The sequence below is a fragment of the Emydura macquarii genome, unplaced genomic scaffold (genome assembly GCF_026122565.2).
Source record: "Emydura macquarii macquarii isolate MOO-44397 ecotype Brisbane River unplaced genomic scaffold, CSIRO-AGI_Emac_v2 contig_1003, whole genome shotgun sequence".
In the NCBI taxonomy this organism is placed as follows: domain Eukaryota; kingdom Metazoa; phylum Chordata; order Testudines; family Chelidae; genus Emydura; species Emydura macquarii.
The window spans coordinates 107,669-179,757 of NW_027131140.1; the positions used below are offsets into that span (position 1 = coordinate 107,669).

The window sequence follows — 72,089 nt, forward strand, 5'->3', positions numbered from 1 at the left end:
AAACACTAAACACTTGACTGTACATTTAGAAACACTTGACTGTACATTTTTTTCATTATATTGCAAAGGTGAATGATTAACTTCCTGGAAAAGAGGTATCCTTGCCAGTCTGAAGAGGAACAATAACTACCGATTTCCACCAGTTAGGTACCTTCCTTTTTATCCTTGATTAATTTATGATGTCTAACAATCTGGCTCTAGTCTTCTTCCCAAAGTGCTTTAGCATATGGTCATAGATGTGGTCCCACCCAGGGGATCTGCTTGGTTCAAGCTTCTCTATTGCATTTTCAAGTTCATGTCTGAGAAAGATCTTTCAGAAGCCATGGTACTCAGATCTAGGCTGTCTTCACTGACCGCCGTCAGATCAACTTCTCTGGGTCGACTGAGCGGTCAGTGAAGACCCGCGCAGTCGATCCAAAAATTGATGTAGTAAGACCACCTTCTCAAGTGGCATAGCGCTGCATCGACAGGAACGCGGGTCCCGTCAGTGCAGTGCAGTGAAGGCGGCGCACAGAACAGAAGCAGAGAAGTCGACGGGAGTTATACAATTTTTTTGCGTATCTTGCATAACTCCGGTTGACTGCCACCGAATCTCCAAGGTCAGTGAAGACAAACCCCTATATGCAAGTTTTTAAATGATCTTTGTCTTTCCTCCTGAATAGTCCATCTTGCATGTTTTTTTGCAATGGCTTTTTCCTCATCATCATATATGAGCCTTCTCATCTTGACATAATGTTCAAACAGCATACTTACAGACTTTGTCATCTAATACCTCTATGCTTCTGCTTTTCACAATATTGGTGTTATTTAAATTGTAAGCCTTCATCTCTTTCCTCTCAATTTGCTTCAGTATGATCCATAAATCTTTTCCTCTGTGAGGATCCAGTCTTAGTAAATTAAACTGGCTCTTTGCTAAGGCAACTATTTACAGAGATGCAGCAATTGCAGCTTAGCATTCTAGCCATGCTGACCTCCTGGTGTCCACATAGACTGACCTCCTGGTGCCTCCTCCATATTCTTCCCTCCTGCAACCCATACACCTCCCTCTAAGTTCAATGTTGGTTACTACAGTTTCTAGTCATCATTCAGCCTTCGTAACATTTGTTGTCCTGTCTCTTGGGTAGAATGTACTGCTACTGTGGGCCAGGATGAGTTACTGCTGATTGCATATTCATCTTCACTTCCTTCCCCAATGTGATGTACTGAGAACAAAGGTAGGAGCATGGAAATTATCAGATGGAACAGGAAATAGGGGAGGTGGAAGAAGGAAGAATTTGCTCACTTCCTGAAGGAGTGCATCTGAGCAGAGCTAGATGAATTCATTTTTTTGTTTTGTGGCAGTTCCAAAAAAAATTACAAAATTACATTTGGTTTGCATTAAAACAAATCTAATTTTTTTTTTTTTTTTACATTTCTGTTGACTCAAAAAAGTTAATTTTGAGCCTGTTCTAGAGCAGGAATTCAAACCTGGCTTCCCCGCAGCCACTGGGCTACATATTATGGGAAGACAGGGGGAGGGAACAGCAGCAGCACCACCACCTCCTCCTTCTCCTCTTGCCATTTTATGAATGGCTGAAACTACTAATGTCAAATTTGTAATTAGTTTCTGGCTGACTGAAACCGCGTTTTTTGTTGAATACATGACCTGTCTGAAAGAATTTGCCCAGCTCTACTGAAGTGCAACATTTCAGCGAGGGTGACAGAGAGTGTGACAGTCAGGTCAACTCTGTGACAGTTGCTCCAAGTGGTGTTTCGGTATTGCAGCTATACAGCCCCTCTAAGTGGCTGTCACTTAAAAGGAACATGCAGGTTTCCATGATTTTTCTTCAGTAATTATAGCTCCCTTCACATTATAGCCCTAATACCAAAATAAAAATTATATGTGATAACTGCTTCAGTTTGACAAACTGTTCATGTTGTATCCCCTTTATACAGAGAGACCAAAAGCCCGTCAGTACATCGAGTCAAAGCTAAAAATGGAGAAATACAGAAGAAGGAAACTAACGCTGAGTGATGTACTGGAAATCTCCCCAGAAAGTCTAAACAACCGGCCTCCTCAGACAATAGCAGGTTTACCGTGCTGTTTCCTGCAGAAGCTCATGGCTCTGAATCAGATGGTGAGAAGCACAGACCTTGAGCACCAGGCAGTCAATGATCAAATACTAAGTGTAGTCAATGAGGAGCTGGATAGTCAAGAAGATATTTTTTTGACAGTGACACTGACACCAGAGATTCTCTGCACCACCTGGATATTCTCTGTGCTGTTCTGCTTTGCTCAGACAGTTTCCTACAGCAGGAGATCCTGTCCAAAATGTCCATGTGCCAGTTTGCCCTCCCTCTGCTGCTACCCGCCCTCGACACCCCCAAGTGCACCCTAATGTTGTGGGCCATGAGGGACATTGTGAGGAAGTGGAGGCCGCACTCCCTGGCAGAGAGCAGAGGGTTCAGAGAGGAAAGCCTGGTGCTCGCGGCAATGCGAATCATTTCCTTTGTGCGTATGAGGAGCTGCAGTTTCTCCAAGTCCAAACTCCTCAATGAGGTTCTCAGCCCCTCCCAGCAGCACCACGATTTCTTCATCGATCAGGACATGGAATCTGGGAACGTCCCTCGGGAAATCGCAGATGGGCTGGTCGAGATTTCCTGGTATTTCCCTGGTGGGAGGGAGGGCTCAGATCTTTTCCCAGAGCCCTTTGCGGTTACAAATCTGCGTGGAGACATTGAATTGCAGTGGCTGCAGTTTAGCTTTTTAACAGAGGTCTCCTCAGCAGTGTTCATAGTTACTGAGAGCATCAGTGAGAGACAATACTCACTGTTATCATCTCTGCAGGGATCAGCCACTAAATACTACTTCATCTTTAATAATCAGGCTGAGAAAGCCAAGGAAACGCTAGGATTTCTGAATAAGTTAGTCCCAGTGCTGAAACTGAACAAATCGCATGTGCTGCAGAAAGGAAGCACCACAAATAAGGCAACATTTGTAAAATATCTGCAGTCTGCAGTAGCAGCCATAATGAAGTCTTCTCCCAAGAGAATGAATATAGAAGCCATGGCTGTATCAGCGCGTGAATTAGGCATTCAGGTAGATGAGGATGATGAGGAATGTCAGTGTGCAAGCAAATATGCAAAGGAAATCACAGTAGAAATAGAAGATGTGGCACAGTACAAGAGCAAAAATATGAGACTCCAAGGTGAGCCATGGAATAACTTGGCTAAAGTGGAAAAAGAAATGTGCCAAATGAGAAGACAAGGAGACACTCCTATTGAGAACTACAAATCTCAGCTGAAAAAGGAATTATTAGAGTTACGTGATCAGCAGAATAAACATGACCTTACTAATGGTTTGAGTAAATTTGTTACTGGAATAGGACAACTGTCTCCCAGGGGGAAACATTACTTCTTGAAATGGATGAAGTTTCGCCTGGATCACATAACTCGGGAGAATCTTTCTAAACTACGGGATGAATATAAAGAGAAATGCAAAAACTCAAAAAATGACCCGAAAATGTTTGCAGAACATGATAAACAAATCTCTGGCAGTTCCTTAGGGGTGGAGCATTTCATGCGTGAGTTGGGGCAGTTTTATGAGGCTGAATACTCAATGGCTAAAGAAGGTAAAATAGCAGAAAACAAAAGGCAATTCATCCATTTCCCAGACATAGCAGCTGACCTGATGCTGGAAGGTTTTCCCCTCGAGCTGATCGATGGAGATGTATCCAGCATCCCACTGCAGTGGGTGACAGATGTTCTGACTCAGCTCCATGACAAGCTGGGGGGAAGGTCCAAAATGCTGGTTCTAACCATGCTGGGAGTGCAGAGCATTGGGAAATCCACCCTGCTCAACACCATGTTTGGCCTGCAGTTTGCAGTGAGCAGCGGCCAATGTATGCGAGGGGCCTTCATGTCACTCATTAAAGTGGCAGAGAACTTTCAGCAGGAGCTGGGCTGTGATTTCCTTCTGGTGATAGACATAGAAGGCCTGAAAGCCCCTGAACTGGCCAAGCTGGAGGATAGTTATCAACATGACAATGAGCTGGCCACTCTGGTGGTTGGACTGAGTGACATAACCATCGTTAACATGGCCATGGAGAACGCCACTTAAATGAAGGATGTCCTGCAAATTGTGTCCCATGCCTTTCTCAGAATGAAGGAAATTGGGCACAAACCCAACTGCCAGTTTGTGCATCAGAACGTCAGTGATGTGTCTGCACATGACCAAAACATGTGGGACAGGAAACACCTCCTGGAGCAGCTGGATGAAATGACCAAAGCTGCAGCAAAGATGGAAAAGAAATGCAGGGAGATGAAATATTCTGATATTATGGATTATGATCTGGAAAAACACAACTGGTACATTCCTGGTCTGTGGCATGGAGTCCCTCCCATGGCTCCAGTGAACATGGGATACAGTGAAAAGGTTTATGAATTAAAAAAATATTTGTTTGAATTTTTGAAAGGCTGTTCACAAAGGAGATCCCCCAAGGACATTCCTCAGTTTATCGAATGGGTGAGGAGCCTGTGGAATGCTGTAAAACATGAGAACTTCATCTTCAGCTTTAGAAACAGCCTCGTCGCTGAAGCCTATAACCAGCTGTCTGTGAAGTATGCAGAGTGGGAATGGGATTTTCGCAAGATAATGCATCTCTGGGTATCTAAAAAGGAAACTTTCATCATGAATCAGTCACCAGATAAAGTAGACACCAATGTTTTAACCAAACTAAAGACTGAAGAACAGGAAAAACTGGGGCAAGAAGAACAGAAGTTTTTGGCTCATTTAAAACAATATTTTGAAAGTGGAGCAGTAAATCTGCACCTGATAGAAAAGTACAAAGAAGATTTTAGGAGAAGTGCAAATGGTCTGAGGAATGAACTGGAGAGCTATTCATTCAGTAAGTTGCAAGAAGTGATTGAAGTTAGAAAAAGCCAACATAAAACAGATGCTATATTGTCAGACTACAAGAGAAAAATTGAAGAGAAAGTTGACAGGCTTCTGAACCATTGCAGGAAAAGCAAATGCAAACTAAATAATGATGAGCAGGAGAAAGAATTTGGCAACATGTGGACAGAAACATTGTCAGAACTATCACTCATTCCTTTACCGAAACGCAACATAGTCAAAGATCATAGAATCATAGAATATTAGAGTTGGAAGGGACCTCAGGAGGTCATCTAGTCCAACCCCCTGCTCAAAGCAGGACTAACCTCAACTATATCATCCCAACCAGGGCTTTGTCAAGCCTCAGCTTAAAAACCTCTAAGGATGGAGATTCCACCACCTCCCTAGGTAACCCATTCCAGTGCTTCACCACGCTCCTAGTAAAAAACTTTTTCCTAATGTCCAACCTAGACCTCCCTCCCTGCAACTTGAGACCATTGCTCCTTGTTCTGTCATCTGCCACCATTGAGAACAGCCTAGCCCCATCCTCCCTGGAACCCCCTTTCAGGTAGTTAAAGGCCGCTATCAAATCCCCTCTCACTCTTCCCTTTTGCAGATTAAACAACATATGGAGCTCCATCTGAGAAAAGACCTAGAGAAAAGGGGGAGTGAAGTATGGCAGATGTTAGAGAGTGCTACAAGCTTGCCTACTTATAAAACACAAAATTTCAAAATGAAAAAGGAATACTTAGACTTAAAAGTGATCAGAGGTTTCAGAATATCGGTGTCTGGGGTGAAAGAATACTTTACACAGGAATGCTGGAATAAAGCAGAAGCTCTGGCTATGGCCTTAATACATGACTGTAATAATTACACTGAAGGGAAGGTAAATTGCAAAGCAGATTACGATGAAACTTATTGCAGAGAGTTGTTGTGGATTATTAATGAGCAGCTTCAGCAGGCTAAAGTTGAAAAGCTTCACACGACCCCTTGCTTTGAAGTTGACCGGAAGCTTCACATTTTGGGAGATGCAGCTCGTGCATTTCAGAAGATGCATGAAGATTTTATCAAGGAAACTGATCCTCTGCAACGTCTGGAGAAACTGAAACCTCAGTATCTCTCCACATTCAAAGCTGTTTACTCAGAGAAGGATGAATGTCAGAACAAGGCGTGGAATTTCTGTGATCAGTGTCTGCGACCAGCCCTGGTAGACCATGTGAACAAGAGAATCGGGACAGAAATTGTGGATGACTTTTTCATGAATGAACAGTCTATTGAGTACAGCACCAGGAAGTTTTTCCAATTCTTTGTTCTGGAGCAGCTGTTGGAAGAAAATGACTTTAACAATTATGTGCAATACACAAGAAATTATGTGAATTTTATCAAAACCCGGATACAGAGACATTTGTTAACACACTACAGACAGAAAACAAGTTTGGAAGATTTGGAGAAAAGTATTTTATCCTCAATAATCAAGAAACTCAGTAAGGTTTTGAAAGAATCCAAAGGTGAGAAAACTAAAACAGTCCCTTCCTTTCTTGACAACTTGTGTGAAATGCTGCAGCAGGACCTTGTCATTCCCAAGGACAGCTTAGAAGTGATACTGTTTAAAAACACAGCAAGTGCAGACCAATTTTCAGTTTTTATACTTAATTTTATTCCTGATCTGGAAAAACAAGTTTTATCTAGTTTTGAAAAAATGGAAATTGAATCAAAACTCTCAGAACTTTCAGTGAAGCCCCAGGATGAAATGTTCAAGCGAGTGTTTGGCTGTGGGAAGCAGTGTCCGTTCTGTAAAGTCCCCTGTGAAGCAGGAACCTCTGTTCATGAGCAGCATTCTGCTTCAGTGCATCGACCTGAGGGATTAGGGACATGGTACAGGATAGAAACAAAGAAACTTTGCTATGATATATGCTCCTCTTCTGTGGATTCCAATAAAGCATTCAGATGTCAAGAGACAAAATGGGAACTTCATCCTTATAAAGATTGTCGCAAATTTTTTCCAGACTGGTGCATTCAGCCAGATGCCAGCATCAAGGCTTCTGATTACTGGAAATTTGTTTTCAAGGAATTCAATGAAGATTTTGCTAAGGAGTTTCAGGCTCTCCCGGCAGATCTCCCTGAGGACTGGCATAAAATAACCAAAAAGCAGGCACTGGAGAGCCTAAAGGAAGCCTTTGCATTGAAGCCACAAACAGGCTGAGAAACTCTATTGTGAGCAGAAAGTTACAGAAGTTAATTTTCTTTTAATGTGGTCTGCGGAAAAAAATCCCTTATCTTCTAAATATGTAATTTTTTTTCTCCAAGAACATCAGGCACAGTTTGCGGCTTCCAAACAGATAAAGACACAATGCTTCTTCACATTTCACGTCGCATAACAATTCAGGGCACAATTAAAGCTGAGGGAAAGACCTAAACGTGTAGGTTCTGCATCTTTGTCTTAAGAAGCAAATGATCAAAACCCTAAATCTGTCCTGGCTAGTGCATATTCCTGGTACCATCCAGTGACCGGCAAACCTCTCCCAGATGAGTGTTCCCTCCAAAGAGCCTCTGAATACCAACCCTGCATGTATGCTACTTAAAATATCACTAACCTTTGCTTTTGTGGGTAATCTGACACCAAACAGGCTGGCCGTGATGCTCACCTTCCCTGGGGAAATGCATGGGAGGGGGAAAGTACTTCAGAAACACTGAGGGGAGAGATTTGCAGCAGGAGGGGATGCAAGCAGGAAACACGACAGACTCTGAGACTCCAAGGAAAACCCACCCCCATTCCCGGGAATGACCTTTCCCTCTGCTCTGCTCTCTGCCCTGCACACCTCTCCCACCCATGGCAGTAAGGCTGAAAAGCCCTGATGCTATTGGTGATTCCCCTTGTGGTTGCCTGCTACCCCTCTGCATCGGGGTGCTGTGCGGAGCAGCCAACGAGGGTAGTTAGTGCTGCTAAGAAATCTATGGTCCCAGATTTAATGTGACATACTGCCGATTTGCCTGATACCTGCCTGTTTTTCCACCCCTCTACATGCATGGCATGGTTTGGCCCAGCTCCGTCCTTAACATCCATAAGGATCCTTCAGGATGAAAGTGGCTATAAAGGTGTGAATGAATATTACAGTGATTCCTGTTGCTTTCAAACATGATATTAAAATTGCTTTAGGGGAGCTGTGACAGTCAAACTATAGCTTGTCTGCCATGTCTTTCCCCTGCTGCATAAACACTGCTGATTTGAGGATTTACTGTCCTAGGAGTTTTGCCTGATCTCGTTTGCTTGTTCTCCCGATATTGTATAAGCCCCAGTTCAGGCCAACGAGGATTTTACCTCAAATACTCACATGATCGCTGGAAGATGGTGTCACGGTGGCTGGATCAGGGGGGCCCTTGAGGTGTATTCAGGAGCTCTGATTACTCCCTTCTACACCAGTCTCACACTGTGGGTGTCACACTGGCTGGATGGGGGGAGGGGCGGCATTTAGTATATTGTGTGACATCAGTGTGTCAAAATCATAATAATTCATGTAAGATATGTCATGTCAGGTACTGTTAGAAAGGCTGTAATGTGCTACGTAAGATGATGATGTTTATGTTCATGTGTTATATTTGTAATGGAAGTTATGGATATTTTTGACATATCTGTATTTCAAATTGTGCTGTCTGAGACACACCCTAGACAGGGTGGCGGCAGAATAATAGCCTGCTCAATGGCCCATTGAGACATTCACAGATGCAAGGGGCCCAGTGGGAAAAGTCAGGGATATACCTGATGAGTGACCAGGACTTGCTCATTTTTTGTTCCTGTAAAATTCGACAAACAGCATGGCCAGGGCCAGGGGGTATATAAGGCAGAGTCATTTTGTTCTTCAGTCGCGATTCAGCTTCAGCTACCAACCTACCTCTGGATCAGCTCATCTATAACTGAACTGAAGCTGTGAAACAAAGGACTAAAACCCGTCCAAGTAATGGATGTATACCAGAGGAACTATACAAGCCTGCAAACTCCACAATTCTTCTAGAAACATGATATATATGGACTTTCAAATCATTTGTATGTATCTGATTGCTCTAATCCTTTAACATTTCTCTTATGGTTAGTTTGTTTCTTTTTATAATAAACATTTAGTTTTAGTTACTAAAGGATTGGCTGGCAGCGTGGTATTTTGGGTAAGATCCAAACTTATATTGATCTGGTACTGTGGCTGACTCTTTGGGGTCAGGGGAACCTTTTTAGTAAAGAGCACGGAGTATAAATAACTGGTCTCTTTACTGGACCTAGTGGCTGATTGGGAGCTGGAGACTGGAAAGCAGTAAAGGGGGCTGTGTGTATTTGTGTACTGGCTTCCTGATAACTGGTTTGGGGAATCAGAAGCACAGTTTGTGGCTGGTTGGGAATCTGAATTCAGTGTCACCCACCAGCTCTGGGAGAATCTGCTCTCCGTTTGCAGCCTGCCCTGACATTGGCATTTTCAGGTGGCTACCCTAGGCATGGACGGGTCACACCAGCAACCATCCCAGGCGGAAAGAAGGAACTGAGGGGGCATAGGGCCGGCAGCACCTCATATACCGCAACATGTGCGCAGAACTCCAGGGAGTGCCGGAGCCAGCCCCACGGGGTCTGCTAAGGGGAAAAAAGTTATGGGTTACTGTGCACGGAGGGGTGCACACACCTATAATGGAATGGACATGAGCAAGCACTTGAAGAACAAATGGATTACTGCACCTGCAACTTGTGTTAATGAAGCAAATGAGGACTATGAGAATTTCCCCATAGAAAGATGTACCACCAATCCTCCAAGAGGAGTTTGGCAGTGTCGGTATAAGGTTTATGGATTGGACGGGGGAATCTCAACCCAGTGGGGAATATCAAATTTATCAGGAAATATTGCATGATATTCCCTGGGTGCTGGCATGGTTAACTATAGTGGGAGACACAGTTATCCAGCCATGTGGTTTGTCACAGAAGGTCCCAAGAATTTAGCTCTCTGGTCTCCTGAAGTGTATAAACCCTCTTTGGAATATAGGGCCCCACAATTGGGGTGTGATGTCGCCATGTGTAAATACAATGGTACTTCCATGGAGGATAATCCCAGAAAGTGTTGTTGTTATCTCCATATTACACTGGGTGTAAAGTCCCCTTTGGGATGTTGAGTGTATGATGATTTAACCATTTGAGATCTCCGACTGTAACCCTACAGGTCATATGGATGCCAAGCTGGAAAAAGCTGAATTTAAATTGGCTGCAGCCAGGAGTTGGAAATATTCCCCGATGAGCAAACGGGTAGGAGCCATTATGGGAGTGGATGCAATCAGCGCTCCTCAATGTGTCTTTTCAATCTATTACATGGGTGGTACGCCCTAAGGAATGGTGGGTGGATCAAATTCATCCCAACTGTAGTGTATACATAGAAGGGTTAAAACAACAATTTCATTGGTGGGTGAGGAGACTTACTTGGAACCGTCGCCAGAAAAGGGATTTGTGGAAGCAGGGAACAGAGCACTCGGTACATGGAAGCTGGGGGATGAGTGGGTAACCAAACAATTGATAAGCCAAAATGTAAAATTTCAAAAACAAACCAATGAATTAATGGCACAGCAATTACGGCCAATTGCCACAGGATGGGGGAAGGCAGCAGAGGTAAACCTGCGGTTAATTCATTGGGCAGGCGATCTTGTGACATGGGTTGGGGATGGTTTCAGAAGGCTAATGTGGGAAGAGGTGTGTGTGGGCATACAAAATGCTCAGTTAACCATGTTACTGAGTGTTATGAAGGATGCTTGGTCAGAACGATGTCCTTCCGTTTTAAACCATGAGGCTAGTCCATATTTATCCACACTTGCAAAAACATACCCCTCCACTTGGAAGCTAACATCCCCAACTTGTGGGGCCAGCACTTGTGTAATAGTTACTATGATACCGGGGGAAGGGAATGCAACTAAGTTTGTTCCCCTGAGGCCTATGGGAGTAACAAGGGAAGGAGGAATGTGTTGGGAACCACTGGGAGATAGATGAGGAGGGTGGAATGGTGAAAATTGGACTATCGTCACGTTAAGTAACTGTATATCTGGTGAAAATATCTGGATGTGCCCCTCTCCTATGACTATGGAGGAGCAGGATCAATGGCAAAGGGAGGGCATTTAGGGTAATGTATATGGGGTATGGAGTATTCTGTTGGGAATGTATGCAATCGTGTAATATAACACTAGGAGGCAAGAATCGTACCAGCATATGACCGGATTACAAACATCTATACACTGCCACCTGGACTAAGGTGCACAAATGGGCCTAATTGTTGTGAGCAATTAAACCAGCACCTATTACTCCGTCCCATACCAAGTAGTTGAACTGGTTTGGACAATACCAGATTTCACTGTGGATATCCAATGGACACACAATATGGACAAAAGTACACAAAAATTACAGGAGCAACTCACCGCAACCATCAGTAGTTGGACCTATTGATACTATGCACTTCAGGATGACACTGACAGGATTTTAACCCTGTCAAAGGAGGAGAAGCAGTGTTTCTGGTGGTGGCCAGGATGTTGGACTATATTACAATTGTAAGGGGTCTATTAGCCCCTCACTGAAATGTAGTGGGTCTTTTTGTTTGACATCTCTGGAGGAAGCAGGACCCTGGAATGAACAGCCCCCAGGGCCAGTGGAGAGAGGCCAACTCAGGTCAGCCTGATTGACAGGGCAGACAGGCCAATGAAGGAGCCAGGATGGTTGGGCGGGGGGAACCCAGCCCTCCATGAGTTGGAGCTGCATGCCTGGGCTGAGCAGCCCCGAGCCAAGGACAAAGACGCCAGCCGATGGAAGAGGAGCACAGGAAGCTAGGCTGAGCTGACTCGTCCCGACCCACAGCACCAGAACCAGAGGGGATCCCAGAGAGCCCAGCTGAGCACAGCTGCACTGAGCGGAGCAAAGCAGGAGATGGGGACTGGAGCGTCTGATCTGGGTGCGGTGAGCAGCTGGGGAGAACCAGGGGGAGCCTGGCAGTGTGCGGCTACTGTCAGAGCAAGTTTCTGACTCTCTGCATCTCTGCAGTATAGCCAGGGCCTGGACGGTGGGCCTGCGACATGTGACACGGACTGTGAACCTTCCTTACACCCCAGAGACACTGTGTGTGGTGCCCTAGGCCAGGGGGCAGTGTGGGGTGTTTTCCTTTAACCTTTCTCCTCTTTTCTTATTTTTTATTTGATGTTTGATTGCTGTTTGTGTAATAAATTGTATTGCTTTGTATGGTATGCAGTGATTAGTGGGTCAGGGAGTGCCCAGTGCAGAGTTAGTGCCCCGGAGTGGGGACACCCTAGCCCCTGCCCTAAGGGACCATGGCAAGATTGGGGGTTGAGCCCCAGGAATCCTGGGCCCAGCCTTGTCAGGGTTACAGGGACCCCACCACACAGGAGAATGGAAGGGGAGCCCTCGAGGTCTGGTGGGCCTCTGGGTAAAGGGAGTGAGAGCAGGGACTCAGATCCTTTTGCTAGCCAACTCTACCAGGGTAGTGTATAAGGAAGGAAAGTTCCACACAATAGCGGGCCCATTCCCCCGCTTACACAATGGTCCGGTCTCTCGGTGTTGCTGTGGATTATTCTAGCACCTGGTGTATTGCTAAGTATACCTGGTGTTACGTTGCATATGGAAACAGCCAAGAGGGACACAACTCCCTAATGTACAGCCACTGATTATAACCCAGAAGTAGTATAGTCAGCCCTCCTCCAGCGCAACAGACAACCCGGACCCAAGCTTCTTGGGCCCATTATACTGGGAAGTTGGAACACTAATTGGAACAGGTGTAGCATGCCCGTACAAGAGAAGGTGCAGGGCACTACATTGCACAGGGGGCAGTGGGGCAGATGGAGCGTCGACATATTCCATCTTGATGCCTGGCCCTATCAAGAAATGTGTTATCATCTGTCCTATGCTTTTCCCGGGATACCTGGGCAGGAGGATCCCAAAAGAAAAGAAAAGAAAAGAAAAGAAAAGAAAAGAAAGGGGTGGAGTGTTAGTATATAGAATATAGATATTCAGGCCTGCCTGTAAAGGCCCATGTTTTGCAAATATATCCTTATCATTTAGCTGGTTATACGGGTATAAAACAAAGAATCAAAACCACAGGCCTTCTCTCACTGCAACAGTCTGAGGCCTTGTGCTTTGGCTCAGATGCAGGAGTGGCAGCCATAAGCTGGAAAGCATGCAGTCACACACACACATTCCAACATAACGTCTAATACCAGGCTGTGCAGATGGTGATCCACTCTAACACCTCCAGATAAAAAAAAGATCCTAGGATGTTTAAAGGAAACCTGGTTTGATAACATTCTGTCTGGCAAAAGAATTGCTTATCAACAGTTGTGGTTGTAAAATCTATACTCCTTATTGTTTTATCTTTATGGTACCCTATTCTCTATTATCTATTTGAATGATTTCTCTCTGGTTCTTTGATTGTTTCTGTCTGTTGCATAACTAAGGCCTGGTTCACACTGGGGACTTATGTCGATTTAAAGTCCCTTATATCGATTTAAGTACTCCCATATTCACACTGACACCACTGTTAATTCGAATTAAGGTGCCAGTAAAAACCTCTGCAAGTGGTGTAGCACCTAAATCGACTTTGTAAATTTGAATTAGTGTTAGTGTGAACGTAATGGAGCTTAATTCGAATTAATTGACCTCCGGAATGTATCCCATTATGCTCCATTTTCAGCTCTCTGGCCAATCAATCTGTGGTGCTCTGTAGTCACAATAGCAGGTAAAGTCTCCTCCCCTCAAGCCCCGGGAAGATTTGAATTTCCACTGTCTGTGCTTGCTGCCAGCGTGGAGAGAGGTTTGTTAGTGATCTCAGCATGGCTACTGCAAAGCCCAAACGTGCTCCAGCATGGAGTCGACCAGAGGCCTTAGACCTCATCGGGCTGTGGGGCGAGGAATCAGTTCTGGTTCAGCTCAGAGCCAGCAAAAGAAATCTGAACATTTATGTGAAGATATCCCAGGGCATGCTGGAGAAGAAGCACAAGAGAGATGCTCAGCAGTGTAGGGTCAAGATAAAGGAACTTCATCAGACGTGCCAGAAAGCCAGCCGCTCTGGGTCCTCTCCAAAAAGATGCAGGTGAGTTTTCTGTCTTCAGTTTTCTGTCTTCAGTTCCTGTCTCTGTGTTTGTGATGCCAGATGATTCCCCCCGCCTGCCATGCGGTTTAGATCTCCGAAACTGTGTTTGTACTGCAAGCACAGAAATCCCCCCCCCCCCCGACCCCGATCCTGTCTGTGTGGGTTTTGGATGTATGCTGAGATAAACGCCCCCACAGCACCCCCCCGATTTTTCCATCTGTGAGGGTTTTGAATGCAATCCGACCTCCTCTCCTCCACTCCCTCTCAGTTCCTGTTTCTCTGTGTTTGTGATGCCATCCCCCACCCCCACCCCGCAAACTCGGGTCCTGTCTCTGTGGGTTTGTGATGCCAGCCAATTACCCCTCAGCCCTCCATGCGGTCTGCATTAGAAAGTCACTTGCTACATTGTATAAAATCATAATTATGACAACTGAAACATATGTCTCTTCTTCCTCTTCAATACCCAAACTAGAGGCAACATTGTCTCACACCATCATTGCTGAAATTGATCAATAGATACATTCTTCCTAACTTTAAAAACTGTGTCTACATTGTATCCAAGCATCATTATTTCAAAATCTTACATATGTATATTGTTCTTCACTGATTTGGCTGTGGCTATCTTGTTTTTTTTTCTTTTCATTCTGTAGACCCCTTGCCAGTGGCCCGACCATTAAGCAGTGCTGCGCACAGACTGTCTGAGATTAGGAAAAGGAAGAAACTAAACACCCTACCCTACCCCTGGAGAGAGTGAAGGAACCTTTCCTCCTACCCCTTCACCCAAGACATGACTGCATCTTTTCAAAACGTTTCTTTATTAAAGAAAATCTTGTTCATGAGGGATTTGCTGGGCACAGATCTGGAAGGGCGGTGGAGGGAATGGGTATCATCAAAGGAAAATATACAGGAACTGATATCAGGCTTTCATCAAAGGCAAGCAGCATACAGCGGGGGGGAGGTCATGAGAAAAGGCAAGCAACATATGGGAGGGGGTGGGTGCTGGGTGCATGAGAAAAGGCAAGCAACATATGGGCGGGTGGGTGCTGGGTGGATGAGAAAAGGCATGCAACATGTGGGGGTGGGTGCATGAGAAAGGCAAGCAACATATGGGGGGGGGGGGTTCTGGGTGCATGAGAAAAGGCTAGCAACATACAGGAACAGAAATCACTAATGCATCACTAATTCATTGCCTGAAGCAATTGGGAATTGTTCTGCTGGATGTCTTGAAGCAGGGCAGCCTCCGCTGCTTCACCTTCTTGCTCTTTTTCTCAAGTACCCCATGCTAAGCTGCAAAAAGCAATGGTGATTGCAGGGAGCAAAAAAACCGGCTCGAAAATCCTTTTCCTGTTTGTTTGGGAGGGGGAAAGGGTGGGGGAAACAGCGATGCATCCTGGGACGATGCCACAGCCTCCGTCGCTAGTTGCACTGTGGGATAGTTACCCAGATTGCACTGCTTTCTAATTCGAATTAAGGTTGGAATATGTGAACACAAGAGACCAGCTCAAATAGCGTAGTGAGAACAGTCTGCTGCTATTTCTTTAAATCGGCTGCTGAAAGTCATGTGCACATAGCCTAAGTGTCATCAGCTAAGGTAGTGGGATATGATTGGTTAAAGAATTATGTTACAATATATTACGAATCACCTTGTAATATTGTTAAAGAAATGATTGGTCAAGACACGTTATACAAACTGAGGTAAAACAAGAAGTAGGGGGGAAGATGTATTGGTGTAAAGGACTGGGGGGGTCCTAATGGATTCTTGCTTGAAAAGATCCCAATAAACCTGTCATATTACCTGCTGCTGGACTTCTGGACTTCTGCTTCTGTCAGCAAACTAAGAACTGAAAGGACTGGGACTAACACCCACGCTAAGGTGAGGGTTTCTCTAGGGAGTGGATTTGTGGCCAGGGTTAGGGTTTCTACACCTAGGAACCATGGGGCAAGGTTTAGAGGTCCTACAGTTAGGGCTTCCTGCTCTAGGTTAGGGTTCCTACAGGACGGGGTCCACGTTCTAGGGCTAGGGGTACCGTAGGTAGGGGTCCCTGCCCTAGGGTCAGGGATCCTACAGGTAGGGATCCCCACAGTATGGCTAGGGTTCCTATAGGTAGTAGATTTGGGGCAAGGGTTAGGGTTCCCATAGGTAGGGTCCCTGCACTAGGGTTAGGATTCCATTTGGTACAGGTCCCCGACCTAGGGTAGTGGATTTGGGGCTAGGGTTAGGGTTCATATAGGTAGGGGACTTGTGTGAGCCCTCCCCAGGAGTTGTGCAAAAAAATCAGATGCAGACTCCTTGTTCTATTGTATCAGTGAGACAGACGCACACAGAAATGTTTCCTGTACTGTTATGATAACGGTGCAGTGCTGGTTAGTACGGCATAAGTGGACTCCATCTTATTAGTTTCTTGCAGTTTCTTTCCTGAAACTTGTACTATTGAACCTAAAAATAGCTTGATAAATTCTCAGTGTGTGAGTGAGGAATGTATGTTTATGGCATAAAAAGATACCAACCTAAACTGCTCTAACAGAAAGGGGAGTGAAGACACCAACTGCCATCCTGACCCTGAAGGCCGAAGAATACCTATCAGCGACCCTAAAGTGCAAATTAATGACCCTAAAGTACAGAAGGATCCACCCTGGGAACAAAGAAAGTACAGAAATAAGAGAACAGTCATGCTTGCAATTAGCTGGTGATAAACATCTATACTGAACCCAGAGGCAGCATGGCACAGTGGGGCCCATAGACTGACATGAGAGCCAGCAAGTATCAAAGATGGGTAAAAACATGGAAACTTTGGGTCTCGGTCTGTAATTGTCATCTTGGAGCATCGGATTCACGACCGACAGAGGCCTGGCTCCCTCCTTGTGCCCAGCCTAGTTGGACAGGAGGCTGGCTCGAGCAACGCATGGAAGGACTGGGAATTATATCACACAAGCTTGCAGAACGCTGTGAATGTGATGGCTTTTTAATATTCTTACATGTACAATAAACGCCGCATCTCACCTTGTCCCCCTGAATAAGATCCTGCTCGTCTTTTCTAAGTATAACATTTTGGTGGAGAATTGCGAAAGGGGGGAGCATGGCAGTATCTCACGATTATTGTAAAAAAATTGGTGTGCACACCCCCGGCTTTACGAAGCTTGTCACTATAGAGGAAGATCTGAAAATATGTTTGTTCTTGTGTGCTTGTTTGTTTGTTTTCTTGGTTAACCAAACAGACTCTGAAGGACAGAGGAGTTTGTGTTTGCTCTACCAGGAGTTGAAAAGGGTTATGAGTTGAGATATATATATATAAAAGTTTTAGGGTAATTGTTGTTTGTGTTTTATTGGGAAAATGTTTAAGAAAACATAGTCTAGAAATATCCCCAAGGAAAAGCAGGAAGCGCTGCCCTTTGTACAAAACTTACAACCTTTAAGCAGATTTTGCCAAGGTTTGGGCACAGCCCCTGGACACCAGAGCCACTGTCATCTAAGCTGGGATAGGGGCTGGTGTGTTGTTTCAGTTGCTCTGGCCCACGAAGCTCCACTTCCAGATTTGCTGTTCCTGTTTATACTTCTCTTTCTTTCTTCCTCTGCTACTGCTTCTCCCCCCCTTTCACTCTCCCCCCTCCCCACCCCCTTGCTCTTCTGTTTTTCTGAGATTTTGATGGAGGTAACTTTGGATACACTTTGAATGTGAAAAGCAGCACAGATTAAGGCAGCTGTGTTGCAAAGATGGTACTTGGTGGCTTAAGTTTGACAAGAACAATATGCCACCTTAAGAAATGAATAAAATACATTAGAATCAGCTCAGTAAAAACAGTGGCTGATAAACACAGAACTCTGAGAAAGAATGGAGAGTTTATGATTACAAAACCATGTTGCCAGTGAAATATTACATGCTATGGCAGCAAAGAATAACATAACAATGCTAATATATAGTAAATTGGAGGCACAAGTAAGTGATTTAAATGAAAAGAGAAGAGTGAAAAGAATTGCACTTGAAAGCTGTGGAAAGTGTTATAAGAAAAGAATTCTTGGTTTCTTCGCAGCCATTCTGAAGGAAAAATGGGCCCTTTTCCACAAAGGAATGGTCTGTGAATCCTGACTAAAATAATTTGAATATGTATGATTTAGTTAAAATCCCTAAAGGAGAAAAGGGTTTCACTGGAACTTAACTGGCTCCAAATGTGTAAAAAGGAATGTAATGTGTGTACAGCTGTGTAAAAATAATTAGATTGGTGAAAAAAAAAAAAAAAAAGAATTTGTGTGAGCAAATATATTGTGTAAATCTGTAAGGTTTTAAGGACCTAAACCAGGGGGGTCAAACTCATTTGCTATGGCAGGCCAGATTTGAATTAAATGTACTTCAAGTGGGCCATACAACCATAAATCAAAATACTAGGCACAACCATTTTTATGTAGTATTATATTTTATTTGCTAGATATCAGTGATATAAAAACTGCAGTAAATTCACTTCTACAACTACTACATTTTACAATTAAAAGAATTGATCAGTGATTAGGAATTATAGTACTTTATTTACTGCTACTGCTGCTTCCTGATGCCTGACACCTCTTACTTTGGACCACTGCATCAAAGTCTGGAGCAAGGGACCCTACACAAGGCTGTGTATATGAGACACAAGGCCCAGCTTACATAAGGCTGTGTATGTGAGACACAAGGCTGTGTACATATATACAAGGCCCAGCTTGCACAAGGTTGTATATGCGAGATATCACCATAACAGTCTGGCATACCCAGCGCTCTGCGATGCCACGAGGTATGTTTGTCTCAATTACTTAGCTGTAAAACCCTCCTACAATGTGTGGAACTATCACAGTTTGATGGTATTTTACTTTGCAGGGCTACAGTGACATTTTGACGACGTGTTGTTCTATAGGAGAATTGAGTAACCCCAAAATTGTGCAGTGGAAGAGATGTGCCTTCACTAGGCACCAGAGGGAGAAGGAGCATATATCGTTCAGCCTGAACAACTCTAATATAACAATTGGCTTCTGTCTTTCCTAAGCTATTTGCCAGTGTATTTTTGGGACAGTTCTTCTGGAAAGATGTATGTGTGGCAACAGCAACTGAAGTGGGAGAAAATGGTAAACAGTGAGCAGCTGTAGGAAGATTTTTCTGCAGCTGAAAGTAGCGTGTGTTTTGAAGTGAGTGGGCTGTGAAGAAGCAGTTCTGTCCCCTGCGGTGCTCCAAGACCACACTCCCTCCTCTTCTGCCTTTTGGGGCGCAGTCTCGCACAGACAGCGATGCCCCAAGACCACACTGTCCCTCTCCCGCGTTTTGGAGTGCTGTGTCTCGTGCATACAGCGCTCCACGCGCTGCCGCCAGAGTATACAGATCTCGCAGCGTTGTACTCTCTGGTGAGATGCTGCGGGCGAGTGGGGCAGCCAACTTGCCAGTGGCGCAGAGCGCCACGGCCCCACTTCCATACTGGCCCTGGTGCCATTCCCGAAGTGGCACCAGCTCTTGCCGTCCTCCCCAGTCCCAGCTCTGCCCCCCCTTCCCGATGCTGACCCCGGCCTGGGCCCCCTTTCCTGGCCCCAGCCACGGCCCCAGCCCTGGGGCCTGCCGCACCAGGGTCCAGCCCCCACAGGCGTGAGTGGGTGAGCTGGCCAGCAGGCAGTACAGGCGGACCTGCCCCACAGCGGCCATGCTGGAAGGCCAGCCGGCGGCGCTGGGGGCCCCGCCCTTGGGTTGGCAGTCCTCGCTGCCGGCGCTTCTACTCCTGCATGTGGGTAGGTGGGTCAGCTGGCCAGCACCATGGATTGCCAGGGCTCCCCTTCCCCACCCAGCCCAGGCCCTGGCCCCGACCCAGCCCCCAAAGCGACGGGCGGACTGATGGCTTTTGGGGCCCTGCCCCAGGGCTTCCCAGCATCCCTCATCGTCATTGAGGTCAGCGTTGTCTAGAGGGTGTTCTCTGGAAAGATGGAGTGCCCATGACTCAGGACACCGCTCTCCTCCAAGGCGAGGGCCTTGGAGTCTTCTGATGCTGCTCCGGGGTCCTCCTGCAGGGGTAGTCATCAGGCAAGCTGCCATCGACAGAAGGTGCCAGAGCCCCTGATGCAGGTAGCCCCCGGATGGCCTCAAGGGCAATGGCCACCCCAATAGCCTTACTGGGGGCCCTGGGGTTTCCAGCTGGGGCCAGGACCCCAATCTGTTAAGTCCTAAGGGGTACAACTGATGCCCCCGGTATTGGAGAAGGTCCATCACCTGCCCTCAGACGATGATTCAGACCCACAGGAGGGGACCTCTGTGGATACCACTCATCAACAGGAGGGGGCACCACCTCCAGCTGCACCCCTTCAATCCTCCTCCTCCTCACTGGATGAAGCAGTTTCCCAAGGCCACTCAGCACCACTGGATGATTTCAGGTGCACCAGGAGCTGCTCAAAAGGGTTGCCACCAACTTGGGGCTGGAGGTGGAGGAATTAAAAGAGGCTACGGACAGTCTTTTCAATGTGCTGGCAGAGGCTGCCCCAGCTTGAGTAGCCCTTCCTGTCCATGAAGGGGTCCTCAAAATAGTGAAGGCCCTGTGGCAAACCCCTTCTTCAGTGGCCCTGACATCTAAGGCGGCCGAGAAAAAATATTATGTCCCGGCCAAAGGATTTGAGTATCTCTTTACCCAACTCTCCCCTGGGACCATGGTGGTGGACACTGCCAACCAGAGGGATAGGCAGGGGCAGCCGGGATCTACTTCCAAACACAAGGATAAGAAACAGGACTTGTTTGGGAGAAAAAAAATTTTACGGCAAGCCTACAGTTTAGGATTGCCAACCAGCAGGCTTTCCCAGGCAGATACAATTCCAACCTGTGGGACTCACTGAGACGCTTCACTGAGGCTCTGCCCTAGGACCAGGCTCTGGACTTTAATACCATCGTGGAAGAGGGTATCATGGTAGCTAGAACAGCACTCCGGGTGTCTTTGGATGCAGCTGACTCGGTGGGCAGGGCTATTGCCTCTGCCATCTCTATGCGCAGATGCTCGCGGCTCCAATCCTCCGGACTGTCCCAAGAGGTTCAGCAGTCCATCCAGGATCTTCCCTTTGATGGGTCTCCATTATCGCCTATCTGCACCAATGCCCCATGACAACAGCCAGGCATTGCCTGCAGCTGTTAGGACACGTGGCGGCCTGCACCTCTGTGGTGAGACTCGCTCATCTGAAGCTCAGACCGCTTCAAGCATGGCTGGCCTCAGTGTATGTCCTGAGCAAACACCCCCTGGTTTAGGTGGTCACAGTTCCTCCACCTGTCCTAGCCTCCCTAGACTGGTGGAGAACCCCCCAGGATGTGTTTAAGGGCGTTCCGCTTGAGGAATTAGTCCCCTCGATTATCCTAATATTGGACGCCTCGGACATAGGGTGTGTGGCCCATATCAGCACCAACCACGGCACTCAGGGGATCTGGCTGAGAGAGGAGAAGCGCCTGCACATCAGTGTCATTCGCCTGGCATGCAGAATGTTCCTCCGCTTCCTTGTGGGCAGGGTGGTGCAGGTGCTTACAGACAACACAGCGGTCATGTACTACATCAACAGGCAGGGGGGAGCCTGCTCCTCAGCCTTCTGCAGAGAAGCTATCTGCCTGTGGGACTTTGCCGTAAGGCACGATTTCCACATGATAGCCTCTCACCTCCCAGGAGTGAGGAACGACAAGGGAGACCACCTCAGCAGGTCATTTTTAGCTCACCACGACTGGATGCTTCACCCAGCGGTGGCATCTACGATCTTCCGGAATTGGGGCACTCCCCAGGTGGATCTGTTCGCGTCAGCCTGGAACAACAAGTGCTCACAGTTCTGTTCTCTCTGTGGTTGAGATACTGGGTCGATCTCAATGCCTTCCTCCTGGACTGGTCAGGGAGCCTCATGTATGCATTCCTGCTCATTCCCCTCCGGCTCAGAGTCCTGCTAAAGATCAAGAGCGACAGAGCGGACGTTATCTTGATCGCTTCAGCCTGGCTGCGACAGCATTGGTTCAGCATGCTGCTGGACCTCTTGATCACACCCCTCTGGAGCTCCCGAAATGGCATGAGCTCCTGTCCCAGGACCACAGTTGTCTGTTGCACCTGGACCTGGACTCCCTGCACCCCACAGCGTGGAGGCTCTGTGGCTGACAGAGAGCAAGCGAGCCTCCTCGGTGCAAGTCCAACAAGTCCTGCCTTCAACGCAAGTCATGTATCGGACTAAGTGGAGATGGTTTACCTGTTGGGCAGAGTCCCAGGGGATCCTTCCTAACCTCTCGCTGGTACAGGTGATCCTGTAGTATTTGCTTCAACTAAAGCTCCAGGGTCTGGCACTGGCCTCCCTGAAGGTTCGCCTAGCGGCTATTTCAGCATTCCATCAGCCGCTAGAGGTGAGATTGCTGTTCTCCCACCCGATGTCGGTCATGTTCCTCAAAGGGGTGGAGAGGTGCTATCCGCAGGTCCGTGATCCAGTGCCTTGCTGGGATCTCAACCTGGTCCTCTCTCAACTCACTGGGCCCCACTTCGAACCCATGGCTTCATGCCTTCTGCTCCTGTTCTCATGGAAGGTAGCCTTCCTGGTGGCCATCACCTCAGCTAGGAGGGTCTCCAAGATTAGGGCCCTGACCTCGGAGTCCCCTATACGGTGTTTTATAAAGATAAGGCTCAGTTGAGGACACACCCAGTCTTCCTGCCCAAGGTGGTTTCCCAATTTCATTGTAATCAGGATATTTTTCTCCCCATATTTTTTCCCAAATTGCACGGTTCGGAGGAGGAGAGGAGATGGCATTCGCTGGACGTGAGACGAGCCTTCTATATCGAACGCACAAAGCCATTCTGGAAATCAACGCAGTTCTTCATCGCAGTGGCCGACCGGATGAAAATCTGTCTCCATCTAGGGCATCTCCTCGTGGATTACATTGTGTATCAAGTTCTGCTATGAGCAGGTGAGGGTGCCACTTCTGGCAACCATCACAGCACACTCAACCAGATCACAAGCTTCGTCTACAGCCTTCCTGGAGAGAGTGGCTGTGCAAGACATCTGCAGAGCCGCCACCTTGTCATCGGTGCATACCTTCACATCTCACTATGCCATTGTCCAGCAGGCACGGGAAGACGCAGGCTTTGGTGGAGTGGTGCTGTGGGTAGCCGATCAGTAACTCCGACCCACCTCCAAGGTATTGCTTGTTAGTCACCTAAAGTGGAATGGACATGACCAAGCACTTGAAGAAGAAAACAAGGTTACTTACCAGTAACTGCTGTTCTTTGAGATGTGCTGCTCTTGTCCATTCCATGACCCACTCCCCATCCCCGCTGCCGGAGATGGCAGAAAGAAGGGACTAAGGGGGTGTAGGGCCGACAGCACCTCATATACCGTGGCATGTGTGCAGGGCTTCAGGGGGCGCTGGAGCTGGCCCTACGGAATCTGCTAAGGGGAAAAAAGTTCCAGTAACTGTGCATGGAGGCGTGCACTCACCTATGGTGGAATGGACATAAGCAACACATCTCGAAGAACAGCAGTTACTTGTGAGTAACCTTTTTTTTCTTATGGGTTGCCCGTGTGAGTTTTTATTGAAAGTTGCATTTGCTGATAAGTAGAAATTACAAGGTTTCGCTGTTGCTAGAGACACTGTTTTAGCCCACTAAGTGTTGTGAGTGGTTAGAATTATTGTATCATTAAGCTTTGAGTAAAATAGTTGGTTAAGCCATAGATAAGGAGCACTCTCATTTTAACTATAAAATGCGGGTCAGAAAAGAAACTTGTTGGAACCTAACTCCGGGACACATCTCAAGACCAAAACTGCTAAAAATTTTAACCCTGCATGACCAGACTGGGCAGAAGTTGGAGTCCCAGATGAGATTGGACCCTGACTGGCCATCGGGAGACATCTGCCTGCTTTATTGGGAGTGGTGAGCATTAGGTGCTTGGCATGTGTATTCTGCTGATTAATTGTTAATTGCTAATACATACATGTACATGTTTAAGTACAGATCCACATAGTCCTTACCACCAGTCACAGGGTCTCTGCTGTCCCCACCATAGCTTTGGTAGCCTATTTCACTCCCTTCTATATTGTGTAGGAAAAGGGAGTCAGGAGGAATGGTGAAGTAGGTAGCCCCTGTCCATGCAGGGAAGCTCACAATAGGTTAAGGTATCCTCAGGAACAATGAGATTGTTGATCTGTGTGTGACCTTGACTGGAAAAAAGTTTAAATTGTACTAAAATTCTATACCATTCTCCGACTCCTCCAGACCAAACAAACCCTTAATTTGAAACACAGATCTCTATATTTGCCTCATATTTTGGGTTAGTAGCTTGTACCGGTTAATTGCACAGACCCACTAGGAGATGTTACTAGAATTTTGAAAAACCCAGAACCATTCAAAGTTCTCTGTTTCCTATTTTATTTCTATTTTGTCCTCTATTGCATGGCTGGCTACAAAAGGGAAACCTTTGAAAAACAAATAAAGGAAGAAAACTGGCTATTCATTTATTTAAAAAAAAAATGTCATTAGCCTGCCAACATAAAGGGAATGACCAGTACATGGGATGTTTTTGTGTAACTCTTTCAAAATGCAGGTACAGAAAACAGACATTATGGGCTGGATTCTCAGCTAGTGTAAGGCAGTTGAAGTCAGTCCAGTTTAAGATCTGGCCCAGAGTGTCTGCTTTAAAATAGAAGGTAATAGGAAAAGCTCTAGGCCAGGGGTTCTCAGGACAAATTTTTTGGTGGCCTCAGGGTGCAGCCACCAACTTTTGCTGGCGGCCACTCTCACACTTTTCTCTAAAATACTTAATTAACTTTAGGAAAAACAAATAAATCTGCACCTAGGCACGTCCAAATCATTGTAATTCATGTATTGCGAGCTATTGAATCTGCTGTGAAAAGTGATTCTTGTATGTTTGTTAATACCACTTTTCACAGCAGACTTACTTAGCTCTGGAAAGCCTAGGAGAAATTACACCCTGGATGGGGAGTCTGGAGAAGCAATGGGGGCCAGAGGCGATGGGAGTGAGGTGCCAGGGGAGGCAGCGGGGGCCAAAGCCCAAAATCCAGGGGATGGGGATCAAAGCCCCATGGCCAGAGCTCGAGTCCCACAGACCTTGGGAAGGCGGGGAACTCAACAGCTGCCAGGTGTATCCAGGGGCAGGGGGCTGGGCAGGGACTAACTCCTGCTGCCAGCCCCATCAACAAACATCAAGGCGGTGCTGCTGCATTCAGGAGCAACAGGGAGTGGGAAGGGCCACTGCATTGCCCCTGCCTCTTCCCTCCCCCAATCACAGCCCAGGAGGTTGTGTCTGCAAGAAAAGACTTCACTTGAGAAACACTGTTCTGGGCCCTTCTGTCCCTCTACCCACGCTATGGCCAGGCTAACAACAGCCACTCATCCAGCTCCACCCAGATGGGCAGCAAAGTCTTTCAAACAAAAAGAACTCAGAACACCAGCTTTATAACTCAGATCTTTTCTGCCAGTCATCTGTGCAGTGCTGCAGCCTTCCACTCTTCCTCTGCCCTTGGGGGCTGGACTGGGCCAAAGCCAATCTTAATCCTCTCCCCTGTACCAGGCAAAGTGAGCACCCACAAATCTCCTCCCCCCACATTACAAGGGAATAGGTGCATTATATGTTGCCCTCCTTCCCAGGGCCACAGCCTTCTTGGCTGAGAGAGAAGGGAGGCTGCCCCACTGTACACTACAAAGCTTCAGGGCTGGGCCCTTGCAGAAACAGAAGTCTGGGTTTTTCCCTGGACGCTATCATGCCAGGACCACTTCCTCTCTCCCAGCATCTGCCTCCATGACACATTTCAGCCTCAGATTCTGTTCTTTGACGGCACAAGATTCTGTCTGACTTTAGATGGTACAAACACCTGTAAATGCAGAGCAGAGAGGGAGACTCGGGTCTGTATGAGAGACAGTTCAAACTAAAATGTCTCCCTGCCTGCCCATGTGCAACCTCTGTACAGGTGGCAAGTCATGGAGCTTTATTTTTGAAGTCTCAGTCTGGCCTCTGTCCTGATCATCCTCTGCAACAGCTACAGAATCCCCTCCCGATCTTCCAGATATTTTATTATTCTGGTTAACTTCCTGAATTATCACTTCTCCCAAAATAGCAGGTACGGATGTAAGATTTACTGGTCTGTAATTCCTTGGATCACCCCTACAGCCAGGGCAATCCCAGGGATTTCCTCAATGTTAGTAACAATTAAAGTAAAAAGGCAAACAACAAATCAGAGTTTTGCAAGTCATACAAACAGCCAAGCTACGCGGCATAAACCAATTGCTACCTGACAGGGGTTAGGAAGAAGCTTTCCCTGTAGGCAGGTTACCCCATTACAGCCCACTGCAGGGTTCCTGGCACCTGGTTCATTGCAGCTGGTCCTGGCCACTTTCAGAGGCTAAAGGGACCCTGGTCTGCACTGGCACAATAATTCCTAGTTTGCCAATTTCCAAAGCTTTCCACATTTTCAGCCAACCACCCTCACATCCCCACCATGATCCAAGACACGGCCTGCCAGTGGGTGGGATTTTCAAAAGCACCCAAATGGTTTATGAGTATAAATTCCATTGATCTTTCCATGGCACTTTGGGCTTCTCCATAGACGGAAGCTGCATCAATTAGCTTAAACTGATTAGGAGTAAGTTTAAGCTAAACGCAAATAAGCCACTTTAAACTGAAATAAAAGTGTCCACACAAGGACTTGCACTAGGTCAACTAAATCAACTTAAAGACTTAAATTCACCTTGTGTAACTTTCTCATGTAGACAAATGCTTTGGCACTCCTGACAAATCCTAACCCATAAATCCAGTAACCTGTGAGCTCTTAGAGAGGTAAACAGTCTTACTGACGACGGGAATTGGCGTCCTCAACTCCACCCGTGGCTTTGTCGTGGCGCATCAGACACAGTCCAGAATGGGCAGGATTTGATCTCTTGTGCTGCCAGGAGTGGCCATTCAAATCGATGCTGAACACAGAAAAATTACTGATTCCCAAATGTGTCTACACGGAAGGTCATTCTGTCCCCCCTGTCGTGTTCCCTACTCATTTCTCCTTCTTTCTTCAATTTGGTTTCTCAGCCCAGTGTATTTATTCTTGTTTTTCTCTTCAGTGGCTATTCACCCCTGCTAGGCCTGTCAAGTTGTCCAGTATCTGAACTTTATTCTTTGACTTCTCCCTGCTTGTCTCTCCGTTTAGGTGGCCATTTTGACCCCTTGACTTCTTGGCCTTTTCTATCATTGCCAACATTATTTTCTATTTGTAGCGTGGAAGTGATCTTTCCATCACATTTGTATCCCATCCTGGGAGCCATTTCACCTTTTTCTTGTAAAAGAAATAAATTGTTTCCCACTAGAGAGCAGAAAAAGCCTGAAAGGAGAGCAGATTGTGACCCTAGGAAGCCAGAGAACAAAAGAGAATTCAGAATAGGCCTGAGTGAGAAGTGGAGAGATGCCATCTTCTCAGTGTGGGAGGGAGTCGCTTGTACTCAGGATGCTCTTCTCCCAAACCCTCTTTTCTCTTTCTCCTGTAAACCATTTCTCTTGTTTCATTTTCTTTGAAAATTCTTGATAATTTATACACAAAATAAATCAACATCAGACAGACATGGCATTTTAGAATTTTATTTTATGAAGCATAAATGTGAAGGTAAAAGAATGTCCATTGATTGCCTGCCACACATGACTGGAGAACACATCTGTTACCTATTACAACACACAGCACACAAATACATTGCACTATCAAATCAAATTACAAAGCTATCCACTGGTCATTCACTTCCTGTAACGAGGCCTAGCACACCTCAGGGCACTCAGAAATCCTGGATCCACTCTAGCTCAGGCCCTGGTCCCCTTTGGCGCAGTCTGGAGAGGGGAACCCTTTGATTCAGCGTCTGAGTCGTTATCCCATTCGTAACTCAGACCTCGTGTTTTCTCCAGACTAGCTCTCCCCATCAGTGTTGGATTGTCATAAACATAAACAGATTTTACTGAAAAATACAATAAAGCAGAGATAAATGTCACTAAATAACACCCACCACCCTCACACAAACATCTATTTATATACTGCAGAACATTGTGCCAGGGAGCAAAAGCGTGTGCTACAGGGTATGGATCTATTACCTACAGTATAGCATAACACCTCCTTTCAGATTACAGGCTGTCCATTTTTCTCTCAGCTTTACACTCCCAGGAAGTCTCTGAGATTCAGCAGGTCTCAAGGAAGAAGGTATCCGTGCCTAGGATGGGTCTCTGTTCTAGAGGAACTTTCTTTATTTTCCCTGAAATCCCACTCCGCTAGAACCATTGGGACAGGTTGCCCATTTTATCACCCTCACAAAAGCAGACCCATAGATCTTGTCACAGACCTGAACAGGGGCATGGAGTACACAGTCTCCTTGTTAAACACCAGCGTCTGAGAGAGAATGTATGGACATTGCTATCCTTGGTCAACCCGTCTTCCAATGATCATGTTTAGTGAGTGTTTGAGATAAAATCCTTGTTGGCCTGAACTGGGGCTTATACAATATCGGGAGAACAAGCAAACGAGATCAGGCAAAACTCCTAGGACAGTAAATCCTCAAATCAGCAGTGTTTATTCAGCGGGGGAAAGACATGGCAGACAAGCTATACTTTGGCTGTCACAGCTCCTCTAAAGCAATTTTAATATCATGTTTGAAAGCAACAGGAATCACTGTAATATTCATTCACACCTTTATAGCCACTTTCATCCCGAAGGATCCTTATGGATGTTAAGGATGGAGCTGGGCCAAACCATGCCATGCATGTAGAGGGGTGGAAAAACAGGCAGGTATCAGGCAAATCGGCAGTATGTCACATTAAATCTGGGACCATAGATTTCTTAGCAGCACTAACTGCCCTCCTTGGCTGCTCCCCACAGCACCCTTGATGCAGAGGGGTAGCAGGCAACCACAAGGGGAATCACCAATAGCATCAGGGCTTTTCAGCCTTACTGCCATGGGTGGGAGAGGTGTGTGGGGCAGAGAGCAGAGCAGAGGGAAAGGTCATTCCCGGTGATGGGGGTGGGTTTTCCTTCAAGTCTCAGAGTCTGTCGTGTTTCCTGCTTGCATCCCCTCCTGCTGCAAACCTCTCACCTCAGTGTTTCTGAAGTACTTTCCCCCTCCCATGCATTTCCCCAGGGAAAGTGAGCACCAGGGCTGGCTGTTTGGTGTCAGATTACCCAGGAAAGCAGAGGTTAGTGATATTTTAAGTAGCATACATGCAGGGTTGGTATTCAGGGGCTCTTTGGAGGGAACACTCATCTGGGAGAGGTTTGCCGGTCACTGGATGGTACCAGGAATATGCACTAGCCAGGACAGATTTAGGGTTTTGATCATTTGCTTCTTAAGACAAAGATGCAGAACCTGCACGTTTGGGTCTTTCCCTCAGCTTTAATTGTGCCCTGAATTGTTATGCGACGTGAAATGTGAAGAAGCATTGTGTCTTTATCTGTTTGGAAGCCGCAAACTGTGCCTGATGTTCTTGGAGAAACAAAATTACATATTTAGAAGATAAGGGATTTTTTCCTCAGACCACATTAAAAGAAAATTAACTTCTGTAACTTTCTGCTCACAATAGAGTTTCTCAGCCTGTTTGTGGCTTCAATGCAAAGGCTTCCTTTAGGCTCTCCAGTGCCTGCTCTTTGGTTATTTTATGCCAGTCCTCAGGGAGATCGGCTGGGAGAGCCTGAAACTCCTTAGCAAAATCTTCATTGAATTCCTTGAAAACAAATTTCCAGTAATCAGAAGCCTTGATGCTGTCATCTGGCTGGATGCACCAGTCTGGAAAAAATTTGCGATAATCTTTATAAGGATGAAATTCCCATTTTGTTTCTTGACATCTGAATGTGTTATTGGAAGCCACAGAAGAGGAGCATATATCATAGCAAAGTTTCTTTGTTTCTATCCAGCGCCATGTCCCTAATCCCTTAGGTCGATGCACAGAGGCAGAATGCTGCTCATGAACAGAGGTTCCTGCTTCACAGGGGACTTTACAGAAAGGACACTGCTTCCCACAGCCAAACACTCGCTTGAACATTTCATCCTGGGGCTTCACTTTAAGTTCTGAGAGTTTTGATTCAATTTCCATTTTTTCAAAACTAGATAAAACTTGTTTTTCCAGATCAGGAATAAAATTAAGTATAAAAACTGAAAATTGGTCTGCACTTGCTGTGTTTTTAAACAGTATCACTTCTAAGCTGTCCTTGGGAATGACAAGGTCCTGCTGCAGCATTTCACACAAGTTGTCAAGAAAGGAAGGGACTGTTTTAGTTTTCTCACCTTTGGATTCTTTCAAAACCTTACTGAGTTTCTTAATTATTGAGGATAAAATGTTTTTCTCCAAATCTCCCAAACTTGCTTTCTGTCTGTAGTGTGTTAACAAATGTCTCTGTATCCGGGTTTTGATAAAATTCACATAATTTCTTGTGTATTGCACATAATTGTTAAAGTCATTTTCTTCCAACAGCTGCTCCAGAACAAAGAATTGGAAAAACTTCCTGCTGCTGTACTCAATAGACCGTTCACTCATGAGAAAGTCATCCACAATTTCTGTCCCGAGTCTCTTGTTCACATGGTCCACCAGGGCTGGTCGCAGACACTGATCACAGAAATTCCACGCCTTGTTCTGACATTCATCCTTCTCTGAGTAAACAGCTTTGAATGTGGAGAGATACTGAGGTTTCAGTTTCTCCAGACGTTGCAGAGGATCAATTTCCTTGATAAAATCTTCATGCATCTTCTGAAATGCACGAGCTGCATCTCCCAAAATGTGAAGCTTCAGGTCAACTTCAAAGCAAGGGGTCGTGTGAAGCTTTTCAACTTTAGCCTGCTGAAGCTGCTCATTAATAATCCACAACAACTCTCTGCTATAAGTTTCATCGTAATCTGCTTTGCAATTTACCTTCCCTTTGGTGTAATTATTACAGTCTTGTATTAAGGCCATAGCTAGAGCCTCTGCTTTATTCCAGCATTCGTGTGTAAAGTATTCTTTCATCCCTGACATTGATATTCTGAAACCTCTGATCACTTTTAAGTCAAAGTATTCCTCTTTCATTTTGAAATTTTGTGTTTTATAAGTAGGCAAGCTTGTGGCACTCTCTAACATCTGCCATGCTGCACTCCCCCTTTTCTCTAGGTCTTTTCTCAGATGGAACTCCATATCTTTGCCTATGTTGCATTTCGGTAAAGGAATGAGTGATAGTTCTGACAATGTTTCTGTCCACATGTTGCCAAATTCTTTCTCCTGCTCATCATTATTTAGTTTGCATTTGCTTTTCCTGCAATGGTTCAGAAGCCTGTCAACTTTCTCTTCAATTTTTCTCTTGTAGTCTGACAATATAGCATCTGTTTTATGTCGGCTTTTTCTAATTTTAATCACTTCTTGCAACTTACTGAATGAATAGCTCTCCAGTTCATTCCTCAGACCATTTGCACTTCTCCTAAAATCTTCTTTGTACTTTTCTATCAGGTGCAGATTTACTGCTCCACTTTCAAAATATTGTTTTAAATGAGCCAAAATCTTCTGTTCCTCTAGCCTCAGTTTTTCCTGTTCTTCAGTCTTTAGTTTGGTTAAAACATTGGTGTCTACTTTATCTGGTGATTGATTCATGATGAAAGTTTCCTTTTTAGATACCCAAAGATGCATCATCTTGCGAAAATCCCATTCCCACTCTGCATACTTCACAGACAGCTGGTTATAGGCTTCAGCGACGAGGCTGTTTCTAAAGCTGAAGATGAAGTTCTCATGTTTTACAGCATTCCACAGGCTCCTCACCCATTCGATAAACTGAGGAATGTCCTTGGGGGATCTCCTTTGTGAACAGCCCTTCAAAAATTCAAACAAATATTTTTTTAATTCATAAACCTTTTCACTGTATCCCATGTTTACTGGAGCCATGGGAGGGACTCCATGCCACAGACCAGGAATGTACCAGTTGTGTTTTTCCAGATCATAATCCATAATATCAGAAAATTTCATCTCCCTGCATTTCTTTTCCATCTTTGCTGCAGCTTTGGTCATTTCATCCAGCTGCTCCAGGAGGTGTTTCCTGTCCCGCATGTTTTGGTCATGTGCAGACACATCACTGACGTTTTGATGCACAAACTGGCAGTTGGGTTTGTGCCCAATTTCCTTCATTCTGAGAAAGGCATGGGAAACAATTTGCAAGACATCCTTCATTTCGGTGGCGTTCTCCATGGCCATGTTAACGATGGTTATGTCACTCAGTCCAACCACAAGTGTGGCCAGCTCATTGTCGTGTTGATAACTATCCTCTAGCTTGGCCAATTCAGGGGCTTTCAGGCCTTCTGTGTCTATCACCAGAAGGAAATCACAGCCCAGCTCCTGCTGAAATTTCTCTGCCACTTTAATGAGTGACATGAAGGCCCCTCGTGTACATCGGCCGCTGCTCACTGCAAACTGCAGGCCAAACATGGTGTTGAGCAGGGTGGATTTCCCAGTGCTCTGCACTCCCAGCACGGTTAGAACCAGCATTTTGGACCTTCCCCCCAGCTTGTCATGGAGCTGAGTCAGAACATCTGTCACCCACTGCAGTGGGATGCTGGATACATCTCCATCGATCAGCTCGAGGGGAAAACCTTCCAGCATCAGGTCAGCTGCTATGTCTGGGAAATGGATGAATTGCCTTTTGTTTTCTGCTATTTTACCTTCTTTAGCCATTGAGTATTCAGCCTCATAAAACTGCCCCAACTCACGCATGAAATGCTCCACCCCTAAGGAACTGCCAGAGATTTGTTTATCATGTTCTGCAAACATTTTCGGGTCATTTTTTGAGTTTTTGCATTTCTCTTTATATTCATCCCGTAGTTTAGAAAGATTCTCCCGAGCTATGTGATCCAGGCAAAACTTCATCCATTTCAGGAAGTAATGTTTCCCCCTGGGAGACAGTTGTCCTATTCCAGTAACAAATTTACTCAAACCATTAGTAAGGTCATGTTTACTCTGCTGATCACGTAACTCTAATAATTCCTTTTTCAGCTGAGATTTGTAATTCTCAATAAGAATCTCTCCTTGTCTTCTCAATTGGCAGATTTCTTTTTCCACTTTAGCCAACTTATTCCATGGCTCGCCTTGGAGTCTCATATTTTTGCTCTTGTACTGTGCCACATCTTCTATTTCTTCAGTGATTTCCTTTGCATATTTACTTGCACACTGACATTCCTCACCATCCTCATCTATCTGAATGCCTAATTCACGCGCTGATACAGCCATGGCTTCTATATTCATTCCCTTGGGAGAAGACTTCATCATGGCTGCTACTGCAGACTGCAGATATTTTACAAATGTTGCCTTATTTGTGGTGCTTCCTTTCTGCAGCACATGTGATTTGTTCAATTTCAGCACTGGGACTAACTTATTCAGAAATCCTAGCGTTTCCTTGGCTTTCTCAGCCTGATTATTGAAGATGAAGTAGTATTTAGTGGCTGATCCCTGCAGAGATGATAACAGTGCATATTGTCTCTCACTGATGCTCTCAGTAACTATGAACACTGCTGAGGAGACCTCTGTTAAAAAACTAAACTGCAGCCAGTGCGACTCAATGTCTCCGTGCAGGTTTGTAACCGCAATGGGCTCTGGGAAAAGATCTGAGCCCTCCCTCCCACCAGGGAAATACCAGGAAACCTCAACCAGCCCATCTGCGATTTCCCGAGGGACATTCCCAGACTCCATGTCCCGATGGATGAAGAAATTGTGGTGCTGATGGGAGGGGCTGAGAAGCTCATTGAGTAGTTGGGACTTGGAGAAGCTGCAGCTCCCCAGCCGCACAAAGGAAACGGTTGGCATTGCCGTGAGCACCAGGCTCTCCTCTCTGAACCCCCTGCTCTCTACCAGAGAGTGCGGCCTCCACTTCTTCACAATGTCCCTCATGGCCCACAACATTAGGGTGCACTTGGGGGTGTCGAGGGCGGGTAGCAGCAGAGGGAGGGCAAACTGGCACATGGACATTTTGGACAGGATCTCCTGCTGTAGGAAACTGTCTGAGCAAAGCAGAACAGCGCAGAGAACATCCAGGGGGTTCAGAGAATCACTGGTGTCAGTGTCACTGAATAAAATAATATCTTCTTGACTATCCAGCTCCTCGTTGTCCACACTTAGTATTTGATCATCGAGTGCCCGGTGCTTAAGGTTTGTGCTTCTTGCCGTCTGATTCAGAGCCAAGAGCTTCTGCAGGAAACACCATGGTAAATGTGCTATTGTCTGAGGAGGCCGGTTGTTTAGACTTTCTGGGGAGATTTCCAGCACATCACTCAGCGTTAGTTTCCTTCTTCTGTATTTCTCCATTTTTAGCTTTGACTCGATGTACTGACAGGCTTTTGGTCTCTCTGTATAAAGGGGATACAACATGAACAGTTTGTCAAACTGAAGAAGTTAACACATATAATTGTTATTTTGGTATTAGGGCTATAATGTGAAGGGAACTATAATTACTGAAGAAAAATCATGGAGGCCTGCATGTTCCTTTTAAGTGACAGCCACTTAGAAGGGCTGTATAACTGCAATACCGAAACATCACTTGGAGCAACTGTCACAGAGCTGACCCGACTGTCACACTCTCAGTCACTCTAGCTGAAATATAGCACTTCAGTAGAGCTGGGAAAATTCTTTCAGACAGGTCGTGTAGTCAACAAAGAACGCAGTTTCAGTCAGCCAGAAAGTAATTACAAATTTGACATGAGTCGTTTCAGCCATTCATAAAATGGCAAGAGGAGAAGGAGGAGGTGGTGCTGCTGCTGTTCACTCTCCCGGTCCTCCCATAATATGTAGCCCAGTGGCTGCGGGAGAGCTAGGTTTGAATTCCTGCTCTAAAACAGGTTCCAAATTTACTTTTTTGACTCAACAGAAATGTAAAAAAAATATTAGATTTGTTTGAATTCAAACCAAATTTTATTTTGTAACTTTTTTTAGAACTGCCACCAAACCAAAAAATGAATTATTCATCCAGCTCTGCTCAGATGCACTCCTTCAGGAAGTGAGCAAATTCTTCCTTCTCCCACCTCCCCTATTTTCTGTTCCATCTGATAATTTCCATGCTCCCAGCTTTGTTCTCAGTACATCACATTGGGAAGGAAGTGAGGATGAATATGCAATCAGCAGTCACTCATCCTGGCCCACAGTAGCAGTACATTCTACCCAAGAGATAGGACAACAAATTTTACAAAGGCTGAATGATGACTAGAAATTGTAGTAATCAGCATTGAACTTAGAGGGAGGCGTACAGGTTGCAGGAGGGAAGAATATGGAGGAGGCACCAGGAGGTCAGTCTATGTGGACATGGCTGGAATGCTAAGCTGCAATTGCTGCAGCTCTGTAAATAGTTGCCTTAGCAAAGAGCCAGTTTAATTTACTAAGACTGGATCCTCACAGAGGAAAAGATTTATGGATCATACTGAAGCAAATTGAGAGGAAATATAAATAACACCAATATTGTGAAAAGCAGAGGCATAGAGGCATTAGATGACAAAGTCTGTAAGTATGCTGTTTGATCATTATGTCAAGATGAGGAGGCTCATATATGATGATGAGGAAAAAGCCATTGCAAAAAAAACATGCAAGATGGACTATTCAGGAGGAAAGACAAAGATCATTTAAAAACTTGCATATGGGGTTTGTCTTCACCTACCTCGGAGACTTCTCTGCTTCTGTTCTGCGTGCTGTCTTCACTGCACTATGCCGACGGGAGCCACGTTCCCGTCAACGCAGCGCTATGCCACTTGAGAAGGTGGTCTTAATACGTCAATTTCTGGACTGACTGAGCGGGTCTTCACTGACCGCTCAGTCGATCCAGAGAAGTCGATCTGATGGTGGGAAATTTGCTGCCGTCAGTGAAGACATAGCCTAGATCTGAGTACCATGGCTTCAGAAAGATCTTTCTCAGACATTGAAATTGAAAATGCAATAGAGAAGCTTGAACCAAGCAGATCCCCTGGGCGGGAACATATCTATGGCCATATGCTAAAGCACTTTGGGAAGAAGGCTAGAGCCAGATTGTTAGACATCATAAATTAATCAAGGATAAAAAGGAAGGTACCTAACTGGTGGAAATCGGTAGTTATTGTTCCTCTTCAGACTGTCAAGGATATCTCTTTTCTAGGCAGCTATTGGCTTATATGTTTAACCATTCACCTTCGCAATATAATGAAAAGAATGTACAGTCAAGGTTTCTATAGGGTCTTCTATAAAAGGATAAAATCTACCCAAATGTCTTACAGGGCTTTGCATTTAATGACAGACCTACTGGTGGCCTTCTGTCAGCCTCTTTTCAATGGCTTCCTGCGGATGCCCCCCCCTCCCTCCCCCGCCCCACCGTCATTAACAGGAGTCTTTTTTTAAACTCAGAGCAGCATCTGATAGGGTCTGTCATGATAGGCTGTTAGTGGAACTCAGTGGGAATCTGTGGTAAAAGGTAACTCTGGATAGGAGGTTTCCTACTATATAGGAAAATAACAGTAAGACTAATGGCACTCTTTCAAAGGTAAGGCCTCTCAGTCTAGGATTTCCTCTGGGCTCAGTTTTAAGTCCTCTTGTTTTCTTGATGGTCTCCTCTGGATTGTCAGGCTTCTTGAAATAATTTGTATACACCTATGCAGATATTTCACTTCATACCGTGGGTCTTGACAAAAGACGTATGAAGAATTAATTGAATGAGGATTTGGAAATTGTAACTAGATGGCCAATAGAACATAAGTTCCAGATGAATGCAGCAAAAACAAAGTCCACCTACTTTACCAAAACTGTAGGAGATTCTACTTCTGTCCAATATTCACACTGGATGTAGAAGGTATTGCCATTGAGAGAAACCTGGTATATCTTTGAGTCACCTTGGATACTGAACTAAAGTTTGGACCACAAGTCAAAAAGTCGGGAGCCAAAGCAAAGAAGAGATTGGATCTTCGATGATGTATTGTGGGTGCCAACTGGGGTTTACAAGTTAGGACACTGAAGACTTTTTTTACTGCTTGATTTTTCATTCAATAATTGAATAAGCCTTATCTATGTGGTCACATACTGCCCTCAGAAATCTTGCGAAGATCAACATTATCATTTGCAGTTCACACACTAATAGGAGGTATAAGATCCGCAGCAATTTGTGAACAATACTTTGATATTCAACCTCTTGAGCATAATAGAGAAGAACAGCTATTTTGGTATGGAAATCATCTCATTTTCTGCCTGAATATCATCACTGTTAAGGTCTGTTCAGAAACTGGAAAACCAAATCAAGGCTGAAATGGTCATTTTGTATCCAAAGGTGCCCAAACGCTTCTGAAGAAACAGAAGCACTTGATGATGTTAGGAAACAGAAGCACATGATGATGTTAGTGTGTGAAGAAGCTTGTAATTCCTCCACATGAATCTATTTTCTTTAGTAAACATCTCTCCCTTTGGGAACCTTGCTCAAAAAAACACTCAGATTTGTTCACACTAAGGAAAATTGTAGAGAAACCCATCAAACAGTATCAGTCACAAGACAAACAGATTCATGTGTACATTGATGGTTCATCAGATAAATCCTTTAACAATGTTTTTTTGGGTGTCTTCATCCAGGGCCCTAATAGACAAAGTATGCACTGTACTGCAAGAAATAAAAAGAGTGGAAATATGTGCCAATGTTGTGATGTTTGTTGACAGGTGTCAATCCTCGGTTTCTTTAGAAGAAATCAGTTCAATTCATAAAGAGGTTTGGAGGATCAGAGAGACAGGCAATAAATTGTCTTTGCAATGGATTCCATCACATGTTGGCATAGAAGGGAGTGAGATAGCTGATAACTGGCCAAAACTGGAAGGTCAGAAACTCAGATTCCAATGACAATCATTGATGCCCTATCAAGGAAAATATTAGCTAAAATGAAAGATCCTTTTATCCAAAAGATAAAAGATCCTCGGATATCAAAACATCTCTGAAAATAACATCCATTATCATGAGAATGCAGACAGGGCATACAGCAGGAAGGAAAATCTATAGAGATGGGACCGAGATACATCCACTCTGCACATTGTGCCAGGATCAGGATTTCAGGGGTGGCCAAACTGGCTTATGAGCCACATGCGGCTCTTTTACTGTTAAAGTGCAGCTCATGGAGCCCCCTATGATCCTCCCATTCTCTGCCTACCAGACTGGGGTGGGGATCTCGGAGCTTCTGCCCTGAGGCAGGGTGGTGGGGCTAGAGGCTTCTGCCCAGCAGGGAGAGAGGTCTTGGGGGATCACTAAGTTTGGCCACCCCTGCAGTCTTGAATGTAATATTGTAAAGAAAGTGATGCTCTTCAGAATTGACTCCTTGGTCAAGCCCTTACAAGATCCTGTAAGAGTCGATGAATTCATTCTTGAATCTAAAAGCTTGATATGATTATCAACTGTGCCGTGATATGGGACTTCATGGCTTGATATGGGACACGAAAAGAACAACGACAACCTACAGATATTTGATAGAAGAGAGCTCTTTCATCTAGCAGCCATTTTGTTTGAAGACGCTAGATACAGTTCTTCTCAATTTCTTGAAGCTCCTTGAGGTACTTCTCACTTCTCCTCCTCTGTAGGCTTTCCCCAGCCTCTCACCCTGGTTCTCCCTCCCTGGAAAGCTGAATTCCCTGGCAGCTTCGTGCCAGTCTGCTGAGGGGATCTTCTCTCTAGTCCCTCTGTCTTTCTGGCATTCCTCCCACCTTCCTACCTCACAGCTCTTTTATCCTCACAGCTGCTGTGAGGCCATCAATCAGCCTCAGCTGAGCAGGTAGTCAGTTTTCCATTAACCCTTTAGTTGCCAAGTCAGCATGGGGTCTGTACACCCCATAACACTGACACAAAGGAGTCCCACCCACTGCAGGGCAACAGGGCAGTGCAGGGCAATTCTCAGTACAGCACCAGAATATCTCATGGTGAGAGAGGAGGAAGAACAGTGGCTGTGGGCTCTGTACAGTATCGTAACAGAATATAAAGACATATTTCAAGGAGATGGGCACTTGCAAGGCAGGCTGAGGTTAGAAACAGACCCCCACATGCAGCCCAGGAGATTACTGAAACAGAGCTCCAGTTGCCTTGGTGGAACTGCTGTAGAAGGATCTAGCAGGCCTGCAAAGAAAAGGCACAGTTACTTTCATTGAAACTAGCACAAAGTGGATCAGCAGCCTAGTAATGGTTATAAAACCTTCAGGTAAGCCAAGGATCTGCACTGATTCCAAACCGTTTAACAGAGCATTGAAAAAGACATCACAGCCCATTACCAGTGACTGAGGACATAGAACCTGATTTATCCAGGGCAAAAGTGTTCGCTGTTTGATGTCCAGAATGGGTTCTGCCCTATGATATGGAGCTGGATGAGCCATCCAGTCACCTGACACCCTTCGCTGCTCAGTGGCCAGGTGGAAGCAAGTAGTCGCCTACCAACAGATGATAACACACTAGGCAGTGGGAGGCTAGTTTGAAGATCAGAACTTTTGAACAGAGCTGGGAAAAATATTTTCAGGAAATAGTAAATTCTCTGAAATATGCGTTTTAGGGTTCATCGAAATTATTCACAAATTTGATTCAAATTCAGTGAATAGTTTCAGCCCCCAAAAAGGGAAAGAGAAGGACAGAAAGAAAGATGAGGCCTAACCAGCCACAATGCTAGGGTGATGAGCACGGCCCAAGCATAGTTTTTTCAGGCTCAGTACAAACTTATAACACGGCCGCCTCCCACACACATAATGGGGGTTGAAGCCTGGGCCAGGCCCCCCAGGTCCTTTTGGCCCTGGTAAAATGTACCCTTTTTTGCCCCACATGTGGGGGCCCTGGTGATGAGGGCCATGCACCTATGGTGGACTCTAACTAAGAACGAAACTCGTCTGGAGAAGACACAAAAATAACAAAATAGATGTTAAAAGAAAAGATGTAGCAACTTGCATGGAACTTGGAGAGAGGGCAACAGGTCTGAGGACAGCAGAGTTTGGAGCCATTCTATGTGTATGTGGCTAGATACAGAGTTGCTCCTACTGAAGTTTAGCAAACAGCTGCTTTTATAAAGTGCCAGTAGAGTTTACTCAGGCCATGTCCGCACTATGTGTACCGAAGACACTTCTTATATTGATGGAAGAGGTGTTTCTGTTGATGTAGGTAACCCACCACCCCAGCCGTGGTAGCCCGGTTGATGGAAGAATTGTTCTGTCAACTTAGCCACGTTTGCATTGGGCGTGAGGTTAGCTGAACTACAGCACTGAGGGGTGTGAATTTTATCTAATCGGCATCACAGAAATTTGGTGGAATGATGAGAATCAATGGGACATGGTAAGACCAGGGAACAAAATATATAAGACTGATAGAGTAGGTAGTGCTGGTGTGGGAATAGCATTATATGTGAAAGAAAGCATAGAGTCAAATATAGTAGCAATCTTAAATGTATCAATCTCTACCATAGAATCTCTATAGATAGAAATTCCATGCTTGAATAGTAAGACTATAGCAGCAAGAATATACCACCATTGACCTGTCCTGACCAGGATGGTGACAGTGACTGTGAAAGTCAAGGCTCTAGAAGGCATGTTATGATTTTATTTGATATGTAATCATTTGTTTCCAATATTTCTGCTTGCTATCAATTCAATCTCTGCGCTTTGTTAAATTAACATACACACTGTATTTCAGTGCAGCGTGTTAAGCAGAGTGGTGATCTGAGGTGGAAGTGGTAAGCTGGGCTGTACTGTTCCTCTGGGAGCAGTAAATCTGTGAATATTGTGAGTTTCCAGTGGACCAGGTTTTTGACACTCCAGGGAGAGGCTTGAAGGGTACGAGAGCTGGATTGTGCCTATTTCTAACCTTACAGTGACAGCAGGGCTTGCAAGGCCTAGAAGGGTGTGCTTGTGTTGCCGGGGCCAGTGGAGATTTCCCCCTCCTATCTCCCAAATTAGGTATTCCCCCTCCTTGCTCGTCTGCCGGGGCCTGATCCAGTAGTTGTGCTCTGAGGTCCCCTGTGAGCATGGCTACTGGGCTGGACGCCCCGACCACCAAAAGAGAGCTGGAGGAACTGATGGTGACCCCCTCCTTCTACCCAATAGCCCAGTGGTTAGAGAACATCTAGGTCTCCCACCTCCCCGGTGAGCACCCTGTGCTATGGGGTATTCTGGTGCGGGTGTCTCTTTGTTTCTCCTATCAAAGCAGTTCATTTTGTATGCAGGGCTCTCACGTGTCAAGTACTAATCACGGGCACTTAAGTCTAACTCCCCCCCACATTTACCCACCTTGTTTAGCATTCTTAGAGATCTGAGGATTCAAAGCTCTATATACTTTCTTTCTACAACTCACCAGCTCTGAGGGAGCTGTCATAATTCTCATCCTATCAGGGAGGTGACGTATCTCTCTGAACCCACAGAGTTAGGTTCCGTTGCTGTAAGGGCAGGGTTTGGTTGGGTTAGAGGTCAGTCTGGGAAGACAGGACAGCAGGACTTGGCTAGACAGTGTCTTCAGGAAGGAAATCAGAACTCTACTTTCATCACACTCACTCCCTTTTGTGTACACTGGGAAAGTGAGCTAAGTAATAAAATATTGATTTTATTATTGCCTACATGGGCCATGCTGTGTAGCTCTGAAGGACCATGAAAACACTGAACAATTAATCAGAGTTGTCTAGCAAACCACTTTTGATACACCATTACCGTAATGCATGTAAGAGTCAGGGATGCCAACATGAGATGGCCAGACAAGGCCATAATCATGGCCCACCAGATCATGATTTGATAGATCTCTAAATCCAACTCTTCATCTCTCAGTGCTATGGAACCACCAGTTGTTGCTCCATAGTTAAGGTAACATTGATGAAAATGGGCTTAAAAATTGAGCATAAATTTCTCTGTAAACGTGGGTTGCCTTTTAGTGCAAAATTCCACACAGTGTTTGCTTTTTATGCCCTTAGAATTTTCTGTGTGGATTTTGTTTGATTGCTTTTAATAAACTTGTAACAGGAAGGATTTGAAATTTATTCTCTGACAAGAATTTGTAGCAGTTAGACTTGCTTTGTCAGTTATCTTTTGAAAAAGATTGTCCAGATACACAAAAATTAGTAGAGAGATGAATCTTGAGTAGCTCTGATGAAATGGATACAATTTTTTAATTATGATCTTTTTTAAACCGCTATTCGTCATATCTGAAAACATCAGTGCCAATGGGTAGCCAACAGATTCAGTCTTCTATGTCGTATGGACAAAACCTTCTGTCGGTAGCTACACTTTTCTGGCAGATTTTCTTCTACAGCAGTGAAAACTTTCTATGCAGCTCCTGACAGAGAAGATTTTATTTGCCAGAGATGTGCAGCAGTGGATGGATAAAATCATCTCTACTACAACTGCAGTTCTGTGGCACAGCTCTGAGCAGCCCCCATCATGCTCCACTCCCCTCACTTAACTATTAAAGCACCTAGGTAATGAATACACAAAAGCTTTGATGTAACACAGCGAAGATTATGACACATACACACATAACATGTCTTACAGAAGCAAAGAAATAGTCAAGTCACCTAACAGGGCAGGCCCTTTTCTACTCCACCCTCAGGTGCAGACTTTGCCATTGTTACAACTACCACACATCACAATCCAGTCACCATTCTCAATGAATTTGCTAGAACCTGCCTCCATCCACAGCCACAGAGACACATCTCACTTTCGCCCTTTACAGCCTCTCAGTACCTCTAAATTTCTTTGGAGCCTCCTCTGCAACAATACCATGTTGGTACAAATCACTTTGGTTCTCTTCCACTTCATGCAAAATCTCCACCACTTGCCGATCTTCCACCTGCTCGCATCTAGAAAACAACATTTTTGCATGTGATAATTTATTATTTCATGCTAGTGAAAATTGCTGGACAAAGGAGACCCAGTGCTTTAGTTTATCTCTGTCTCAGACCATATACTGCATAGGCCATGGCAGTGCAATAGTCCTACTCAGCCCTGCCAATGTCCTGTTAATATAATTGAACCATGAACTGTAAAGACCAGCTCTCAGCTACAAAGGGATTTCAGTCTCCTTGGTCAAATTCACTCTTTTTCCTCCATGCTCTGATGGTCAATATGTTTTCAGCATTTCTGGTGGTCTTCGTGCTGTGAACATTTGCCCTCTAGGAGCTGGACTGATGCCCCAATTCCTCGAAACTCACCTCCAAAGAGTCACCAGCATGTAAAAAATCTTGTTAACTACCAATCTTGTTAGACCTGTGACCAGTGACCAAGTGAAAGGCCCATAGGTCATCCCCAAAATCAGGAGGCCTCCAATCTCCTGGAGATGAAATTTATTCCAAACATAAATCCAGGTTAATAATCCTTTCTGTGGGATGGATAATTCCAGAGTATGACATAAAAGGCTAAAACCCCAGGACTAAACTCAGAGGGAGACTTGCAGCTGAAGCATGACCGTGACTTGCACTAAGCAGATGCCATTTTAACATGCTTTCCAGGCCTCTTCCAGCGTAGTGAAATATGAGGGGGAGTGAGAGTGAGCAACATACCTGTTCAAGGTGCTTCTGATGCCCTAGAAGGGAGAGAGTGAGAGAGAAGAGAACTCAGTCCGCGTGTTACTCATGAAGGATCCCTCCTGCACTGTAGGGGGGTCCCTTTGCCTTCACTACTTGAGTTCCAAATGCAGCTCTCATGATATAGCTGGCAACTTAAAATACAATACTTGGGTGAAAAAAAATTGATGAAACTTTTTCTCCATTGAAAATATTTTGCAGAAATGTATTGGGCTCAACAACATTTTCTCATCTCCAGGATGGAGTACATCAGAAAGCAAACTAGACTCCAGGGTCAAGTCTCTGCTCTGAATTGGGCAAAGCAGGGACTTGACTCTGACTCTACTCAGCCCAGTGTGTACATGTGCCATTTTATGTGCTGTGCTGTATTCTCTCATTTATCTGCATGCATCCAAATGTCCTTCACTACGTAAAGTTACGTCTGACATACCCAAGAACTATCCAGACTGAGTAGCTGTGTTACCCCTGCCCTCTAACCTGGGGTGCTCTTTCCACTGCTTTGCTGCTGTAGCCTCAAGTCTGGTCTGCTCCCAAACAGCTTCCAGCACGCAGGTCACTCCTGGCTAGGTCTGTGTGAGATGCAGCCAGCCACACCCTGGCTCTCAGAGCCTTGGTTATGCTGCCAGGTGACTCAAACTCACTTCCAGTCCCAGCTTTTCACCCAGAAATGTATGCCATGTACCAATACCCTGAACTTCCTATTAAAGATGTAGGGCTTTCAATTCTTTGACTTCCCACACTATAGCATAACATTCCTTTACTATGATGGCATAATTCTCTTCCATGGGGTGTCAATTTTTTCTTTCAGAAAGTGAGTATTTTTCTGGATGCTTTAGAGCCCATAACTCTACCTGAAGTTAAGGGGAGTTGAGAATGCTGAGCATCTCAGAAGAAATCAGGACCTACCGGCTATCGCTAATTGCTCCCAACTGAAACCATGTAAAGTGCACTCAGATATCAGAGTAGTGGATGAGCATAGGCCATGGCAGTGCAATAGTCCTACTCAGCCCTGCCAATGTCCTGTTAATATAATTGAACCATTAACTGTACAGACCAGCTCTCAACTACAAAGGGATTTCAGTCTCCTTGGTCAAATTCACTCCTTTTCCTCCATGCTTTGATGATCAATATGCTCATTAAAAACAATAATTGTAAACAAGCATGATTAAACTATCTGCAATAAAACGACCCATCCCCCATCTTGTACCACTGTAACAAACCATAAAAAACCTGCTTTTATAACGCCAGTTATATGTATTATTTGTAACAACATATCACATCAATTGGTTTTATAATACGTTATATATATTATTATATATATACCATGATGGTATCCACTCAAGCAAATGCACCATGAACAATATGTTTTTCCAGGCTGTGAAGCTGAGTAAATGCAAGCCTTTATGGATTACCAAAGGGATTGAATTCCACAGCCAGAAACACTCCACCACTCTCCCCCAAGATGTACAGTTTTTGTTTTACTTTAAGTTTAGCATAATTGTTTACAGAAGACACGTTACACTGCTAACCTTTGCATCATTAATTGGTTTCTCAATAGTTTTTTTGAAGAATACAAGTACTTTCATCTCCTTTGCAAGCTCATCCCTTGTTACTTTAAAGAAATTCCTCTTCCTTTCCAGCTCTTTCTTCTCATTTTCTAGCTTATTTCTCTCCTTTTCCAATTCTTCCATCGGCAAAATGCTCTTTCCAGTATCTTTCATTTTCTTTTGGATGTTTAGAAGCTCATCTTCAGACTTTTGTATTTCCTCCTCTCTTTGTCTCAGCATCCTTTTCATCTCTTCCAATCTTTCACTGCATGCTGCAATGAGGTCTGCACACACCTGTGTGTGATAAAATCAGTCACAAATTCTACAGTAGAGGAGGTGAGACCAATTTCAAAATAGCCATTCTGTACATTTTTAATATCAAGAGACCATTAAGGTTGCAAAGTGAAGCACTCAAGTGTCAGGTTATGACAAAATAAAAGCTGCCTGTTTAGAATGGGGAGAGGTGGAAGAAAGGGAATATCAAAGTCCAAGGTACTGAAGAGACAGACGAGCGGCTAACAGAAGGAGGGAATTTGCCTGGGATCTGTCCGAGAGGAGCCTAGGTGAGTGCTACGTGAGGGGAACTGTGTTGTGTGTGTTGTGCTAGAGGTGTGAGCATCTGAGAGACCAGTTGTGTGACTGGTGCAAGTTACAGCTGACTGTGTGTATGTGCTTGTGACTGATGCAGTTACAGGGACTGTTTGGCAGTTGAGGGTGTGTCTGATTGATTGATTGATTGATTGATTGATTGGGAGTGCTTTGATCCAGGTAGGCTTTGAGGGGTTAATTGCAGGGGCGGGGCAACTGCCCCAGCCTTATAAAAAGCAGCCAGTTGCGAACCAGCTGAGCGACGAACAGGAGGACGGAGTTTGCCTGGGAGTTCACCTGAGGAGAAAGCCCACAGCGGGTTTTTGCCTTTCAGACGTTGCTGAGCAGGAAATACAGCATCTGAAGAGGCTGTCAGAGGGAAGATATGGAGAGTGAGCGATCTGTTGTTGTCACCTGCACTGGATGTGCCATATTTGTCTTCCTCCCACAAGATAGAGATGACTTCATCTGTACCAAGTGCAGGCTGGTTTCCATATTGGAAGAGAAGGTTAAAGGACTAGAGGCCCAAATATCAACCCTGCGTTGCATTAAAGAAAACGAAGTCTTTCTCGATCGGGCACAGGCACAGTGTAAGGAAGATTTAGAGAAGGCCGGGCAGGCAAAACTGAAAAATGGGGAAGAAAATTGGCAGCATGTGACCTCCCGAAAAAAGAGAACCCATGTGCCCACCGTGCAGATAGAAGTAAGGAATCATTTTCATCCTCTCTGCACAAGTACTATGGTGGAGAACGATTTGGAGAACCCATCGGAGGGACTGTATCAGAAGGAGACCCATTTGATCAAAAGGCAAGGGATGCATTGTCCTAGGGATGGGGGTTCCATGACCACCATTCTCAAGAGGAAGAGAAGGGTGATGGTGGTCGGGGACTCCCTCCTAAGGGGGACAGAGTCATCCATCTGCCGTCTGGACCGGAAAACTAGAGAAGTGTGCTGCTTGCCTGGAGCTAGGATTAGGGATGTGACGGAGAGACTGCCAAAACTTATCAAGTCCTCAGACCTCTATCCCTTCCTACTTCTCCACGTGTGCACCAATGACACTTCCAAGAATGATCTTGAGCGGATCACTGCAGACTATGTGGCTCTGGGAAAAGAGATAAAGGAGTTTGAAGCGCAAGTGGTGTTCTCATCCATCCTCCCTGTTCAGGGAAAAGGCCCAGGTAGGGACTGTCGCATTGCGGAAGTAAATGAGTGGTTACACAGGTGGTGTCGAAGAGAGGGCTTTGGATTCTTCGATCATGGGATGTTGTTCCAGGAAGAAGGATTACTAGGAAGAGACGGGATTCATCTAACAAAGACAGGGAAGAGTATCTTCGCAGACAGGCTGGCTAACCTACTGAGGAGGGCTTTTAACTAGTTTTGATGGGGGATGGGGACCTAAGGCCGAAGGTAAGTGGGGAAGAGGGACACCACAAGGAAGCAGAAGGAGGAGGCTGCAGCAAGGGAGGCCTCCTGATTCATACTGTGAAAGTAGGCCATTCGGCTGCTTATCTCAAGTGCCTGTACACAAATGCAAGAAACCTGGGAAACAAGCAGGAGGAACTGGAAGTCCTGGCACAATCAAGAAACAAAGACATGATTGGAATAACAGAGACTTCGCGGAGTAACTCTCACGATTGGAGCGCTGTCATGGATGGGTATAAACTGTTCAGGAAGGACAGGCAGGGGCGAAAGGGGGGAGGAGTTGCACTGTATGTAAGAGAGCACTATGACTGCTCTGAGCTCCAGTATGAAACTGGAGATAAGTCAGTTGAGTGTCTCTGGGTTAAGCTTAGAAGCAAGAACAATAAGCCTGATGTCGTGGTGGGTGTCTGTTACAGACCACCAGACCAGGAGGATGAGGTAGATGAGGCTTTCTTTACTCAACTAGGGAAAGTTTCCAGTTCACAGGACCTGATTCTCATGGGAGACTTCAATCACCCTGACATCTGCTGGGAGAGCAATACAGCAGAGCACAAACAATCCAGGAAGTTTTTGGAGAGTGTCGCAGACAATTTCCTGGTGCAAATGCTGGAGCAGCCAACTAGGGGCCATGCTTCTCTTGACCTGCTGCTCATAAACAGGGAAGATTTGGCAGGGGAAGTAGAGGCGGGTGGCAACCTAGGCAGCAGTGACCATGAGATGGTCGAGTTCAGGATCCTGACAAAAGGAAGAAAGGAGAACAGCAGGATATGGACCATGAAATTCAGAAAAGCAGACTTTGACTCCCTCAGGGAACTGATGGGCAGGATTCCATGGGAGGCTAATATGAGAGGGAAAGGAATCCAAGAGGGCTGGCTGTATTTTAAAGAAATCTTATTGAGGGCACAGGAGCAAACCATCCCGATGTTCAGAAAGAACAGCAAATATGGTAGGCAACCAGCTTGGCTTAATAAAGAAGTCTTTGGCGAACTTAAACACAAAAAAGAAGCTTACAAGAAGTGGAAGCTTGGTCAGATGACTAGGGAGGATTATAAAAATACTGCTCGAACATGCAGGAATGAAATCAGGAAGGCCAAAGCACAACTGGAGTTGCAGCTAGCAAGGGACGTGAAGGGGAACAAGAAGGGTTTCTACAGGTATGTTGCCAACAAGAGGAAGATTAGGGAAAGTGTGGGCCCCTTAGAGAATGAGGGAGGCAACCTAGTGACAGAGGATGTGGAGAAAGCTGAGGTACTCAATGCCTTTTTTGCCTCTGTCTTCACAGACAAGGTCAGCTCCCAGACTGCATCACTGGGTGGCACAGAATGCGAAGGAGGCGAACAACCCGCAAGTGCTGAAGGAACAGGTCCAAGACTATTTAGAAGGATTGGACATACACAAGTCTATGGGGCCAGATGCAATGCACCCGAGGGTGCTGAGGGAGTTGGCTGAGGTGATTTCAGAGCCATTGGCTACTATTCTATGAAGAGGAATGAATTAAGCAATTTATAAAGCTGAGAAATGGGAAATCTGGAGGAGTCAGTACATGAAAAACTTTAAATGTTAAGTGAGATAAGAGGATCATAGAATCATAGAATATTATAGTTGGAAGGGACCTCAGGAGGTCATCTAGTCCAACCCCCTGCTCAAAACAGGACTAACCTCAGCTATATCATCCCAGCCAGGGCTTTGTCAAGCCTCAGCTTAAAAACCTCTAAGGATGGAGATTCCACCACCTCTCTAGGTAACCCATTCCAGTGCTTCACCACCCTCCTAGTGAAAAACTTTTTCCTAATGTCCAACCTAGACCTCCCACCCTGCAACTTGAGACCGTTGCTCCTTGTTCTGTCATCTGCCACCACCGAGAACAGCCTAGCCCCATCCTCCCTGGAACCCCCTTTCAGGTAGTTAAAGGCTGCTGTCAAATCCCCCCTCATTCTTCTCTTTTGCAGACTAAACAAGCCCAGTTTCCTTAGCCTCTCCTCATAAGTCCTGTGCTCCAGCCCCCTAATCATTTTTGCTGGCCTCCGCTGTACTCTCTCCAACTTGTCTACATCCTTTTTGTAGTGGGGGGCCCAAACCTGGACACAATATTCTAAATGCGGCCTTACCAATGCCGAATAGAGGGGACCACTTCCCGCGACCTGCTGGCAATGCTCCTCCTAATGCAGCCCAATATGCTATTAGCCTTGTTGACAACCAGGGCACACTGCTGACTCATATCCAGCTTTTTATCCAGTGTTACCCCCAGGTCCTTTTCTGCAGAACTGTTGTCTAGCTCGTCGGTCCCCAGTCTATAGCTGTGCATGGGATTCTTCCTTCCTAAGTGGAGGACTCTGCACTTTTCTTTGTTGAACCTCATTAGATATCTTTTGGCCCAATCCTCCAGTTTGTTTAGGTCCTCCTCTATCCTATCTCTACCTACCACTCCCCCCAGCTTAGAGTCATCTGCAAACTTGCTGAGGTGCAATCTACCCCATCTTCCAGATCATTAATGAAGATGTTGAACAAAACCGGCACCAGGACCAACCCCTGGGACACTCTGCTTGTGACTGGTTGCCAGCTAGACATGGAGCCATTGATCACTACTCGTTGAGCCCTATGCTCTAGCCAGTTCTCTATCCATTTTATAGTCCCTTCATCCAACCTATCCATTCCACATTTCTTCTCTAATTATATCACATGGAAACAAGGCATATGAAGGGGAAAATACTGAGGCTGCTCTGAAAGAGCCGTCACTCTGTGCACATAACAGCCTTCAGACATCCAGTTTCTGTCCTATTGGCTGGAGGAGCATATTGGAAGCACTGTTCTATTTTCATTGCTCGTTATTCACATAAACCGACATTTTCTAAATCGGTCATGAAGTGACACCTGGACCTTGGGCTAGAACAGACGACAGCAGCCAGTCACAAGGTGTGATTGGAAGTTCCAAAGAGAACATTTGCCAGATACACTGCACAAGGCTACTTCATGGCCTCTCTTTACCCTGGAGTCTCAATGGGCTCCAACAGCTCTTCCTAAACGTGGAGGCTAAGTGTCCTCAAATCCATTTTTTTTTTAAATCTCTGGTTCAGATTGTCCCCCTCTAATAAAAGGAAAGGGGGGTGGATTTCCCAATTGATGATATGCAGTGATCATACCAGGGTGGGTGTCACAAGGGAGGGTGAAACAGAGAGCTCCGTTCCCCTGCAGTGTTTACCTCTTCCTTCTCAGTTCTCTCTTCCCCAGTTCTGGCCCCTCTCCCCATTTCCCATGTCATTCATTCTCAGTCCACAACACAGATTAATAGAGACTCATATTGATCTGGTGATAATTGAGTCCAGTATTTTAATTATGTCTTGTATCATGATCTCATCTGGTGATATTCCCTAAATGGAAACAAAATTTATGCAGGACAGCAGGGCAGAGTTATACACATAGGGCCAAATTTCCAAAAGAGCTCAGGGCTACATTTTCAAGTACTCAGTACCCCATACTGTGATTTTCAAAAGAGCTCAGCTCCTAATCTGTTGAAGTTTTCTGAAGACCAGGCCCATGGTGCTTTGCCTGACAGCAGAGATGGTGAAGCTATGGCATGTGGTAATAACTTAACTGGTAAAGACAACAAATTGGCACCTAAGAACCAGGGACAGTGCAGCCAGAAGAGCTGTCTGGAAAACAGAATTTGTACTCCACGGGAAATGTCAACATTATAAAATTAGTTTCTGTTCCAAAGTGAAATGAAAAGTCAAAACACAGAATCATTTTGCAGAACAAAAAATTTCCAAAGATGTTGATTTGGAAATGTTGATAGGCCAGGTAACTTTCTTTACAGCAACTGTTGTTCTTTAAGATGTATTGTACACATGGATTCCGCTTCCAGTGTACACATCCCTATGTGTGCAAGACTGATTTTTTTGGCCAGCAGTGTCCATTGTAGCTGCACCTACACCCAGAATGCCCTCTCCATCCCACCTGAGGGCATAAAGGGCAGGGTGAGCCCAACTACCCCTCAGTTACTTCTCCAATACAGAATCCTAGAGCTACAGGACCCCGTAGAAGCAGGGAAGGAAGGTGAGTCACAGGATCCATGTATACAATACCGTGACACTCTGTGACACACTATAGCCCCATATTCACCACTGTCATATAATTATGATATGTTCTGTAAACAGATTTCTGTAGAATGTGAACTTTGAGTGTACCCCATGGATCTATTAAAAGCAGAGCACTTATTTTTAAATTTGGACTACCTCCACAACAGCATGAGAGTCAATATGAGTGAGGATACTTTGAAGAAAATTATGTGAGCATATGCAACTCTAGTGCCACAGAGGTGCCACAGAGGTGCCACAGAGGTGCCACAGTCCAACTCTAGTGGCCACAGTTCAAAAAGGATGTTGAGAAAGTGGAGAGGGTTCAGAGTAGAGCCATGAGAATGATTAAAGGATTAAAAAGAGATGGTTACTCACCTGTGCAGTAACTGAAGTTCTTCTAAATGTGTGTCGCTATGGTTGCTTCACTTCATGTGTCTGGCGTGCCCTCGCGACCAGATCGGATTTCTTCGTCCGCAGTGTCTGCTCAGGTTGCGCATGTGTGGCCTGTCTCGTGGTGCTATTGGTGCCTTGAGCTACACACGCACAACCCAAGTCCCTCTGTTTCTTCTCTACCGTGGAGCAATAACAGGTATGGGCTCTGAAGTAGAGGGGAGGAGGGAGGGTAGTGGAGCACCCACAGGGACACACATCTCAAAGAACCTCAGTTACTGCACAGGTTAGTAACCTTCTCTTCTTCATCAAGTGGTGTCCCTGTGGGTAGTCCACTTCAGGTGAGTATGGAGCAGTATCCCTCATTTGGCAGACGGAACTTCAGAGTTATTGTGATGTACGGATTATAGAACATTTAGACCTACAGTTGCATCTGAGTTGGAAGCTTGGTTAAGGGCGTAATGTTTGGAAAACGTGTGCATTGAGGCCCATGTGGCCACTCTACATATGTCTGCTATTGGAACATTCTTAAGGAAGGCTGTGGATGCTGCCATTCTCCTGGTGGAGTGTGCTTTGATTCCTTGAAGGGGTTGCACGTTCTTTAGGGTGTAACATAAGTGGATGCATAAGTCTTTTATTCACTCAGAGAGTCTCTGGTTAGATATGGTCCCCCCCTTTAGAGCGTTCAGCAATGGAGACAAAGAGTCTTGATGTTTCCCTGAAGGATTTAGTCCTCTCCAAGAAAAATGCTAATTTTCATCTGACATCTAACATGTGTAACGAGGCATTCTGTGTATTCTTGTGTGGTTTTGGATAGACTATAGGTAGGTGTATTTATTGTTTCACGTGGAATGCTGAATTGTCCTTTGGCAGAAATTTTGGATGGGGACATAGTGTGACTTTGTCTTTGTAGAAGACTGTGTAGGGCAGGTATGCCATAAGTGCCCCGATTTCCCCTACGCATCGTGCAGATGTTATAGCCACAAGGAATGATACTTTCATGGACATGTGTATGGGGGATCATGTTGCTAATGGTTCAAAAGGATTTTCAGTTAAAGTGTGTAATACTAAGTTCAGGTTCCATGGGATAGTGGGCCTGTGGATCTCCGGGTATGTGTTTTGTATGCCACTAAGGAATCGTTTGACTAATGGATGAGTAAAAATAGTCTTGTCTGATATTTTTAGGTGAAAGGCAGCTATAGCAGACAAGTGTACTTTGAGAGAGCTGAGTGACAGGCCTGAGGTTTTGAGTTTGAGCATGTACTCCAGTACATTTTGGATTGATGCTGAACCAAGTAATATAGTTCTGTTTTTACACCACTCATTGAATCTGATTCATTTTTCGAGATAAGTTTTGCGAGTTGCTGACTTCCTGCTTTTCAATAACACTTTTTTGACTTGTGTTGAACACTCTAACTCTTCCCCTTGAAACCATGTAGTTTCACTCTAACTCTTCCCCTTGAAACCACATGGTGAGGTGGAGTTTGTCTAAGTGCGGCTGCAAAGTTTGGCTGTTGACCTGATGTAGTAGGTCTCTGCGTGTTGGAAGGACTTCTGGTGTGCATATCGACATCTGGAGCAGGTAAGGATACCACACTTGTCTTGGTCATGCAGGAGCTATGAGGATTACAGTCACTCTGTCCGAACGTATTTTGTATAGGACTTTTAGGATCATTGGTATGGGGGGGAAAAATGTACAGTAGACCTCTGTTCCAGCTGACCTCTGGATCCGGCACCCAAACCCCCTCTGGAATAGAATAGTGGGCATTTTTGGTTCTGTGGCGTTGCAAATAGGTTAGTGGTTGGACGGCCCCATTGTTGGAAAATGTTGTGCTGCACTGTGTCGTTTAATTCCCATTCGTGTTTGTGCGTGAATTTTCTGCTGAGGGCGTCTGCTGTTATATTCTGATGCCCAGGGAGGTATGAAGCTGAGATAATGATGCCATGATGAATGTACCATGTCCATAGCTTCATCACTTCTCTGCACAGGGAGTATGATCAGGCTTCCCCTTAGTGGTTTATACAGTACATGCATGCAATGTTGTCCATCATTATTTTTATTGTTTTGTTCCTTATAAGAGGGGAAGAGTGTAAGCATGCATTGTGTATCTCCCAAAGTTCTAGCAGGTTTTCTCTTGTAGAATGGGATGCTGGCCATCATGTTGGAATGATAAGTTCACCATATTAGTAAGTCCTTGACATGGTTGGGCATTGTTAATACTTGTACTAGGCAGTGTCTCCGAGATTTGTACATGATGGATAGCCATGCTTGTAGACAGCGCATCTGCAGAGGTGTGTGCCTTACTACATACATTGTGGCTGCCATGTGGCCAAGAAGTTGGAGACATGTGGGCTGTGAGAGTAGGACTGTTTCTAATAGAAGAAACTAGGTTCCTGATGGTATCGACCTCTTTTCCAGAAGTGATGTCTTTGCTGCAGTAGAATCAAGGTGCACACCTATGAATTCTAGCTGTTGTACTAGAACTAGTGTAGATTTTTGGTGGTTTATCATGAGTCCCAGTGCTTGGAATAACAATATTGTTCGCCAGGTGGCTGTTAACGCCTCTGTGTAAGTACTTGCTTTTAATAGGCAATTGTTTAGGTATGGAAATATAATTATTCCTTCCCTGCGGAGGTAAGCGGTCACCACAGTTAGTATCTTTGAGAATACCCTTGGTGCTGTGGAAAGGCCAAAAGGGACTGGTTGTGTCTGTCTTGCAGGATGAACCTGAGAAACCATCTGTGCGCTGGATGTATGGTCACATGAAAGTAGTTGTCCTGCGAGCCGAGGACTGAAAATAGTCCCCTTGTTCCAGTGCTGCTATGATGGTCTATAGTGTGACCATTTTGAACCTTTGTACTTTTATGAACTTGTTTAGCCTTCTGAAGTCTAATATAGGTCTCCATCCACCATTTTTCTTCTGGGTTAAAAAGTACCGGAAATAAAAACCCTTCCCTATATACTGTTGCAGTACCTGTTCTATTGCACCGAGGGATACTAGTCGATCTACTTCTTGTTGAAGGAGTTGCTCGTGAGTTGGGTCCCTGAAGAGCGACGGGGAAGGGGATTAGGTAGTAAGTATGTGGGTGAGGGGAAGGAGTACCACAAGCGTATATTCTCTAGTACCCATTTGTCAGATGTTATAGATGCCCAGATAGTTGGAATGGATGGAGACAGTGGCCAAATATTGTGATGGATAGTTTTTGCACTGGAATTTGAGGAAGGTCGTTCAGGCCCTTGACCAAACTTTCAAAACTGTTGTTTTGATGGTGGCGGTTGAGATGTTGATTGCTGCTGTTGCTGGCTATTTTGTCGTCTTCTCTGAGGTCTTTGCCTTGCTCGATTCATGTCGTATTGCCTCTGTTGGTATGGATATTGAGGTTGTCTTCTTTGATAAGGCTGATATCTGTTATGTCTCCTCGTTGCAGGCGTGTATAAACCAAGGGTCCGCAATGTCACTCGTGATTCCTTCATTTTATGGAGGACTTCATCCGTTTTCTTGCCAAATAATTTGGCTTTGTCAAATGGGAGATCTTTGATGGTAGATTGTAAATCCCTGGGTAGAGCTGCTAGATGAAGCCATGAATCTCTCCGCATGACAATAGAAGTGGCCGTGCTTCTGGCAGCTGTGTCTGCAGTGTCAAGAGAGGCCTTCAAGGCTGTTCTGGATATAAGCTGACCCTCTGTGACGAGAGACTGGAATTGCTCTCTTCTCTCTTGCGGGATGACATCAATAAAATCCATGAATTTTGAATATGTGTCATGGTCATAGTTTGAGAGTAGTGCGGCATGGTTGGCTACCCATATTTGTAGAGCGGCAGAGGAGTAGACTTTCCATCCAAAAAGATCTACCCTCTTCCAGGTTTGTCTTGGGGTGTGGATTTCTGGTGAGTTTGCTTTCCCTTTTGCTGTGTGGCTTCCATGATCGGAGAGTTGGGAGGAGAGTGGGTGAAAAGGTATTCAGCTCCCTTTGAGTGCACATAATATTTTTATTGGCTCTCTTTCATGTGGGTGCGATGGTGGTTGGAGTTTGCCACGTGGTGTCTGCTGGTTCCATTAGTGCTTCATCCATCGGCAAAACTATTTTCGATGGTGTAATGGTGTGTAACATCTTCAAGAGCTTATGATGTTTTTCTGAAACCTCTTCCAGGAGTATCTCCAAGCCCTGTGCCACTCTTTTGAACAGCTCTTGGAATTGTCTGAAGTCATCTGCATTGGTAGGTGGGAGCAGCATTATGGTATCATCCGGTGAGGAGGAAGAGTTATGTGGTGTTTGTGATGCTTGTGATTCTAATGCATCGTCTACCTGTTCAGTGGCTTGTGATGGGGGGTTTATGGCCGAGTGCGTCGATTGCTGAGGTGTCCCTATGGGAAGTTGAGGGTCTGCTGTAATTCCTGGCATAGTGAGGCCATGCTTTCCAGTTGCGCTACTGCATGGGGTATGTCATGGGTGGGGCGAACCATGGAGCGTGTACTATTGTTATCCTGGGTAACCTCCATATCCCCTACGACCAGGGGGAAAAGGAGTGGGTCTTCGAGGCGAGGAGTGTTGAGGAGAAAAAACTCCATCCTCGATATTGTCATCTTCTCCGCTGGACGATAGCACTGGGGACATTAGAGGTGATGTGTCCGTGCCGTATAATGGAGAATGCTCTTGTTCCTGGTGCTTTTCTTAGACTTGTGTTTTCTACCTAGCACCATACTACGTGTTATGGACTCTGTCAATGCCGACATCTGAGGTGGTGCGAATGGAATGGTTGGTGCCATTGCGTGCGTGGCTGTCTGCCTCAGTGCCGTAGCTACGGAAGGTGCTGGTGCCGCCGTCCACTTTGTTGTGCGAGTCGGTGCTGAAAGTGTGGTTGGTGCCGTTTTCACTGTCTGAGTTGTTTTCGGCACCATGGCTGCTGGTGCCAGCAGCGATTTGTTGGTACCGTATCGGAGGAGTATCTTTAATATTTTGACTCTCTACTCCATGCCATTGCTATGACACTCTTTGGTGCTGTTAAGGATGCAGGCACAGAAGTAGTCTGGGCGACCATTATTTTCGTTGGTGCTGGCCTCTTTTTTGGCGGGCTTCTTGATGATATTTAAGCCCTCTTCCTGCCTTGTCTGTCAGACAATAACGGTGAAGGCTTTTGTCCAGGGTCTGAGGCAGGTCTCAGGGAATTTTCCATTAGAATTAATTTCAATCTGAGTTCTCTGTCTTTTCTGACCCTTGCCTTGAGGTTCTTACAGTGGGGCCATTTCGGTGTGAGATGTCCCTCACTGAGGTATCTTACACATTGGGCAAGTCAGTTGGATGCCGGCATGGCATCTCTGCACGAAATGCATCTTTTGAAGCCTGGGGACCAGGCATAGTAACCGAATAACCACAAACAATGCTAAAGGATAGGGGAAAGGAGTTTAATGAAAAATATATATAATATTTTTTTTTATGGATAAGCGAAGCAAGTAGTAACTGACTAAACTAACTAAAATAACTTAGCTTATTTCCTAATAAACGTTTTCTGTCAGAATGCACGGTTAAAAGGGAACTGTTGTGGCTCCATCTAGGACACTTCAGATGAAGATCTCTGACTTGGACGGGAGGGCGTGCCAGACACCTGAAGTGGAGCACCCATAGGGACATCACTCGATGAAGAAACCTGCCTTATCATGATAGGCTTAACGAGCTCCATCAATTTAGCTTTACAAAGACAAGGTTCAGGGGTGACCTAAGTCTATAGGTATTACATGGGGAACAAATATTTGATAATAGACTTAAATCTAGCTGAGAAAGTTCTAACACAGCTCAATGGCTGTAAGCTAAAGCTAGACAAATTCAGCCTGGAAAAGGCATACATTTATAACACTGAGGGAACAGTTTACCAAGAGACATGGTGGATTCTTCATCACTACCAATTTTTAACTCTAGACGGGATGTTTTTTTAAAAGTTGTGCTCTAGGAATTAATTCAGGGCATTTCTCTGGCCTGCGCTATACAGGAGGTCAGACTAGATGATCACAATGGTCCCTTCTGGCCTTGGAAACTATGTATCCAGTAGATGAGTTCGGGTGCAGCAAGAGAAGATTATGCCAAGCTCTCAATTACAGCATCAATCTGCTGCTGAGAGGATGACGTGGAATGCACAGCAGGATAGCAGAGATCAGACATTGACAGGTGAGTGTCTGTTGAAGGTGTATGGATGGGAGTTCAGAGGGGCAGTGCCCTGTCAGAACAAAAGGATTAGGGATAGGAAGATATGAATTGACTCGCTGGATCAGACTAATGGGCCCATCTCATATGGGGTCACCCACACCGCTTCCTGCCACCTCGGATCACACCTGTCTTCTTCTGTTCAGACTGAAATCTCAGCCTCTGACATCTTCTTGTGGATGTCTAGCCAGCAGCTTAAGCTCAACAGAGTTGAAAGAGAGTTCCTGCTCTTTCCTCTCAAGCCTCCCTCTGCTCTCTTTTCTCAGCCACTGTGGACATTCTCCCATCCTGCCTGTCATTCACGCAGGTAACATCTTCATTCAGATCACTCTCTAAGTCCTCACATCCAGGCTATATCTCAAACTTACTGATACTTTCTGCAGTACATCTCTAAGATAGGCCTTCCCTGTCCATCCACACTGCTAAAACTCTGGCCCAGGCTCTCAACATCTCGTGTCTCGATGTCACCCCTCTCTATGAATCCCTTCACTGTCTCCCCGCTTCTCTATCACAACAGACATACACCGCTTGTCTTCATGTCCAAGGCCTTTCCTGGCCTATCCTCACCCCATCTATCATCTCGCCTTCGGTATCAAACAGTCAATTCACAAAACATCCTGAACAGATTCAGATGCATCCCTGGGCCCTTCTGCTCAGTCACCATCTAAGAGCAGTTGGGGGCACAACCACAAAACCAAACTGCAATACAAGTCACAAATCTCCCTCACACCACCATGCACTGACTGTCTGCCTAATCTGCCTTGGGATTTTCATGAACCATCCCTTAGTGATTACAGATTCCACAGGTAACCCATCAAGCCAGACACAAATGCACATAACCCGATCGATACAAAGGTCTAGGAATATTCTGTGGCTCCCTCACATCTGGCTCAGCTCAGTAAAGCAACATTTGAAGTTTTTCATGCTTCCATGGCCTGGCCAAACATACAGATACCGTTCATAACATGAAATAAAATGGTCTTAAGGTATGCCTGTGTTCGTCCTCTGTTACAGGTAGGTTCTGTGGGGCAACGTGCCCCGACATTGGCCAAAGGCTGACCCCCCAACCATGACATCCTACGCAGCAGTTTAAATCTGTCCTTCTGGACCATTTCCTTAGCTGCAATATCACCTTCCCCTCCGCTTACCTTTCTTTCTGATCCTGGCCCCTGAACTAAGCGAGCATGCGGAGAAGGAGGAGATCTTTGGTGCAGGTCTGGGGTCTGTGAGAGTTTGAGAAAAAATTATTTCCTATGAGAGTGCACAAAATCCAGTACCAACACAATATTTCCCCAACACTCCTTTCCATACACACACACACACCTCACTCCCCTTACACACACAGAGTAACAGTCATAGATGATGATAAGGGAAGGGGGGTGAATCTCCCCTCTCCTCTTTGTGATGCACTTGTGTCTGTCAATGGGCTACTGACCCACGGCATGGCTGCAGAGTGCATTAGTATCACTTTACCCTTTTTACCTTTCGTTTTGGTGCTGATTTAGAAGCCATTCCATCAGCATAGGTGGAAGGAGGCTGCTGTTTTACTGTGACAAAAGGAATGAGAGATTTCAAACATGCCTGAGATGGACTGATAATGTTGGTGAGCCCCACATTGTCAGGGAGATGAGGGATGCACACTGGAAGTGGGAAGGGGGAAAGACGTAGCGTTACTGTGGCTTAGAGAGGCATGCGTTTTAGTCCAGGTGCAATGCAATACACACGCACACAGAGACAGATATCTAACTAGATTGTTATGTGCTTATGGAGAAGGAGATCACAGTATGAGAAAGCCAGTATGAAATGCATTGGAAGCAATAAAGGATGATGCCATATGACCAGGGGCAGCGCCAGCCTCTTCCCAGTGGAGGGGCTGAGGTGGGCTCGAGAAAAAATGAGGGGATGGGGGACAGTGCCTGCCATTGCCATGAGGGCCTGCCCCTTTCCATGGCCCCACCTCTGCTCTGCCTTGGATTAGTGCGAGCCACGCTTTCTCCTCTCCACAAGGGGGAGAAATCATCTTCACCATCTCTGATGGTTTTCCCAACCTACCAGCATCAGCTCAGGCTTATGCAGATTGATCTTCAGCCTGCTCACTCTCATCCATGCCCCAATCTCCCTCACACCACTGTGCATTGACTGTCTGCGAAACCTGTCTTGGGATTTTCCATGAACCACCCCTTAGTGATTCCAGAGTGAAGCTGAGAGAATGCAAGCCTTCATGGATTACCAAAGGGACTGAATTCCATAGCCAAAAAAACCCTCCATCACTCTCCCCCAAGACGTACAGTCATTTTTTAAGTTTAGCATCATTGTTTACAAAAGAGACATTGCACTGCTAACCTTTGAATCATGAATTAGTTTCTCAATAATTTCTTTGAAGAATATGAGTTTTTTCATATCCTTTACAAGCTCATCCTTCTCCTCTTTATAGTTATCCCATTTTCTTTCCAGCTCTTTCTTCTCATTTTCTAGCTTATTTCTCTCCTTTTCCAGTTCTTCCATCAGCACAGTGCTCTTTTCAATGTCTTTCATTTTCTTTTGGATGTTTAGAAGCTCAACTTCAGACTTTTGTATCTCCTCCTCTCTTTGTCTCAGCATCCTTTTGATCTTTTCCAACCTTTCATTGCATGTTGCAATGAGCTCTGCACGTACCTGTGTGTGATAAAATCAGTCACAAATTCTACTGTAAAGCAGGTGAGACCAATTTCAAAATAGATGTTCCAAGCTTTTTCAATATTAAGAGACCATTAAGGCTGCAAAGTGAAGCACTCAAGTGTCAGGATATGACAAAATGAAAGTTGACTTTGCAGACTGGTGGGAGGTGGAAGAAAGGGAAGATCAAAGTCAAAAGTATTGAAGAGGAATGAATTAAGGTGTTTATAAATAGGAGAAATAGGAAATCTGAAGGAGTCAGTGCATGAAATAGGGAACCTTTAAAAGTTACGTGAGAGAAGAGGATCCATTCCACATTTCTCCTCTCCAATGGGACTGAATTATATAGCCAGATACCCTCCATCACTCTCCCCCAAGAGGTACATTCTGTCTTTTCCTTTAAGTTTAGCATCGTTGATTAAAAAAGAAAAAAGGCAATATTAACCTTTGGATCTTTAATTCGGTTCTCAATAATTTCTTTGACGTATTCGAGTTCTTTCATCTCCTCTACAAGCTCATCCCTCGCCATTTTAAACTTATCCCCCTTTCTTCTCAGCTCTTTACTCTCATTTTCTAGCTTACTCCTCTCCTTTTCCAGTTCTTCCATCAGCACAGTGCTCTTTTCAATATCTTTCATTTTCTTTTGGATGTTTAGAAGCTCGTCTTCAGACTTCTCTTTCTCCTCCTCTCTTTGTCTTAGCATCCTTTTGATCTTTTCCAACCTTTCATTTGTTGTTGCAATGAGCTCTGCATACACCTGTATGCAATAAAATCAGTCACAAATTATATTGTAGAGCAGGTGAGACCAATTTCAAAAAGGACATTCCATACATTTTCAATATTAAGAGACCATTAAGGCTGCAAATTGAAGCATTCATGTGTCAGGATGACAAAACTAAAGTTGCCTGTACAGAATGGGGGGAGGTGGAAGAAAGGAAAGATCTAAGTTCAAAGTATTGAAGAGGAATGAATTAAGAAATTTATAAAGCTGAGAAATGGGAAATCTGGAGGTGTCAGTATATGAAAATCTTTAAATGTTACATTAGAGAAAAGGATCCATTCCACATTTCTTCTCTAATTACATCACATGGAAACAAGGCATATGAGGGGGAAAATATTGAGGCTGCTCTGAAAGAGCCATCACTCTGTGCACATAACAGCCTTCAGACATCCAGTTTCTGTCCTATTGGCTGGAGGAGCATATTGGAAGCATTGTTCTATTTTCATTGCTCATTATTCACATAAACCGACATTTTCTAAATCGGTCATGAAGTGACACCTGGACCTTGGGCCAGAACAGACTTCTGCAGCAAGTCACCAGGTGTGCTTGGAAGTTCCAGAGATCCCATTGGCCAGGGACACTGTGCAAGGCTACTTCATGGCCTCTCTTTACCCTGGAGTCTCAATGGGCTCCACCTGCTCTTCCCAAAGGTGGGGGCTAAGTGTCCTCAAATCCATTTTTTTTTTTTAAATCTCTGGTTCAGTTTGTCCCCATCTAATAGAAAAAGGTGGGGAGGGAATTTCCCCACTGATGATCTGAAGTAATCATGCCAGGGTGGTTGTCACAAGGGAGGGTGAAACAGAGAGCTCCATTCCTCTGAGGTGTTTACCCCTTCCCTTTCAATTGTCATCCCCAGTTCTGCCTCCCTCTCCGCATTTCGCCATGTTGTTCATTCTCAGTACACATCACAGATTAATAGAGACTCATGCTAACCTGGAGAGGAATTGAGTCCACTGTTTTATTTATATGTTGTATCATGATCTCATCTGATGATATACTCTGAATGTAAACAAAATCTATATCAACAGGACAGAGTTATATACATAGGCCAAATTTCCAAAAGAGCTCAGGGTTACATTTTCAAATACTCAGCACCCCATACAGTGATTTTCAAAAGAGCTCAGCTCCTAATGTGTTGAGGTCTTCTGAAGATTAGGCCCATGGTGCTTTGCCTGAGAGCAGAGATGGTGAAGCTTTGGCACGTGGTAATAACTCAACTGGTAGAGGCAACAAATTGGCACCTAAGAACCAGGGGCAGTGCAGCCAGAAGAGCTGTCTGGAAAACATAACTTTCACTCCATGGAAAATCTCAACATTTTAAAATTAGTTTCTGTTCCAAACTGGAATGAAAAGTCAAAATGCAAATCATTTTGCAGAACAAAAAATTTCAATAGATTTTGATTTGGAAGTGTTGAAACAATAGGCTACTTCCCTTACAGCAACTGTTGTTCTTTGAGATGTATTGTACACATGGATTCCACTGCCGGTGTGCACATTCCTACGTGTGCAAGATTGATTTTTTTGGCCAGCAGTGTCCATTGTGGCTGCACCTACACCCAGAATGCCCTCTCCATCCCACCTGAGGGCATAAAGGGCAGGGTGAGCCCAGCTACTCCTCAGTTACTTCACCAGCACAGAATCCCAGAGCTAGAGGATCCCGTGAAGTGGGGAAGGAAGGTGGGTCACACGATCCAAGTATACAATACTGTGACACTCTGTGTCTGAAAGAACACCCCATATCCTCTTGTTCACCACTATCGTATAATTATGATATGTTCTTTAAACAGATTTCTGTACATGGTGAGTTATGAGTGTACCCCATGGATATATTAAAAGCAGAGCACATTTTTAAGCTGGACTACCTCCAAAACAGCATGAGACGCAACAGGAGTGAGGAAACTTTAAAGAAAATTATGCAAGCATATGCAAACCAGGATTTCTGGAAAAACTACTAGCTCTGAGAGAGAGAAAAAATACCATTGTATATAAAAAAGGGTTTAGATTTCACTGTAGGAAAATGTGTATATTATGAAAGGTCTTTTTTTTTTGTTTTTCCCCCTATATTTAATGGTTCTTAATCTCAATTCATCTCGGTATCAATGTTTAAAAAATAAACTCTGAAAACTTCCCAGATTTTTTTTTTTTTTTACAAATAAAACTGAAAATGCAGAATACTAAATATTCTCAAGCGTTACCTCAACAGAGTGCTATGCTACCACTAGCCTTTAAGGGAAAATTAGATTACGTTATTAGCCAAAGACTTTGGTTCTCCAGTTAGGAATGAACCGCAACCAGTGTTAATGTATCATACTTAGAGTTCTGTAAAGCGTTTGACTCTGTACCAAGTAATATTTTGATTAAAAAGCTAGAACATTTTAAAATTATTTTGGCACATAAAATATATTAAAAACTGGCTATGTGCTAGATCTCCAAATGTAACTATAAACAGGGAATCATCATCAAGCGGGTCTCTCTTCAGTGATGTCCAGCTGGGATTGGTTCTTGGCCCTACGCTATTTAACATTTTGATCAATGACCAGGAAGTTAACTTACAATCATCATGGATAATGTTTGCAGATGACACAAAGGTGGGGAGTGGTAAATAATAAGGATGACTGCTCACTGATTCAGAGTGATCTGGATCACTTGGTAAGCTGGACTCAAGCAAACAATGTGTGTTTTAATAAGGCTAAATGTAAACATACACATCTAGGAAGAAGGAATATAGGCCTTACTTACAGGATGGGGGACTACCAGGGAAGCAGTGAGTCTGAAGAAGATTTAGGGGTCATGGTGGGTAGTCAGCTGAACATGAGTTTCCAATGTGACTTTATGACCAAAAGAACTAATTCAATTCTGGGATGCATACACAGGGGGATGTTGAGCAGAAGTAAAGAGGTTATTTTACCACTGTATTTACCACTGGTGCAAGCACCGCTGGAATGCTGTGTCCAACTCTAGTGGCCTCAGTCCAAGAAGGATGTTGAGAAAGTGGAGAGGTTTCAGAGAAGAACCATGAGAATGATTAAAGGATTAGAAATCCTGTGTTATCACGATAGACATAAAGAGCTCAATCCATTTAGCTTAACAAAGAGAAGGTTCAGGGGTGACCTTACATAGGGGACAAATATTTGATAATGGGCTTTTAAATCTAGCCGAGAAAGCTCTAACACAATCCAATAGCTGGAAGCTAAAGCTAGATACATTCAGGCTGGAAATAAGGCGTACATTTATAACAGTGAGGGGAATTAACCACTGGAACAATTTACCAAGGGACGTGGTGGATTCTTCATCATTAACAATTTTTAAATCTAGGTTTGATGTTTTTATAAAAGCTCTGCTCTAGGAATTATTTCAGGGAAATACTGTGGCCTGTGCTATACAAGAGGTCAGACTAGATGAACACAATGGTCCCTTCTGGCCTTGGAATCTATGTATCTAGTAGTTGAGTTCGGGTGCAGCGAGGGAAGGTTATGCCAAGCTCTCAATTACAGCATCAATCTGCTGCTGAGGGGACGATGTGGAATGCACAGCAGCTGAGAAAACGGCAGATGGTCGCCTGTGCTGGAATCTCTGCTTCTTCCTCAGTGGTTCTGATGCCCACTGTGGCCACAGTAGCAAGGGCAGAAGGATGCTGTCCAAAAGAGTTTTGAGTTCTGGCTTGATTTCTCCATAAGGCTGGGGCAGACCAGCCCAGGGAGCACAAGACAACCCTACAGTCCTTTAATAAGTGGAGGTTCTTGTCAGTTTTGGAGTTTAAGAGGTTACAACTTCGAAGGGAAGATTTTCTATAATAGTTTGAACCTCCTTGAGTAACAGTGACTGGCGTCACTCATATCGCTGTAGATGAGGCCACGGTGCATGCAGCAACATCAGAAACATCCACTGTAGCCTAAAGGGAAGTTGAGACAATCAGATGCCCCTTGTGTATGCTCTGTGATGAGTGACACTAATACTAGATGCAAATAGAAGTACTCAAACTCCTTGGGAGGCACTTTTACCCTCCTTTGGATGGGGCCTGTATTGATTTTGGGGGAGGGACTTGATACATTTACCTTCTCCTTTGGATGGGGACTTGATACGGTATTGATTTTGGAGTTTTCCACAATTCCTGTATGAATAACAATCCCTTGCTATTAGGCAAAGCACATCTATAAGGCATGGAAATATGCATAAATCATGCAGCTTATGCAACTTCTCTTGCATTGCTTCAAGTAGGATATCAGAGGTCTCAGCCATGTATTTCATCGAAAATTAGAATGCCTTAAAATCATCCGTCAGACCCAGCATGGAGGGACTGACTGCCTTATCAGGGGCAGTTGAGGAAATTGCAGACGGGATCATATAGTTCCTCCATGTCTGCCTGTTGATGGTCATTGCTCAACTCCTGTCTCTCTAGGATCTGTGACTGCACAGTTCACCCGGCTGGGAAGGTTTATACTGCGTCGTAGGGGAAAAGGATCTAACCCTATGAGTGGGCAGCATGTTTCCTTGTAGGAATAGGGCTGCATACGCCAGGGTGCCCAGTTGGGGCCATGATTGGTAATCATATGAGCACTGGACTGGTAGATCCAGGATAGGAAACCCAGTTGGCCTTTTCCTTGTGAGACCCAACCTTTTTCTGGCTCAGAGTAGTCTCTACATCCCAATGTGACATCCATAGAGGGAGAGGGAGTGAGCAGGAGAGGACTCCCTGCAATGTAAGGATGGAGAAGATGCAAAGAAGTACATTTTCTCCAACAGAAGGGCTATCCTTTCTGATGTGATAAGGAGTCTTTGTGTCCTTTCCCCTGGGGAAGGGAGGAATAATGATGTCTCACGCAGGACCTGTGGTGATAACAATGGTACCGAGGTGCTGGGTACCGGTCAGTACTGAGGCCATGGGTCCCACAGTGCTGGGTACTGGAGAGCTGGGCACAAAGAGTTTCAGTATTGAAGGGCTGGTGTTGAGGGAAAAGCAGTCTGCAAATAGAGCCAGTACTTCAGGCCTCTTTTCACAATCAGTCCTGTGACACCAGAGGGACACGTCTCAGCCAATTGGCTACACATTGACTGTGGAGTCTTAGAAAAATCTAACACGTGGTGACTTCTGTGTCCCACTTTCATAGGCACTGGAGGAAGTGAGCAAGGGCTCAGCTGTGGGGGAGGACTGAGCTACTCTCCATTCTCAGACCCTGACCCTTTCTTTGACAAGTGAGCCCAAGGGCTCAAAGTTGAGTCACAGCTCACAGGCACACACAGGGATGAAGCCTATATGCCCTTCCCCAAGGCAAAATGACACCTCTGGAGTTCAGAATAGCTGCATCACAAGAGGGGCAAGTTCTGAACCCCAGGGATCCAACAGGCATAAAAATAACAGACCTTCTCACAACTATACTATTTAGACTAAGGCTATGTCTACACTGACAGTGGCAAAATCACCACCGTCAGATCGACTTATCTAGATCGACTGCGCGGTCCGTGTAGACCCACTCAATTGATCAGGAAGTCAGCGTACTAAAACCATCTCCTGAAGTGGCGCAGTGCAGTGAAGACATCGCACAGAACGGAAGCACAGCAGTCAACAGGAGTTATGCAAGATCTCTGCGTAGTTTGCGTAACTCCCGTCGACTGCCACCGAATCGCCAGGTCAGTGAAGACCAAGCCTAATTTACTAACTATATATACACACAAAAGGGAATAAATATATATATACACAGACACCAGAGGAAGGATGGAGGAACACCCCTACCTGGAGGAAACCGGAATTAAAAAAAAAGCCAGATGAAAGGGTGAGAAGAACACAAGGAACGATAAGGACATGCAGTAGCTGAGCAAGAGAAGTCAGGACAAAACACAGGGAGAAAGTGGAAATAAAAATGAGAGAAGTTGGGGGAAGAAAACACAGTGAGAAGCAGAATGGGGGAGGCAGAGGGAAGGGATGGAAGAGGTATCAAATATTATCCATTTTACTGACATGGGCTGTCCATCCCGATGCATATCCAAACTGACTGGTTACTTACATCCCTCTGTTCTGGGTTGTGGCTGCCTCAAGTGTACCTATTCCCACAGCAAACATGGTTACCCCAATTTAACCCCCTCTCCACCTTGGCACCCCAGCTATCCACAGCCTCCTCTGTAGCTCCACCCACCACAGCTTCCTTGCAATCCCAGAGGAAGTCTACATCTCCGTTCCCCCCACTCAATAGTAATTCCTTTTAAAACTGCATTAGTTCCTGGAGCCAGATGGAGGGGACAGGATGGCAGGGATCAGACATTGACACGTGCATGTCTGTTGAAGGTGTATGGATGAGAGTTCAGAGGGGCAGTGCCCTGTCAGAACAAAAGGATTAGGAACAGGAAGATACAAATTGACTTGCCGGGTCAGACCAATGGGCCCATCTCATCTGGGATCACCCACACCACTCCCTGCCACCTCAGATCACACCAGTGGGCCCTGCCAGCCTAGCGCCCCTCTGCTGAGCTACAGCAAAACAGTGGTTCATCCAGAAATTCAAGTACTGTCTCTATGCTGCCGACTCACACATCTGCCCTCGCTAATCAGATCCTGTCTGCTTCTGTTCAGACTGAAATCTCAGCCTCTGACATCTCCTTGTGGATGTCTAGCCAGCAGCTTAAGCTCAACAGGGCTGAAACAGAGCTCCTGATCTTTCCTCTCAAGCCTCCCTCCGCTCTTTTTTCAGCCACTGTGGACATTATCCAATCCTGCCGACCATTCACACACGTAACGTCTTCATTCAGCCCCATCCTCCATGGAAGCCCCTTTCAGGTAGTTGCCACCACTTTTGCGTATCACTCTCAGTTCTCACATCCAGGCTATATCTCAAACTTACCGACACTTTCTGCAGCACATCTCTAAGATAGGCCTTCCCTGTCCATCCACACAGCTAAACCTCTGGTCCAGGCTCTCAACATCTTGCGTCTCGATTACTGCAACATCCTTCTCTCAGCCCTTGACAAATGCAGTCTTGGCCCACACATCTCCACTCAGAATGCTGCTGCAAAGATCATTCTCCTTGTCCGTCACTTTGGCCATGTCTTCCAAGTGCCTTAAAATGGATTCCTTAAGGACCTCTCTATGAATCCCTTCACTGTCTCCCCGCTTCTCTATCACAACAGACATACACCGCTTGTCTTCATGTCCAAGGCCTTTCCTGGCCTATCCTCATCCCATCTATCATCTCTGCTTCGGTATCAAATGGTCAATTCACACAACATCCTGGACAGATTCAGATGCATCCCTGGGCCCTTCTGCTCAGTCAGCATTTAAGAGCAGCTGGGAGCACAACCACATACCCAAACTGCAACACAAGTCACAAATCTCCCTCACACCACTGTGCGCTGACTGTCTGCGTAACCTGCCTAGGGATTTTCATGAACCATCCCTTAGTGATTACAGATTCCACAGGTAACCCATCAAGCCAGACCCAAATGCACATAACCCACATCGATACAAAGGTCTAGGAATACTCTATGGCTCCCTCACATCTGGCCCATCTCAGTAAAGCAACATTTGAAGTTTTTCATGCTTTCATGGCCTGGCCAAACATACAGATACCGTTCATAACATGAAATAAAAAGGTCTAAAGGTATGCCTGTTTTCGTCATCTGTTACAGGTAGGTTCTGTGGGGCAACATACCCTGACATTGGCCAAAGGCAGACCCCCCAACCATGACATCCTACGCAGCAGTTTAAATCTGTCCTTGTGGACCATTTGCTTAGCTGCAATATCACCTTCCCCTCTGCTTACCTTTCCTTCTGATCCTGCCCCCTGAACTAAGCCAGCATGCGGAGAAGGAGGAGATCTTTGGTGCAGGTCTGGGGTCTGTGAGAGTTTGAGAAAAAATTATTTCCTCTGAGAGTGCACAAAATCCAGTACCACCACAATATTTCCCCAACACCCCTTTCCACACACACACACACACACCTCACTCCCCTTACACACACAGAGTAACAGTCAGAGGTGATGATAATGGAAGGGGGGTGAAGTTCCCCTCTCCTCTTTGTGATGCACATGGGGCTCGCAATGGGCGACTGACCCACGGCAGGGCTGCAGAGTGCCTAAGTGTCACTTTACCCTTTTTACCTCTGGTTTTGGTGCTTCTAATCAGCATGGGTGGAAGGAGGCTGCTGTTTTACTGTGACAAAAGGAATGAGAGATTTCAAACACGCCTGAGATGGAGTGATAATGTTGGTGAGCCCCACATTGTCAGGGAGATGAGGGCTGCACACTGGAAGTGGGAAGGGGGAAAGACGTAGCGTTACTGTGGTTTAGAGTGGCATGTGTTTTAGTCCAGATGTAATGCAATACACACGCACACAGAGACAGAGATATCTAACTAGATTGTTATGTGCTTATGGAAAAGGAGATCACAGTATGAGAAAGCCGGTATGAAATGCATTGGAAGCAATAAAGGATGATGCCATATGACCAGGGGCAGCGCCAGCCTCTTCCCAGTGGAGGGGCTGAGGTGGGCTCGAGAAAAAATGGGGGGATGGGGGACAGTGCCTGCCATTGCCATGAGGGCCTGCCCCTTTCCATGGCCCCACCTCTGCTCCGCCTCGGATTAGTGCGAGCCACGCCTTCTCCTCTCCACAAGGGGGAGAAATCATCTTCACCATCTCTGATGGTTTTCCCAACCTACCAGCATCAGCTCAAGCTTATGCAGATTGATCTTCAGCCTGCTCACTCTCATCCATGCCCCAATCTCCCTCACACCACTGTACATTGACTGTCTGCAAAACCTGTCTTGGGATTTTCCATGAACCACCTCTTAATGATTCCAGAGTGAAAGTGAGTGAATGCAAGCCTTTATGGATTACCAAAGGGATTGAATTCCATAGCCAAAAAAACCCTCCATCACTCTCCCCCAAGACGTACAGTCATTCTTTTACTTTAAGTTTAGCATCGTTGTTTACAAAAGAGACATTGCACTGCTAACCTTTGGATCATTAATTTGTTTCTCAATAATTTCTTTGAAGAATACGAGTTTTTTCATATCCTTTACAAGCTCATCCTTCTCCAGCTCTTTCTTCTCATTCTCTAGCTTATTTCTCTCCTTTTCTAGTTCTTCCATCGGCACAGTGCTTTTTTCAATATCTTTCATTTTCTTTTGAATGTTTAGAAGCTGAACTTCGAAATCCATTGTCTCCTTCTCTCTTTGTTTCCTCATCCTTTTGTTCTTTTCCAATCTTTCAATGAATGTTGCAATGAGTTCTGCATACACCTGTGTGCGATAAAATCAGTCACAAATTATATTGTAGAGCAGGTGAGACAAATTTCAAAATAGACATTCCATACTTTTTCAATATTAAGAAAGCAGTAAGGTTGCAAAGTGAAGCACTCAAGCATCAGGGCATGACAGATTGAAAGTTGCCCTGTGCAGAATGGGGTGAAGTGGAAGAAAGGAAAGATCAAGGTCAAAAGTATTGAAGAGGAATGAATTAAGATACTTATAAAGCTGATAAATGGGAAATCCGGAGGAGTCAGTGCATGAAATAGAAAAGCTTTAAAAGTTACATGAGAGAAGAGGATCCATTCCACATTTCTCCTCTAATTACATAACATGGAAACGAGGTACATGGATGGAGAAAATATTGAGACTGCTCTGAGAGAGCAATCACCTTCTGCACATAACACCCTTCAGATACCATCTTTCGGTTCTATTGGCTGGGGGAGCATATTGGAAGCACTGACCTATTCGCATTGCTTCTTTTTCATATAAACTGACATTTTCTAAATTGGTCGCTGAGTGACACCTGGACCTTGGGCCAGAACAGACTACGGCAGCCAGTCACAAGGTGTGCCTGGAAGTTCCAAAGATCCCATTGATCAGGGACACTCTGCAAGGCTACTTCATGGCCTCTCTTTACCCTGGAGTCTCAATGGGCTCCACCTGCTCTTCCCAAGATTGGAGGCTCTGTGTCCTCAAATCCATTTATTTTAAAATCTCTGGTTCAGTTTGTCCCCCTCTAATAAAAGCAAAGAGGGAGGGGCCATTTCCCCATTCATGATCTGCAGGGATAATACCAGGGTGGTTGTCACAGAAAAGGGTGAAACAGAGAGCTCCATTCACCTGAGGTGTTTACCTTTTCCCTCTCAGTTGTCTCTTCCCCAGTTCTGCCTCCCTCTCCCCCTTTATCATGTCATTCATTCTCAGTCCACATCACAGATTAATAGAGACTCTAACCAATCTGGTGAGGAATTGATTGCAGCATTTTATTTATATGTTGTATCATGATCTCATCTGGTGATATTCCCTGAATGGAAACTAAATTTATATCAACAGGAAAGAGTTATACAGATAGGGCCAAATTTCCAAAAGAGCTCAGGGCTACATTTTTGGGTACTGAGCACCACATGCTTTTTGATTTTCAAAAGAGCTCAGCTCCTAATGTGTTGAGGTCTTCTGAAGATCAGGCCCATGGTGCTTTGTCTGAGAGCAGAGATGGTGAAGCAATGGTATGTGGTAATAATTCAGCTGGTAGAGTTAACATCAGTACAGCACCTAGACCAAAGTCTGATGCATCTGTACACAGCTCAAACATTTTGTCAATATCTTGACTAGCTAGAACAGGCTTTTCAGGCAAGATTTTCTTTACCTTATCAAAACCCTTTTGACATGCCTTCCTCCATATGACTTTGTTAGGTTTAGTCTTTTTACATAGGTCTGTGATTGCAGATACAATGTCACTTAGCACATACACAAACCTTCTGTAATAGTGTGCGAGACAGATGAAAGATTGGACCTGTTTTTTCTTTGAGGTACAAATCACAATGGCTTTTACTTTTCAGGGATCAGAGGATATTTGACCTGCCCCTACCCAGTTTCCTAAATAAAGAACTCTGGCTGCTCTAGTGATACACTTAGAATTCTACCCCAGGCTCTATCATGGCAGGCCAGATTTTCCATGTCTATAGAATTCTTTGCTCAGATACCTTCACATTTGAACCATTAACCCTACCCTAGAGTCCCA

General features: G+C 45.1%; 2 protein-coding genes and 1 pseudogene across 2 annotated transcripts in view; 1 reads left to right on the top strand and 2 right to left on the bottom strand.

The window, feature by feature from the left end:
* Window positions 1-1,913: 1,913 nt before the first annotated feature.
* On the top strand, window positions 1,914-7,502 carry LOC137150668 (up-regulator of cell proliferation-like; annotated as a pseudogene).
* A 20,032-nt stretch (window positions 7,503-27,534) lies between these two features.
* On the bottom strand, window positions 27,535-45,195 carry LOC137150669 (interferon-induced very large GTPase 1-like). Its single transcript, XM_067544650.1, has 4 exons — window positions 44,985-45,195; window positions 43,432-43,454; window positions 42,617-42,732; window positions 27,535-34,290 (listed from the first exon to the last, which is right to left on the bottom strand). The coding sequence occupies exons 1-4, from the start codon at window positions 45,174-45,176 to the stop codon at window positions 29,531-29,533; spliced, it is 5,091 nt and encodes a 1,696-aa protein (XP_067400751.1). The 5' UTR covers window positions 45,177-45,195; the 3' UTR covers window positions 27,535-29,530.
* Window positions 45,196-65,859: 20,664 nt separating this feature from the next.
* The window catches only part of LOC137150670 (girdin-like), a 12,288-nt gene continuing 6,058 nt past the window's right edge, over window positions 65,860-72,089 (bottom strand). The window contains exons 3-5 of the mRNA XM_067544651.1: window positions 70,055-70,339; window positions 68,863-68,937; window positions 65,860-65,901 (exon numbers count right to left, since the gene is read on the bottom strand). Of these exons, the coding sequence (XP_067400752.1) occupies window positions 65,860-65,901; window positions 68,863-68,937; window positions 70,055-70,339 (402 nt within the window). The remainder of the gene's footprint in view (window positions 65,902-68,862; window positions 68,938-70,054; window positions 70,340-72,089) is intronic.

Bases quoted from the DNA above. Each gene is read 5' to 3' on its own strand.
- LOC137150669 (XM_067544650.1), bottom strand. From the start codon at position 45,176: ATGAAAGATACTGGAAAGAGCATTTTGCCGATGGAAGAATTGGAAAAG. The intron at 43,455-44,984 runs GTTAGCAGTGTA...TCTCCCTTCTAG, and splicing joins AACCAATTAATGATGCAAAG to GGCATCAGAAGCACCTTGAA. The intron at 42,733-43,431 runs GTATGTTGCTCA...GTTGTTTTCTAG, and splicing joins ATCAGAAGCACCTTGAACAG to ATGCGAGCAGGTGGAAGATC.